The 72,089-nt window shown below is 38.6% G+C and overlaps 1 protein-coding gene, 1 long non-coding RNA gene, 1 other non-coding gene and 1 pseudogene across 5 annotated transcripts; 2 read left to right on the top strand and 2 right to left on the bottom strand.

The window, feature by feature from the left end:
* Positions 1–10,179: 10,179 nt before the first annotated feature.
* LOC123806027 lies at positions 10,180–24,340 on the top strand. Of its 3 annotated transcripts, XR_006783412.1 has the most exons (5): positions 10,180–10,288; positions 11,461–11,528; positions 12,260–12,490; positions 15,555–15,684; positions 24,114–24,340. It is a non-coding gene; the product is annotated as an uncharacterized LOC123806027 (long non-coding RNA). The 3 variants fall into 3 exon arrangements; XR_006783411.1 differs by lacking the exon at positions 11,461–11,528 and having other exon boundaries at positions 10,181–10,288; XR_006783410.1 differs by lacking the exons at positions 10,180–10,288; positions 11,461–11,528 and adding an exon at positions 11,569–11,734.
* Positions 24,341–28,843: 4,503 nt separating this feature from the next.
* Positions 28,844–28,950, bottom strand: LOC123806213. Its single transcript, XR_006783448.1, has one exon. It is a non-coding gene; the product is annotated as a U6 spliceosomal RNA (small nuclear RNA).
* Positions 28,951–32,747: 3,797 nt separating this feature from the next.
* LOC123805907 (cytochrome b5 type B) lies at positions 32,748–62,670 on the top strand. The gene is made up of 5 exons (XM_045818766.1): positions 32,748–33,020; positions 46,782–46,910; positions 47,401–47,430; positions 56,109–56,137; positions 58,914–62,670. The coding sequence occupies exons 1-5, from the start codon at positions 32,859–32,861 to the stop codon at positions 59,005–59,007; spliced, it is 444 nt and encodes a 147-aa protein (XP_045674722.1). The 5' UTR covers positions 32,748–32,858; the 3' UTR covers positions 59,008–62,670.
* On the bottom strand, positions 42,017–46,588 carry LOC123806095 (annotated as a pseudogene).
* Positions 62,671–72,089: the final 9,419 nt, after the last annotated feature.

The following is a 72,089-nucleotide window of genomic DNA, read 5'->3' as shown; positions in this document are numbered from 1 at the left end:
TTTTTAGAAAAGAACTTCTCAGAGCCTTGTTTTTCCCATCTGCTAAAGAGGAACAGACTGTCAAATGGGCACTTTACAGGCTTGTAGTGAATATGAAATGAGATTAGGCCTATAAACGATGTCTGACTTATGTCAATTAAATTAGCAAGGTCTTAAAAATAATAATATGAAGTATCATGGAGAGTGCTGTGAAACAGGCATTTTCAGCCAGAGAACAACTCAGAAACAAAAGAAAAAGCAAGAGCCATAAAGATTCCATACTTTAGAAATTTATCCTATGGAAATAATAGTAAATGAGCACCAAGATTTAAGTATAAGGATTTTTATCTTAGCATTACTTATAAAGTATAAAAAATTAGAACTGAAAAGATCTGGGAGTAAAATTGTTAAGTCATGGTGTGTTCATAGTAAGGAATTTTCTGTGATAAAAAGTATTCATTCCCCTATAAAAATAAACAATTATATATACAAAGATTAGTTAATGCTCAAGATATAATAAGAGAAAAAGGAAAGAAATGCATAATGTTAGCACAAACTTATGGAAATAATAAATTGTGAGCATTTGCTGGTTGTCACTATGCTAGGGTGCTTTACACCTGTTATTTTAGTTAATCTTCACAAAAACCCTAAAAAGCTGCATTTATTTTGCCAGTTTCACAGGTGAGTGGTCTGAGGCTCCAGGAGGTTCAGTGACTTGCCCAAGACTGAGTCTGGACTTCCAGCCAAGATGGAGGCATAGGTGGACACACTGTGCCTCCTCGCACAACTAAAACAAGGACAACAACAAATTTAAAAACAAAAAACAACCAAAACTAACAGAAAATCAAACAGTATGGAAGTCAGACAACCAAGGAATTAAAAACATTCATCCGGACTGGTAGGAGGGGCGGAAACAGGCAGGCCGGTGGAGAGGACTCACAGCAAGAATCCTGGTAGACCAGGCTGCAAGGCTGCAGCTGGCCAGCAAGGCAGCAGCTGGAGAACCGGGTGGTCCCACATTTGTGTGAAGATAAACCTGGTGAAACAAAGGGGGAGCGGTACGGACCACACAACACAGGGTGCCAGTATGGGGAAATAAAGCCTCAAACCACTGATTGAAAACACCTGTGGGGGTTATGGCTGGGGTGGTGGGAGGAACTCCTGTTGGAGAGACCCACAGTGTCCTAGAACATAGGCAAACCTACCCACTGGGAATCAGCAGCAGAAGAGCCCAGTTTGATTGTGGGTAGTGGGGGAAGTGGCTGAAAGCCAGCAGAGAACAGAGCAAGCGGCATTATTCCTTCTCTGACCCCTCCCCCACATAGTGTCACAACGCAGCCAGGAGGGTTGCCCCGCCCTGGTGAACACTTAAAGCTCCTCCCCTTACTATGTAACAGGCACTCAGAAAAAAAGAAAAAAAAAAGGCCCAAATGAAAGAACAGATTAAAACTCCAGAAAAAGTACAACTAAGTGATGAAAAGAGAGCCAACCTATCAGATGCACAGTTTAAAACACTGGTTATCAGGATGCTCCAGGAACTCACTGGGTACTTCAACAGCATAAAAAAGACCCAGGCAGCAATGAAGTTTGGATTACGTGAAATAAAAATCTACAAAGAACCAACAGTGATGGGAAGGAAACTAGAACTCAAATCAACAGTTTGGACCAGAAGGAGAAAGAAACATTCAACCAGAACAGAATGAAGAAACAAGAATTCAAAAAAATGAGGAAAGGTTTACAAACCTCCAGGACAACTTTAAATGTTCCAACATCTGAATCATAGGGGTGTCAGGCAGAGAAGAGGAAGAGCAACAAGTTGAAAACTTATTTGAACAAATAATGAGGGAGAATTTTCCCAATCTGGCACAGAAATTAGACTTTCAGGAAGTCCAGGAAACTCAAAGAATACCAAAGAAGTTGGACCCAAGGAGTAACACACCAAGGCACATCATAATTACATTACCCAAGATTAAAATGAAGGAGAGAATTCTAGAAGCAGCAAGAGATAAGGGGACAGTAACCTACAAAGGAGTTCCCATCAGACTGTCAGCTGATTTCTCAAAAGAGACCTTACAGGCAAGAAGGGGCTGGAAAGAAGTATTCAAAATCATAAAAGGCAAGGACCTACATCCAATATTACTCTGTCCAGCAAAGCTATTATTTAGAATGGAAAGGCAGATAAAGTGCTTCCCAGATAAGGTCAAGTTAAAGGAGCTCATAATCACCCAGCCCTTATATGAAATATTAAAGGGACTTAGATAAGTTTAAAAAGAAGATAAAAAACATGGACATTAAAATGACAACAAACTCACAGTTATTAACAACTGAACCTAAAAAAAAAAACTGAGCAAACAACTAGAACAGGAACAGAACAACAGAAATGGAGATCACATGGAGGGTTATCAGTGGGGGAGGAGGAGGGAGAGGGAAAAGGTACAGAGAATAAGTAGCATAAATGGCAGGTAGAAAATAGACAGGGGGAGGTTAAGAATAGTATAGGAAATGTAGAAGCCAAAGAACTTATAAGTATGACCCATGGACATGAACTAAATGGGGGGAATGTGGGTGGGAGGGGGTGTGCAGGGTGGAGGGGAATAGAGGGGAGCAAATGGGACAACTTTAATAGCATAAGCAATAACATATATTTTAAAAAGTCTGAGTCTGATTTTACATCCAGATATGTTTGATATGTTTGACCAAGACAGAATGACAAGAGATTTCAATTATTTTCCTCAGACTTTTCTAGGTTTTTCTAATTTTCTGCAATAAATAGAGGGAGATGATCTCCAATGGACATTATCCTTTATGAAGGCTTAGCATGGTGCCTGACTCATAGAAGATGCTCAGGAGATCTCTTGAGTCTAACTACTTCCTGTCTAGAACAGCATTTCCTGGCATATGTTATGTGAGATTATCTGACATGGTGTACCAACTAACATTTTACACCTTCAGCTCAAATCTGGTTCTCTTATTCATGTAGGTCAGAGACTCAAAAATGGTCTTATCCCCCTCGGGCATTTGCTGTACATTTATTGAGGTCCTGCTGTGTGAGTTCAAGCTCTATAGGCCCTAGCTGCACAAATATAGATAAAACACTAGTCTTGCCTTCGAGGAGTTCAAGGTTTAGATTGGGGAATCAATAAGTGAAAGTAATGACATTATATTTTAATTTTGAGAAATGGTTATGTATTGCTTATATCACCCTTCCCTCCAGCCCTGCAAATAAATTCCCCTAAAATGGTCTTTTCAAGCCAAAGTGATAAGGAACACATTAGGATTATATGGGAGAGTTGACTGAATATAAGCTGGGAGACAGGCGTACCTGGGCTAGAATTCCATCTCCCCGTCATTCTAACCTGAAGGTGTGCAAACTGGAATTACACATGTCTGTGGGCATGAAGCCTTTTTAGGGGGAAATCAATCCTCATATGTTATCCTTAAATCTACCTGAGAACACACCAACACCAGAGATCCTGCCAATTTCCCTGTTCCAGTCATCTTTCTCCCACTTTGCTTAAGATAAGGCAGACCATCTGAATCTTACTGTGGTGTATATGTGTATTATGACCAAGTTGGGATACGAGTAAAGGCATAATTCAAAAGACTAAAATCCCAGTAACTACTCCTTCATTTATTTCTGTAAAAGATGAATTTTCAATGGAAATAATTGTATACTGCTTTGACCAATATTATTGGTGTATAACTAATAATTGTAAGGTTAACTTAAGCCCAAAGAGAAAATTTTGATATTTAGGGCCTTATGATCATAGCATATTTTAAAAGATTTGAAAAGTCATATATTGTTGCAAAATAATAGGGTGATGATTAAGAGGCTTTCGAACATAAAAATATATTACAGGAGAGTAATATTTGGTAGGAGACAAAGGTTTCAAGGAGCAAAAGAATGATTTAAAATGTATGACTGTTCAAGAAGGGCTTGTCCATACTCTTATTTTTAAATGGATGCTAGTATATATCAAATCACTATGGTATTTATATTTCTTTGGATGATTTGATGACAGTGACATAGCAGTTTTATTTTTAAATGTTAAGATATGTAATGTGCCAGAAAAGACATCTTTTGCATCTACTTAAATACATGATAAGTCACCCCAGAAAGTTCTGTTTGCCACTTTCAGATCAATCTCCATCCGCCAACTGCTGTTTGGTTTTCGAACATCTTAGCTCTGTCTGTCCTTGAATTTCATATAAACAGAATCATAGAGTAGGTACTTTTTGTGTCTGACGTCTTTTGTGTAACAATATTTTTGAGATTCATCTATGTTGTTTCTTTTTATTGATGAGTACAGTTTTATTGTATGAAAACCCACCATTTATTTACCCACGCTCCATAGATATTTCAGCTGTTTCCAGTTTGGGCAATTACAAAGAAGGCTGCTATGAGCGTTCTTGTTCAAGTGAAAAACAAAAAAACCCAAACACCAGTAGTCTCCCCTTACCCACAGTTTTGCTTTCCTTGGTTTCAACTACCCATGGTCAACTGCAGTCCAAAAATATTAAATGGAAAATTACAGAAATAGTCCATGTCTTAAATCGAGTACCATTCTGAGTAGTGTGATGAAATCTCGTGCCATCCGGCTCCATCCCACCCCACACGTGAATCATCCCTTTGTCCAGCGTGTCCACACTGTATACACTGTGACCCACCTGTTAGTCACTTACTAGCCATCTCGGTTATCAGACTGAGTGTCACACTGCTTGTGTTCAAGAGCCCTTATTTTACTTAGTAATGGCCCCAGAGTGCAAGAGTGGTCATGCTGGCAATTCAGACATGCCAAAGGGTGGCTGTGAAGTGCTTTCTTTAGGGTGAGAGGTGAGTACAATGCAAGATCTTTTGAGAGAGAACAACCACATTCACATAACTTTTATTACAGTATATTGTTGTAATATTTTTTATTTTTTATTAGTGTTGTTAATCTTTTACTGTGTCTAAATTATAGATTAAACTGTATCATAGGTAGGTATGTATGTATACAAGAAAAAAACATAGTATGAATAGGGTTTGGTACTGTTTGCAATTTCAGGCATCCAGTGGAGGTCTTGGAACGTATCCCCACAGATAAGGAGGGACTAGTATAAGATGAAAACTTTTAGAGGTAAACTTTAAAATGTGCAAGCATTTTAAAGCAGCATATTATTAGGTGGTGGTTTCTTTTCCTTTTTCTTGTGCAATGCAAAATACAAACAGAAGAATGCCAAACTGTTTTCCAAAGTATTTGTACCATTTAACACGGCCACCTTAGCCTAATATTGCAACAATCTGATGGGCATATAGTTGTGTTTGTTGCAAATATCTTTTCTCACTCTGAGGTTTATCTTAATGGAGTGCATTTGTGAACCAAAGTATGTAACTTTAGTTTAATTGAATCTATCATTCTCTTCCTTTATTGTGAGAACTGTTCATGACTTGTTTAATAAGTTATTTCCTATTCATGAGTCATGGAGATAGTTTCATGTATTATCTTCTGAAAATTTGTAGATGTTTTCCTTTTGCATTTGTCTTTTTTCCCCAGAAGGGATTTGATGTTTGTGTGTGGAGTGAAGCAGAGTCCAATTTCATTTTTTTTCCGTATGGGTATCCAGCTACCCCAACACTATTTGTTAAAAAGATCTTTTTCTACTCTCTGTAGTGCTTCCTTTGTTATAAATGACGTGGCCTTAGGTGTGTGTGTGTCTGTTTCTAGGGATATACAGTTTTCAAAATTATTTTGATGGAATGTGCAAGCAGAAATTATGAAGACCATTCAACTACACAAACTGTCTGGCCTTTATCCAGTTTAACTTCTCTGAGTTCCCTGTTTGGTTGAGAGAATATAACGGGATGATATAATTAGAATATATCATCTAATAAAGCAGCTAGAAGCTCAGACTCAATCCTCAGGGAGCAGCAGTAATAGTTTCTATCTGTGTTTTTTTTTTTTAATTTTTTTCTGTTGTTATGTTTCAAGTGCTATGGAATACATGGAAACACCACCTGCTTTGGGGGCAGGAACTGCCAGAGGATGTGACACTCGGGTGGGTTGTGAATGACAGTGGAATCTGTCATCTCTCTTTATGACTGTGATCCGTTGGCTGTCCATGGCGCATTTCCCATGTGTTTCGTTTATATTATATTTTATCTGGGCTAGAAGGGCCCAGGGGGAAAGGACTGTGCTGTGCCCCACGTGTTGGTTTGTGGTGACCCCTAGTAGCAGTTGTATAAGACCTAGAATTGTGCTGACTTCTTGTTTGTTACACACACAGACATGTCATGGAGGACAGGGCTGGGTCTTTGTAAAATTCCTGCCACTGTAGTGCTGCAGGATTCCTGAGTTTCACCCACACACTGCTCCCTCCCCAAACCCCAGCCACCCGCCAACACACACACAACAAACTTACCACTCGCCCCAGCACCACCACCCATGGGAGTGGTGAGATCCATAACCACTCCTTCTGTACAGTCTTGCCTCTGGGGGAAAGAAAGCATAGGGTCTTGTATACACAGTAGGCACTTGATAAGCATCTGGTGAATAACAAATGAGTAACCACATTAAGATTAGGATGTGGGAGCACGTTTCCATCTGCTGCAGTGTAGCAGGAAATGGGTAGATTGTCTGGCTATTCTCAGTCGTGTGTGTACATCGGAATCACAGGGGTGGGGGTGGAGTGCAGAGTCACTTCCCTCCCTCCCTCACTGAACTAGAACAGAGAAGAGATGTGCAGAAAGGAGCTATTTTAAATTAACTGTCTGGGAGATTCTGATTTTGATGCCCAGGCAGGTATGGGAATGATAGAATTGCTAAACATCTGAATCCATTCTTCCTCAAAAGTACTTTGGCAGTATTTATCAAAACTTAAAATTCACATGCCTTTGCACCTACACCTCTTTCTAGACTTTGTCCTATACCCCAAAGTGAAGGCACAAAAATACTGGGGGCAGCATTTTTGGAATGGAGAAATATTTGAAACTAGGAAAATGTCTGTTCATTCATTAAACTTACTTTATTGAGCATCACAGGCATATCCCAGAGATATTACAGGTTTGGTTCCAGACCACAGTAGTACAGCCAGTATCACAATAAAGTGATTTGTTATGTTTTGCTGTTGAGGGGAGTCTTGCTTTCATTTTGTAAAAAAAATGCAGCAACATCTGTGAAGCGCAATAAAATGAGGTATGCCTGTTTTCTCATCACCCAGAGACAGCAGTGAGTAACAACAAAATAATAAAATCTCCACTCTTATAGAGATTTATGTTTTAGTCCATCAAAGAAGGGCTGAATAAATAATTTATGATGGAATGTAATAAATTACTCCATTGGAATATTATTCTGCCACATCAAAAGAAACACAATTTGTCAATATATACTGCTTCGAAAAGATGTTAAAGACCTTTCTTTAAAAATGTAGGAAGCTTTTGGATGTATTACCTATTCAAAAGCAATGAAACAAAGAAAAAAGAGAAAAGCAAGTTACAAAACCATGTATAACATTGTCCTATTTGTGTATAAAATATATATACATGTGCATAGATATATGTGTATATACTAAAATTGTTTTTAAATTTTCTAAATTTTTTTTATTTTCTAAAAAATTAAAGTGTGCTAAAGGCTTATTTAGCTACTGTTTTTCAGGAGAAAAATAAAATTACTGGGCATTTGGGAATGCTTAGAAAAATGTATGGTCTACTGTGCATGTTAAAAACTAAAGATAAGCAGTCAAAAAATGAAAACGTTGTCAGTTTCTTAGCCGTAGAGGGGCAAAATGCAGAAAGCTTTTCTAGTTCAATGGAATGCAGGAAAGGAGGAAGCAGGAAAACAAAAATGAATGAAAGTGAACAGAAATCAAAACTAAAAGAGTAAAAATCATTTTAAATTGACAAATAATCCAAAAAAATTGAAAATGGAATAAACTCACTATAAAAATAAGAGATTATACAATTAAACTGAATTTTTAAAATCTAGGCATAGTCTTTTTACAGAAAATACACATAAAATAAAGCTAACCTGATAGGCTAAAACAAAAGGGGTGGAAAAATTTGTCCCATACAAATAATAAAAATAATTATCCTAAGAATAGCAGTATCAATTCCATACAAAATACAATTGATGGCAGAAAGATTTTATGGCTAAGAAAGGAAAGAACTTATAATAAAAGGAATATATAGTACTTATGAACTTGTATGTACCTAAAAATAGTCTTGAAATTGAGAAGGCAAAAATTAACTTATATAAGGAAAAAGGACAGACCTATAATCAGATAAAGGGATTTTAACACATCTCTACAAGACACAGATTGGTTACATAATTTTAAAAAATTAAGGATATGGAAATAAAAAATAAAAGGAACAAATTTGATGTAATGGATTATTTTAAAAAATAACAACATAATAAGTAATAGAATCTACAAATTTAAAAAAATACATAACAGACCACATTCATTCTCAAGCTACAGTGAAATTTGTTGAGAACCTAAACAATTTTTAAAAAGCAAAATAAATAAATAAATAATGAAAGTACTAATAAAATAATAAATAATATGCAAATGCATTTAAAAACCACAATGTTCTCCTCAATAATTTGTGAATTAATTTAAAAGGAAAGCACAGTGAAAGAATCATTTAAGACCAGAATGATGATAATATATTTATATTACATATCAAAATTTGTGGGATGAAGCAAAAAGTCGTTAAGAACACATTTTGTAGGTTTAAATGTAGTTTTGAGGAAGAAACTTTGAAAACAAATGAGAAAATCACTCAACTCAAGTTAGCAAGATAACAGAGTGAATATTAAAAGGTAGAAGGAAGGAATTTTAAATAGAATGAGAAAGTAATGAAGTATAAAAGAAAGGAAGAAAGGGAAGAAAATTAACAGTAGTTACCACTGGAAAGTATACTTGAAGAAGGGAAACTTTTGCTTTTCTCTTTATTCCATGTCATGCTGTTTCAACTTTTTAACTTAAGGAAATACTACGTTTATAACTTTTTTTTGACTGTTAAATTCCACAGAACCTTGAGAGCCTGTAATATTTTAAACTTCCAGCAGGGGGCAGCAGTGATTCTCCAATATTTCTGACGTCAGCCCCAAACTGAGGCTTAGTGTTTACAGATTCTTAATTTCAGGCCCAGATACTGTACTTGGATCACCAGACTGTAAAGGAAACAAAAAGCAGTACCTCGCTTTAAGGTGCTGTAGGTATTATAATGACAAAATATTTTCTCTGCAGATCTTTATTAACCTCTGTACGAGTCTAAACTGCGTTTTCATTTTCTGGAGCTCAGAGTTTTCTTATTCATTAAAATCATACCGTTTGATGAGACAATCTTAAAAGGTCTCTCTTCAGCTCTAAAATTCTATGGCTTGAAGAATCTAAGTCAGCGTCAGGAAGAAACAAGCCCCAGTGCCCTCTGATATTAATTGGCTTATCAAAGAATCTGCTTTACAGCCCTTAGCTGATCAGGATGAATTATTATTACCAGTTTATCTTCAGTGTAGATCAAAGAATCCTCTTTTGGAGGGGAGAGGAGGATGTTGGTATTTATTCAATTTGCTGAGGGAGAAAAAAAGAGAACTCTCCCACTCTGTAAATGTTTAGCGTGTGTGTAAAGGTCGTAGGTCTGGTGTTTAGAAATTACACGCAGGCTTACGAAAGAATCTGTACTGGGTTGGCCAAATTAAACAGCAGGCAGTTGTAGAGAAATAAACACAAGTTAACATTTAACCACAAGTCCCTGTATTTGCTGCTTGGTCTTTCTCAACAGGAGGGGCCTGAGAGGGTCAGAGGGCTGCTGGCTATTCTAGTGAGACCCTGGGCTCCTCTGAGAGCTCGCCCACCCACCACATTTCTCAAGTATATATTTAAGCAATTTAATACTTAAATATTTAAGCATCTGAATCATAAACTTTTCCAGGTATTACTTCATGCCCCAACAGCAGTTCTTTTTTTGCAGATAACCCTTAACAAATTGCAAAATGCATTATAATTTTCTTTCAACACTGGCACAGGGCTACACAGCTCATACGTGGCTGAAACAGGATCCAAACCTGTCACTGGCTCCAAGACCCTCACACTTGACCTCGGCACTACATGAGATGAGAGGACTCACTTCATCTGCGAGTTACCTGGAAGCAGTTGAATGCTGCAGCGCAGCCGCGATAAGCGTATGAAGGGAATGATTGTTGCGTCACAAAGCGCCATCCAGCTCACATGTATTAAGTAAGCACACACTCCATGAGTCTTTGGCAGGTGCTGGGGGTAAGGGTGTCAGAAGATGAAGTAGACGTGATCATCACACTTTAAGAAACTCCTGGTGAGCTCTCTCTCTCGAGTACACCCACGCCTTACCTCCCTCCCGCCACTGCTTTCCTCAGCCGTGTATCTTGGCTTCCTTTCTCCCAAGCTCTAAAGGTTCCCGGGAGACTTGCTACCAGGGGAGCAGCAGGCAGGGGCAGCTAGTCCTGGGCTCACCCCCCTGGACCTGTCTCCAAGGGCCCTCCTTTTGCCTCTGTAACTTGTTTCCTGAGTCCACACACCCCAGCTGGCTCACTTCTTCTGCCTCTGGGACTTTTCTTCTAAAGGGCCAAGGCAGCCCCACCTCAGCTCAGTCCTGTTGCTATGATCTTGCCTCTTCTATCTTAAGCCCGTACTTTGTTTCACTGTCTGTAGCTTTAATAAACATACTCTCAAAATAAAAATTTTAAAAAGTCTAGGTTTTGGAGGCGTGAGGGGCCGCCAAATAAGCAAACATCAAACATGTGAAAAACAGTAGGGAAGCACAGATAAGGAAGGAGACATAAAAGCAGCATGGCAGGATGGTTAAATCCCTGGGCTGTGGAGTCCAGTTCTTAGCTGTGGGACCTCTAAGCCTCAGTTTCCTTATCTGTAAAATGGGGAGAGCCTTTAGTAAAGGTAATTGCTGTGAGGGTTAAATGATGTAATGCATTATTAAGTTGCTTAGCATTGAACCTGGCAGATGGGAAGGCTTGTTAAACATATTGGTTGATGATATTGTTTGATAAAGCGTAAGCATAATCAGAATCATGTCTACAACCACATTTCAGGGATGTTGATGCCCCTTTCTCGGGTTATTCTGAGTTTCCCTGAGGTTTGTTCTTCCTGAGATGCTTATCTTTTGATCCTATAAGAATGTTTCTGGGAGCCAATGATGAGGCACAGGGGTCCCAGCCCCCAGACCGAGCCCTCGGGCTGCAGCATGGGGAAGGGGAGCAGAAACAGGAGCAGCCCTCACGACAGGAAAATCAGGAGAGTCAGCCTGGAGTGTTGTTTAGAAAATTTCTAGAACCTACTCCCCGCAATTGCCAATCTGCTCCGAACTGAATTTCAGTTCATACTTTACTAATATTTTAATGTAACTATAATCATGGGAAGGTATTTACATGATTTTATCCTGCAGTCAATTCCCTTCCCAACCAGCTTATTTTTATTTTCTCTCAAACACTGACTCACCTCTTTTATCCTCAGTCAAGGACATGGCTTTGATATGCTACAGTGGCTGCCCCTCCAACTTCTGAACCTTGGCATGAGGGCAGGTGAGACCTTTCAACTGAAACTCTCTGCCTTCTGAGAGCTGTACCTACACCAACACTTCTCTAAAAACCACCTGGAAACTCACCTCCTTCTGGAAGCTTTTCCTGCTGAGTTCTTTACTTTTACACTCCGTTCCCTGCCACGGAACGGCAACCAGGGTTGTCAGAACCTAACCAGGGAGGTGCTCTTACGTCTTTGTTCTGTGTGTGTAAGTTCTGGTTCTTCCCGTGGGGGCAGCATGGATTTCTGGAGAGGGCAGGGACCCTGGGACCTGGCATGAATTCATGCAGCAGCACCACCCCTGAGTTCTCAAATTCATTTGGCTGTCCTTTGTCACCTTGGGACTGCTGCTTTATTCTCGGGGGTTGTCATCTTCCATCCGGGCCTCTCCAGGCCGCTGTCCCTTCCCTGCTTCACTTGACTTCTCTCTGAGAGAGTGGGCAGAAGGCCTTCATTTGATTTCTCGAAGCACAACTAAGAACCCGCCTGTGTGCCCCACCAGTTCCTGTAGCGTCCTCCTCTGTCAAATGGGGGCCATGACAGGTCTTTCTGACTGAATTCTTGTACGAATGAAATATGAGCTCAGGCATGTTGACAGAACTTGGCATAGAGCAGGTGGTGGCAGATTCTTTAGATGGTTCTTTCAAAATCCATTCCAACCCCTTTTCTAGCTCGCTTCCTGGACCTTGGAGGCTGGAAAACTAACCACCACTTTTCTCAAACTCCCTTGCAGCTGCGGTTGTGTTTGTGATTTGGATTCCACTGTGTCAGACTTTAGAACCATGAGTTATGTGGAGGCAGAAGCAGGTGTGAAACATCCATTTTGCTGGTGCTGATTGTGGCAAAGGCAACGTGATTCCGGAGCCAGCAGCTGCGGTGGCAGCTTAGCAGCCCTGAAGTTTCTGGATGGTGGCAGAGACTGCAGCTTGCTTGTCAACCAGTTCCAGAGCGTAATTTTAGACGTGTAATTTCATTCCTGCATGTTTAACCTAGAGTCTATTTCTTAACTTTCCTAAGGATTCTGTGAGCTACCCAAATGCTTTACTGAATCCCTTTGTGCTGAAGTTAGCGAGAGAGGAACCTATTGGGTGCAACCAAAAAAACTGACCAATACCTAAGTGATCAATAAATGCGAGCTGCTCTTATTCTTTTGAGACCTTGTCAAAGGCATGGTAATAAAGTAGGTAATTATATTTCAGGAAAGAAAATTAAAAACTATCACCTAGATGATAATTTCTGGGGCACACTGTCCCATACGTAGGGCTTTCTTTAATGATGGGTATGTTCTATATTTGCACCCAGCATGGGGGCCACTTGTAACATGTGGCTCTGAGCACTTGAAATGTGGCTATTGTGACTGGGGGAGTGGATTTTAAATTTCATTTCATTTTAATTCACTTACATTTAAAATTAAATAATCACATGCAGCTGGCGCTACTGTGTTGGACAGGACAGTCCTCAAGTGCCTGAGCCTGGCCCTTCCACAGGGTTATTTATTTATTTATTTATCCTCACCTGAGGACATTTTTTCCCCCTTGCTTTCAGAGAGAGAAGGCGGGAGAGAGAGAAACACTGATGTGAGAGAGAAACATCAACTGGTTGCTTTTCCCTGTGAGTGCCCAGGCCAGGGATTGTAGGTGCCCAAACTGGGATCAGACCACAACCTAAGTCTGTGCCCTGACTGGGAATTGAACCTGCCACCCCTCAGTTACAAGGTGATGCTCCAACCAACTGAGCCACACCAGCCAGAGCCACAGGAGTCTTCTCTCTCTCATGCTCGCGTGCTCTCTCTCTCTCTCTGTCTCTCTCTCTCTCAGCAAGAAACTTCTTCAACCAGTTTTCTCTCAATCCCTAGTCTCAGGCCACATCTTAGTAATCTACAGAAGTGGAACATGCCCAGGTCAAAGACAACTTTTATATAAGTTTAGGGTCTCATTGTCTTCAACTTCCATTCTAGGATTCCATACTGACTTTTTATTTGCACAGTTTACTGAAGTGTTTTGCTGAAATGCAATCTATCTCAAAAGACAACTCTCGCCCTTCACTTACAGAAAGAAAATCAGTTTTTTTGTATTGAAAAATATGTATTTCCCATCATTTCTAGGTAGCGAGTTTCTAAAAATATTGGGGTCCTGTATCAGTTAGACAAGTGGTTCTCACAGCCTGCAGCATATGAGAATCACCATAATAAAGTAATTTATTGCCAGCCACTCTCCAGCCCAATTAAATTAGCATTGTGGGTAATGATGAAAGGGAAACAAAACTTTATTTGCAACACTAAAGTTTTTAAAGGGTAGAATGTATTCTGATATTAACTAGCAATTAAAAGTTAATAAAGATAGAAGAAAATGACAGTAGGATTTTAAAAGGGGTAATTTATTGTGAGATAATATAAATAATTGTAAACTTGTTATTTAAAGCCAAACTTTTTTTGCCCCCCATTTTGGTTGACTAGCAACCAATAAGGAGACTTCTAATAATCATAGAACAATCATCCAACAACTCTGGGAAGCTTCTGGAATACAAACATTCACAAAGAGTGCAGATTCCAGTCAGGCTCCTTTTCCATATTGTCACTTTCACATGTTCTATGAATAAACCCAAATAATAAACCATAAATGTTTTATTGACCTTCCTTCCCCTACTACCAAACAAATGGACAACCCAGGGGAAGCTGGGGGAAAAAGACAAGAGGTGTCCAAGTTCAGTGTCAGATGGCCTCTTTATTATGCTCCCCATCCCTCCACCTCCACACACACAGATGTTCCCTGTGAATGAACTTGGCTCTGAGTGATTCACACCAGAATGGGACGGTCCCAAAAAGTTTGAAGAGAGGAACTTGCACTTCCTGAAATGATTTTTCTCTTGACATTAATTCAAATTTAGGAAGAAGCTGCTTAAGTCTTTTATAAATACCCATGAAACATATGTCACTCAAGACTGATTTTATTTCCTTCTGTTCTCTCCGTGCCTCTTTTATCTTGCCCAAGTGCCACTGTGACTTCGGTTCACCACTGCCCGGAGTGGCAGCTGGGAGCTGGCCCTTTCCTCCTGCCCTGATTAAAAAATGGTCGGGCGCTTCCCACTACTCGAGGGCCCAGGTGCTTGAAAATACTGCCAAATACTTCTTCCAACGTAAAAAAAAATGTAATTGTATTCATTAATTCTGGATTAGGTAGCACATTTCAATAATGTGAAAGTTCAGAAGAAACAAAGAGCATAAAGTAACATTTGTTCTTCTATCCAGGCCCCTCCTTCCTCGTTCCCTTCCCCAGTGCCACCAGTTGCTGGGGTATCTGCTCCGAGATGGATATTTTGTGCATATTTCAAAGAATATGTTTACATTACCTTACTCCCTTTTATTCTCTTATTTTACAGATGATAACTCACCACACAAATATATTTTCCATTTGTTTGTTTTTTCTCTCGCTCCTCCCATTAGAACGGGAGCTCAGCAAGGGAAGGGATTTGATTTCATACCATGATGTTTGCTCAGTGTGGAGGGGGGTGCCCAGCATGCCGTAGTTGCCCCACACAGATTTGTTGAGCGAGTGAATGAACACACACTGTTCTCTGTTTGGCTTTCTTCATTTTGGGACTCACCTCATTTCAGTACATAAGAAACCTCCTCATTTTTTTTTTCAAGACTGTATAGTGTTCCATTGTCTAGACTCATTATAGTTTGTTTAATCAGATCCCTACTCTGATGGGTATTAGTTTTGTTTCTAATCCTTAGCTTTGAAAAATAATCCTGCCATTTGTATTCTTGTACAAACACGCCACACATGTGTGAGTATATCTGTCTGTAAGAGAAATTCTTGAGTGCAGAATGGCTGGGTCCAAGGGTGAGGTATGAGATATTTTTTGCCAACTTCTTTTTCATCAAAAGCACCTTGCTGTGTTTAAATAGCATTGCCGCAGTCTATGGCAGTTGCCTTAAGCCTATCCTAGGGAACTCTATCAGGAATGAAATTGTTCTGGTTGGGCCTGAATGTATTAATCTCTCCTTATTCCCCCATATCCAACAGGAAAACCTCATATGAGTTGGGACAACACAGGTGAATCTCGAAAACATAACATGGAAAGAAAGAAGTTACCCACAAAAAAGTTCACACTGTGTCATTCCATTCATGTGCTGGTAAATCAAGAATAAATAAGGTGAGTCTGTAGTTACAGAGATTAGAACAGTGCTGCCTGAGGCTGGTGGGGTCCGAGGGCATTGACTGGAAAGGGAAACCATGGAACTTTCTGAAGAGATAGAAAAGTTTATATTCTGATTTGGGTGGTGAATGTTTGCAATTGTCAAAACTCGACCTATACATTAAAATGTAGACATTTTGTTTTATGCAAATTATACCTCAATTTTAAAAACTTGAAAGAACTCTACTGGAGGACATAAGGTGTTATTATCTGTAGAGTCCAGTCACGCTGGCCTTTTAAAAATTCCTCAAACACATCATGTTTTTCCCCACCTGACAGCTCGCATACGTGCTGTTCCCACTGCCTGGAATACGCTCTCTTCCCCCTTCTCAACACACAAGCACATCCCAAACCCATATACACATACACACACACACACAACTATCTTTTTCTAATTCATGACGTGTCAAACTGCGTATAGCATACAAAATAGCTGGAAGCATACGCATACTGGCATAACCTGGATTACCTTGCAAAACTCAGGTATAAGAAATTGTACTACACTTCTCAGTTTGGGGAGACCCGAACTTCAATGCACTTCTGTATCTTTCTAGGAGGTGAAGGTGATACAATCACAGTCATTTCTGGCCACGTTTCCCACTTGGCCTCTTGAGATTGGAGAAATATCTGGGGTTTAAGAAATTCAGAAAAATTGAAGAAGGGTCTTTGGTGCACCTGGCATCGCTGAGATGCGCCTTGTTGTGTGTGATTTACTAGAAGGTGAAAGGCTCAGATTCAGTGGCAAGCTCAGTCCTCAGGACTTTCTGGGAGGGTTCTCAGACCTAAGAGGTGCTAAGTGCTCAGTCTTCCTGGGGCACTGGCCATTCCCACCCTGCCACCTTCTGGGCTCCGCACAGGGTTGGGGTGGGAGTCTCTCTCACTCCGGAACTTTTCCTCTCCATCCTACCAGTGGATTTGCACTGTAGAAACCCATCCCGTTGAGAACAGCTGAGAGAAGGCTAGAGGGGATTTGGGGAGACCCATTAAAGCTTGTAAGTCTCCAGGTCGGGCTCTGTCTCAGCTTCTATTAAATAGCAAATGGGAAAACTGGGAAAGGGGAAAGAAATGCATTTTCTCCCCAAGCTTCTAAGAGTTTTGCAAACAATTAGAGTAATTAAAAGTTCTCAGAAGTAGCCGATGGTGCCCTTTTCACCGAGGGAATGTGGGCCAAGCATGATATATTAAAAGAGAAGGAGCTGTTCTATTGAAGTTAAAAATAATCTTCTGTCACATGGCTAATTTGTTGGAATGCAGCAATTAAAGGGCTGTGAGCAGAAGGAGAGCTGGAAGCAGCTGGGGAGCTCACAGGCGGAGTGCATGCCCTGGGGATTGTGTTTGCAGAGAGAAAAAACAGTGTCACAGATGACTTAGGGCACCTTATCAGAAAACCCACAAAAGGGCCAGGAAGAAGGAAAAGTGGGGTCATTTAGAGCTGTGACCTTTGGGCTTATCAGACAGTGACGGGATGGGTCAGGACTTGTCACCTGTGCTCTGGGATGCTGATTCACTCAGCAAGGATGAAGACCTTCCAGTCCCCGCTGCACTTTGAAAACCATGCCTTTGAATCCATTTCAAAGGAACACAGAACCGAAAGGAGCCCTTTGATCCTAAATCCATGGGAAAGCCAATCTATATGGTCTTGAGCAGGAAAGCTCAGAGCAGGAATACAAATCCTAGTTTGGTAAATTAGGGATTAAGTTTTGGAAACTTTTTTTTGGAGGGGGTGGGATTTTGGAGTTGAAAGAGGGTTTGTTTGTTTTTTTAAGTTATTTAGTATAATATCTGAATTTTCCAGGTGAGGCAACAAGCTCAGAGAGGCTGATTTGCTCTAGGTCATTCAACCAGCAGGTCACAAGCTAGATTCTAATCCAGCTCTTTGGACAGAGGGGGAAGGCGTGGTGGTTGGGAATTGCAGGAATCAGACGGCCCTGTTTGTGCAGTCCTGGTTCTGTGAGTTGCAGGACCATCTCACCAAGTTCCTAATCTCTCTCAGTCTCAGTTGAACCCCCTGTGAAATGGGAATAACACTAGTACCTACAATTGTTATAATGCATGTAAAGGGTTTAGTGTAGCGTCTAGCTTGGAGTAAATGATTAAAATGTTAGCTGTCATTATCCTATAGCTTTCTAGCTCTTTCTGACTACCCCATATCAGGTTGGCATCTTTGCAGGGTAACTTGTGCAGACACATCCTCTTTGGTTTGGGCGGGATTCTCTTTCTCTCCTTTCCACCTCCAACTCTCATTCATGATCTATAAAGAAAAAGAGGACTAGTCACTCTCTCCTAGCATTTCCTGCATTTTAACACACCCATGCTACTACTTGTTTTCTCTCAAGGTACTGCCCTCCAGCCTGTGCTTTCAGTACAGTTTCCAAGTTGCTGGCAGGCAGAGATGGCTCCCACGTGAAGAAGCAAGGCTTTCTGCCCCACGTGAGGTGACCAGTTCTATCTGAATCTTTTAGAGTACTTGATCAATTTTCAAATATATAATGGGCACCACTAACAGAAGGGCCTCTGGACATCCAGGGGAGGTTTGGGCTTCATAGTCTAAGCACCCCTGTGGGTGGAGGCCAACTTCTGTGTGCGATGTTGCAAGGGACAGCAACCTACCTCACACTAGCTTGAGAAAAAAAAACATGCAAATTTAGCGGTTCCTGTAACAAGTCTAGATTTCATTAAGACTATATTCAAGGGTTCAACAGTGTCCCCAGGGCATCTTTCTGCTTTGTCCGGCCCTATTCTTTAGACTCTTTCCACTTGGCAGACAAAACAGCTGTGAAGAGCCTCCAGCTTTACTTTTCTCTGGTTTCATATTCTTCAGGTAAATCAGCAATCTTACCCTCTTAGTTCTCTTTCCCTGATGGGCTGCCTTAAATCCACCTGCAAGCAAAGGGAGGCCGAGCATATTGATTGGCAGCCCCACTAGCTTCGCACAGACTGGCCTGGGAACAGTTTCTCCGAGGAGGATCTGGGTACTGAGGCCAGAAGAAAGGGAAAGGCAGGCAGATACAAACCATTAATGCTGAAGTACAGCATTTATGTGCACTTTTCTGAGGTGGTGGCTTATAGCTTGCTCTATATTCTTAAAGTGTTCTGTAATCCAAGACGTAGTAAGAACTTTTGGAGAGGAAAGTGCTTTCTCCCCACTCCACGTATTTCCTTCCCGTAGCAGGTCATCAATTAACGTTAAGGCTCCGGTCTCCTCCTCGTGCCTTCATCTTTGGCACTCAGGGAAGGGAGAGCGTTAGGAGAAACTGGGTATGAGTTGCCCAGTGTCTTCCTTTTTCCTGTCTCTTAGGAACCAGACCCTTGGAGGGAGCACAAGTCCTCTCCCTCCACACGGGGAGGCCACCCTGCCCCCTGCACCACTGCTGCCAGGACTGATGGGAAAGTCTGTCTAATTCAGGTGTAAGACTATTGGGCACACACTCAGCCACAGTCGACAACCTCTGTCCTTAGCAGAAGATCATCCGTCTCCTGACTACCCGGAGCCGCCACTGACTCAGAGCCTGAGGAGGCGTGCTATTCATTGAGTCCCTTCTGAAAAGTCCACAAACCCCACCAACTTACAACACGGGGACCCACAGATTTATCTTCTCACTCTCCCTTTCCTGGCTGGGTCCCCTGTGGGAGGAGCGGGTCCCCTTGGGAACCCACAGAGATGGTGGAGTGCCCTGGCAGTAGGCTCAAAGGGAGGTAACAAAAATGACAAAAGGCGAGGAAGCTAGATGTTCCACGGCAGTTGAGAGGCACTGGGACTCTCTCATGTGGAGGGGGAACAAAAACAATGGCGGGGTGATTTAACAGTGGCCTTCCCCAGAACCATGCTGAGGGTGTGGCATCAACTGGTAGTTTTCCACAGCCTCGCCCTGACCCGGATCAGAGTCACGTCTGTCCCCCCACCTTTCCTGGCCCACTCGTGTCCTCCTACGCCCGCCTCTTGGAAAACAAATTGTTCCACTTCCACAGAAAGGTACGGAAGGTTGGGGCACGTGAACCTACTTAAATAAAATACCCTTTTATTATTGTTTCTTTGTAGTTACAAAGCTAATAAATAATCTGCATAAAGAACTACAAAGTACACAAAAGTATAAAGATGAAAATGAAAATCATCTCTCAGCCCTCACCCCTGAGATAGCCCTTAGTGTTTTGGTTTATTATTGTGCAGCCTTTTTCTATTGATGTTTTTAATTTTATTTATTTCTTTTAAAAAATATCAAAATATTTCAAATACAACAGCAGTGTATAGTGTGAAAGATGAAAATAGTATATTCTGCTGTTTCTCTTAATATTGTGATCCATGTGTACTATTAAGTTGAATATTTTTATTGTTACCACTTTTCTCTGTCAGGGCCTTAGGAATAGTTGACATTCATGTCCCACGTTTAAGAGGAATGTACTGGTATTATGACACCCATCTTAGAAACGGGGAGCTGAGATTCTCAGACTCACCCACAGCCACACTCAACTCCTGCCAGGGTCCCTGGGGGCAGGAAGAATTTCCTAACAAAAGAGACAGTTTTGTTAAGAAAAGGGGGTAAAAGAAGGGGCTTCCATAAGCCAGGGTTGTTGGCTTTCCTTCTCTATCAGAAATGCCCATCACATCACCCTGAGCCACACTGGCCTCCAAGCTCCAAGATTTTGATTCTGGGAACATATAGCTGCATGTGAACAAAGAGTCAAGGGAAGGTTCTTTATCAGCAGGAGAATTATTTTATTCAATGTGTTTCCTTACATGAGTTGGGACAATAAGGGAAAAGAATGAGAAGAAATGAAAGGCCAGTTACTCAGGCCACTTTCAATGAATCACCCCCCGCCCACCCCCCGTGTCATTACCCATCCCCAGTCAGGAAAAGCTTGAGTTTTTCCTTGCCAAGAAAAACAGAGGGCAGGAAGAAACAAATTATGACCTTGTTTGTGTTTTGTGTGTTAACTATTTGATTTATAGGACTTGATCCAGTGATTATGGATGAAAGAAAATATCCCAGGGTCCCAAACCTAACCTGAACTTAACCGAGGGTGGGTCTCACGTCCACTGCTCAAAGTTAGCACGGAGTTAAAATGCTTTAAGAATAAAGTTTCAGTGTTAGGGGCTGCCTGTAGGCATTCTCAGCCCAAGGACATGGCCAAATTCCTTTCCCACACTCCATTTTCCAGAAAACCCTGTTTAGAAAATGTTTAGAAACTTAACCCCTTTTATCTCATTCCAGAAGTTGGGAATTTATCTATTCAACAGATAGTTATTAAACACCTACTGTGTGCCAAGCACTGTGTCAGATACTGGGGATACAATGGTGTGCGTACAGGTCAATCGACACATAAACCAGAAAAGAATCAGGTAGCCATGGGTTCTATGGAGAGAAAGAAAACAGAATGGTGTGTCAGAGACACTGGGTAGCTACATAGGACAGGTGGCTCACCTAGGTTTCACCAAGGGAGTGACATTTAATGTAAGATAAATATTATAAAATGTGAATGCAGAGTGGGGCGGTAGACTGTTCCAGGCAGAGGGACTATGGTAGTCCCTTAAGGTAGACTCATGCTTGGCATACAGAAATAAAGCCCTCTCAACTAAAAAAAAAATTGTTAGCTATTAGGGTTATTTTTCAGGGTTGTCTATCTTGGGTTATCTAGATAAAAGGTTGATAATTCCTTTATTATTCTTAACTGTAGAATCAATGTTTGACTTCACATGTAAGAAGAGAAATGCAAATCAAGACTACAGTGTGATACAGTTTTTGAAACTTTCAGATTGGCGTAATTCAAAAACTTTGATAATGCACTCTGTTTGTGGGTCTATGAGGAAACGGGCATTCACGCACATCACCAGTGAGAATATAAATTGGTACAGTTGCTAACATACAAGTGTCTGTGCTTTTGACCTAGAAATCCCATTTCTTCTTGTACATATGTGTGAGGTGAGATAAAGGCTATTAATGACAGCATTGTTTGTAATCCTAAAAGATTGAGTCTAGTGAAATTATGATATGTTCATACAAACTGAATAGTAAACTATAAAAAACTATAGTTGCAGCTATAAAATAAAGTGTATGAGGAGGCTCTCTATGTCTTACTATCTAAACATTCATAAGATATCATTAAGTTAAAAAGCCAAGATGCAGAACTGAGCATCGTTTGCTACCTTTCATATTAAAAGTGAATAAAACTAACACATAAGTATTTATATTTACATAGGCAAACTTAAGAAAGATACACAAAAAATTATTAAGGGATTATTTGGGGTAGGCAAGTGAAAAGAGATGGAAAGTGGGTGGAAATGGTTGGGAAGAAACTTTTTGTTGAGCTGTTTAATTAATTAATTAATTTTTTTTAGTTTTGAACAATGTCAATGAATTAAAGACTTAAACAATTAAATTTAAAAATTGTCCCCTCTGCTCCCCCTTTTCTTAATTTATTAATTTATCACTTAATCCATTGTTTACTCCTCCAGCCACACCCCTGAGAAAGGTTCTACTTAAATCATGTTTAATAAAAAGTACATTAGTGCAAGTAAATTATATCCACTAAAGCCTATTTTTCAAATGCATTAGAGGTTAATCTAATCACAAATGTGCTTTCTGTGCCTTGCTGTGCATCCCCAACAGATTAGATAAAGGGCATTGAACAAAGACAATTGGAGTATTCTGCCTAAAGGAAATTGTGTTTATGGAAACAATTATGATTTTTATTTTTTTCTTTTCTTTATTTTTTCATTGGGGTGACATTGATTAATAAAATTATACAGATTTTGGGTGTACCATTCTATGATGCATCATCTGTATATTGTATTGTGTGCTCACCACCCAAAGTCAAGTCTCCTCCCATCACCATTTAACCTCCTTTACCCTCTTGTACCTGCCCACCCCCCTTAGTCCCTGGTAATCACTATACTGTGATCTGTCTGTGAGTTTTTAAATTGAATTTATTGGAGTGACATTAGTTAATAAAAATTATATAGGTTTCAGGTGTATGATTCTATAATATATTTTTTTGCTTAATCCCTTTACCTTTTTCATTCAGACCCCCAACCCCCTCTCCTCTGACAGCTGTCAGTCTGTTCTCTGTATCTATGAGTCTGTCTTTGTTTGTTAGTTTATTTTGTTCTTTAGATTCCACATACGCTGGTAAGTGAAATCATATGGTATTTCACTTTCTCTCACTGGTTTTTCAAAGTAGCCTTTTGCCCAGTAGATTGTAGTAAAAACAGTGACATTATCCATTCTCTGTCCTAGATTATCTTTATCAACCCCGACTCCCAATACTCCTTACACTCTAAAAAACTTCAGCATTTTAATGTCTTTCACGTGCATTCTTTTCTTGGCTCCCAAACTGGGATGTATTGTAGCCTTTCATGTTTTTTTAATTCCTCTTTTTCCCACTCTGCATGCTGTTCCCCTAACTACTAGTCTAGACTTCCAACACTATGTCTCAGTTTTGTCTGTTTTTCCTCCAACACCTTTGTTGAGATGTAACTCACAGAGTATACAATTCACCTATTGGAAGTGTACAATTCAGTATTTTAATATTGTCCTAGGGTTGTGCAGCCATTTTTGCAATCTAATTTTAGAATATTTTACTCTCCCTTCAAATGAACCTCAAAACCATTTCCCCAGAGCTTTCAAGCCCTGTGCAACCACTACATCTACTCTCTCTATAGGTGTGTCTCTTCTGGAAATTTCACATAGGCGAAATCATACAGTATGTGGTCTGTCATGACAGGCTTCTTTCACTGAGAATGGTGTTTTCAAAGTACCCCCATGTTTTAGTATGTTATTTTTCTCCACAATAGTATTTCATTGTAAGGACACACCACACTCTATTCATTCATCAGCTGAGGGACATTTGAGTTGTTTTCACTTTTTGGCTATTATGAATAATGCTGGTATGAACACTGGTGACCAAGTTTTTGTGTGGACATATGTTTTCATTTCTTTTGGGCATATTCCTAGTAGTATAATTGCCAAGTCATATGTTAATTCTGTGTTTAACTTTGTGAAGAACTGCCGGAATGTTTTGTACGATAGATGCTCTATTTTACATTCACACGAGCAATGTGTGAGTGTACTAGTTTCTCTGAATACCCACCAACACTTGCCATTGTCTGTCTTTTTTATTGTGGCCATCCTAGTGGGTAGGAAGTGGAATCTCATTATAGTTTTGAGTTGCATTTCCCTGACAGTAGTGATGTTGAGAATCTTTTCATAAGCTTATTGGCCATTTGTACAGCTTCTTTGGTGAAATGTCTACTTAAATCCCTCATGCATTTTTTAAATTGAGGTGTTTTTTTTTTATTTCTGTAAGGTTTCTTTATACACTCTGGATACAAGTCCCTTCTCAGATACAGGCATACCACCTTTTATTGTGCTTTACTTTATTGTGCTTCACAGGTGTTGTGCTTCTATACAAATGGAAGGCAAGACCCTCCACCAGCAAAAAGATTACAACTCTATTTCAGAACTCAGCTTTATGGCAGTGGTCTGGCTCTGAACCTGCACTATCTCCAAGGTGTGCTTGTATATGATTTGGAAATATTTTCTCTCATCCCGTGGATTGTCATTTCAGTCTTTAGTGGTATTGTTTGCGGCACAAAAGTTATAAATTTTGATGAAGTTCAGCTTTTCCGTTTATTCTTTTATCACTCGTGTTTTTGTTGTATTTATTTTATGTCTTTGAGCTTTGACTAGATAGAATAATACTCTTTATTTTCCTCAGTTCTTTTAAAAAATATTTTATTTATTTATTTTTAGAGAGAAGGGAAGGGAAGGAGAAAGAGAGGGAAACATCAATGTGTGGTTGCCTCTCACATTTCCCCTACTGGGGACCTGGCCTGCAATCCAGGCACGTGCCCTGACTGGGAATCAAACCAGCAACCCCTTTGGTTTGCATGCCTGCGCTCAATCCACTAAGCTACAACAGCCAGGGCTATTTTTCTCAGTTCTTATGTTTAAATCTTTGATCAAGCTGGGGTTTCTTTTGGTATATGGATACATAGCCAAATTGTTTCTTTCCAGAAAAAAATTCTGGCAAAGCTTTAGTTATTATGATTTTGTTTCAACTGTAAAAGGCCCCCTTTTCCTCGCTGATTTGAGGTAATGTTTTACCATATTTTCTATTCTTGACAGTATATCTTAGGACTTTCTGTTTTGTTTCATTGCTCTATCACACATTGTTGGTAAGGCTTAATGAGAGCAGGCATTCTTACACATGAGGGGGTGTGAAGAGGATAAATAAGAAAATAAAAGTTACGTGGTGGTTATTTGGTAGAAATGAATATTTATGAGGTCTGTCCAGGAAGTACCCAGCCATGTAATATGAAAAATAGACATTTATTGAAGAAGATACAAGATACAAGAAACTTTGTACAAAGGACAATGATGCCTCAATATCCTTCAAAGCAGGCACCTTGGGACTTCACATAGTTCTCCCAGTCACCATCAGCTGCCCTGCTGTATTTTCCTAAATCTTATTGATGGTCTGAAACCTCTTCCCTTTCAAAGGTTATTTTATTTTATTATTTTTAATATTTTACTTACTTATTTTTAGAGAGAGGGGAAGGGAAGGACAAAGAGAAACATCAGTGTGTGGTTGTCTCTTGTGTGCTCCCTACTGGGGACCTGCCTCGCAACCCAGGCATGTGCCCTGACTAGGAATCGAACTGGTGACCCTTTGGTTCACAGCCCATGCTCAATCCACTGAGCTATACCAGCCAGGGCCAAAGATTATTTTAGTTTTGGGAAAAGCCAGAAGTCACAGGATGTCAAATCTGGGCTGTAGAGGGGCTGAGTCACCTGGGTGATTTGATGTTTCTCCAAGAAACTCTGCTCAAGACACGATGCATGAACAGGCACGTTGTCTGTGATGACGCTGCCAATCACCAGCTTCTGAGTCATTTGAATAGTTTCTGTGGTGGAATGTTCAAGCTTAAAGCAAAATTTGATGCAGATTTGTTGCTGTACTCACTCAGTCATTTTGAATGTGATGGCCACACAGTACACATGCTCACTTAACAGTGTCTACTGCCCCCACTGACTGTGAAGTTGTCATTGTTCACACATGCACATTCCAGTCCACTCTCCTTGGCTGGCAGGTTATATCGATGTCGCACAAACCATTCTTGTTATATTAACAATGATTGGACTTTTTCTGGACAGACCTCATACATATATTTTATATATACACACACATACACACACACACACATTTATACACATATATTTTGAAACATGTGACTGAAAACACTGGAAGAAAAGTGGGTGTTCTGAACCAGGAAAACCAACCCAGGGTAGAAAGTGTCCTTGTCGATTGCTATTTGCACAGCCATAGTCTCCTTCTCTCTAGCAACTGGGTTAGGCTGGTGGGTATTGGGCTCCACTGGCATAAAACTAACAGGATGGCCTGGAGGAAGCTCCAAAGGGGTCTACCCAACAGGCCAGAGATGTCTGACTGAACCTAGGATGCTTGCAGCCAAACCCTCCCTGAGGCTGTACCCTGGAGGATATGGGTCCCTAACTTTGCACTAACTTCTGGAAGCCTCACTGACACTGGATGGCCAGGCCCAGCCCTGGGAAGGAAGGAGTGTGCTGGACTGTGGTGGCTGCAAGAGTTTGTCTTCCCTCTGGCAGGGCAAGAGAATAGGTTGCCAGGGGACATAATACCTTGAGAAGGGCAAGAAGGGCAAGATTTGAGGGCCACCTCATTGTATTCCACTCCTGGGAATGGGAAAGGGTACCCCCCACCTCAAAAAAAGAATGTGAGAACGAATACAGGAGGTGTGTTTGATATCTGCAAGATCCTTGGCTCTATTCACAAGGAGCATGCACAGTGTTTTCCTTGCCAGTTTCCTGTTCTAATTTTACTATTTACATAAAAGCTGTAAAATGAACTCGCAAGGTAAATAACAACTCCCCTGGAGCAGCATCTCACACACTGATTCAGCTGTTACCTGAGATAAATTTTGGAGCACACACCTGGTAAGCAGCAGAGAGAGGATTTTCTAATATATAAAAAAGCAAAAGTAAAATGTTAATGTTAAAAGTGTCTCTGGTGGTAAGTGCCATCTGCCTCTTAGTAAGTTTCCTTAAGAGCTGGGTTTCATTAATAGCATCTGGCTGGGTTTCATTAATAGCCAGCATTTTGGAGTTATTACCCAGAGTGAGAACACTGTGGGGCAGGTGCTTTTCTGAGTTTTGCTTAATACTCATGTTGACAGTGTCCTTAGCTATAGTTACTCAGTAAACATTTATCCAAGATCTTGAAAAAAAACTATTAAAGATATAAAAGATATTGAAGAAGAAAAAATTATAAACTATTATTCTAATGAATATAGATGCAAAGATCCTTAAGAGGTAGTACAAAATCGAATCCAACAATATATAAAAAGACCAATATCATAAAGAAGTGGGGTTTATTCAGGAATGCACAAGTTAGTTAAATGTTTGAACACCATTCAAAGTAATTCACCATTATTAACAGAATAAAAAAGAAAAATCATATGATTGCTTCAATAGATGCAGAAAAAATTTTAACAGGATTTAGTATCCTTTTGTAATTAAAAAAAAGTAGATCAGGAAGCTAAGAATATAGGGAAATTCTGCCTCTATCTGATAAAGAGCATTTACTGAGAAATCTACAGACAGCATAATTAATCATGAAAGACTGAATGCTTTCTTTCTCTTCCTAAGACTGGGAACAGCAGCCCTGACTAGAGTGGCTCGGTTGGTTGGGCAGGTTGGTTGGGCATCTTCCTGCAAAACGAGGGTCACCGGTTTCCTCCGCTGTCAAGGCAGAGGCCGGGGTTGAGGGTTTGGTCTCCAGTCAGGTGTGTACGAGAGGCAACCAATCGATGTTTCTCACATCAATGTTTCTCTCCATATTTTTCTCCTTCCTTTCCCCTCTCTCTAAAAATAAATAAAATCTTAAAAAAAAAGATTGGGAACAACACAGGGATACTCATTTCATCATTTTAAGTCAATGTTGTATTAGACACCCTAGCCAGAGAAATAAGGCAAGGGAAAAAGTGCACTTTGGAAAGAAGGAAGTGAAACTGTCTCTGTTAGCAGACAACATGATTGCTACATTTAAGTTTATTCTTAAGAAATCTAAAAACAAAAAAGGGGGCGGGATAAAGGAGGAAAAAATTGGAAAACTGTAATAGCATAATCAATAAAAAATACTTTAAAAAAAGAAATCTAAAACCAACCACTAGAACTATAGGTGAATTTAGCAAGATCACAGGATATTAAGTCAATGTACAAAGTCAATTATATTTCTCTGTCATAGCAGCAAACAACTGGAAAATGAAATAATACCATTTGCAATAGCATGAAACACCATAAAATATTTAGAAATATGCTTAACAAAAGATGTAGAAGACCTCTATGCTGAAAGCTACAAAATAAAAAAAGATTCAAATAAATACAGCAGTACGAGTATACAGTGTTTGCGCACTGTAAAACAAAAGGTCGTTAAGATATTTATTCTTTATAAATTCTATAGAAATTAACAGGCTGATTATTAAAAAATAACCTTTTATTCTGGGATAATTTTAGGTTTACAGAAAAAATATAAAAATAGTACAGTTCTTGTATACCTCTCACTCAGCTTCCCATATGTTAACATTTTACATATACTAGAGTACATTTGTCAAAACTAAGAAATCAAAATGGCACATTACTGTTACTTTATCTGGATCTAATCCAGGATATTACATTGCATTCACTTGTTATGTCTCCTTAGTCTACTTGAGACAATTGACAATTTCTCAGTGTTGCCTTGTTTGTTTGTTTAAAATGAGTGTGACTGTTTTGAGGAATACTGGTCAGGTGTTTTGTAGAATGTCCCTCATGTTTTTCTCATGCGTAGACAGGGGTTATGAGTTATTGGGGAGGCATACCAGAGAGGTGAAGTGTCCTCCTTATCACATACCAGGGGGTACATGCTATCAACATGATTTATCTCTGGTTATGTAACCTTGATCACTTGGTTTAACAAGCTGGGGTTTTTCTTTATTACAATGAAAAATTACAGTTTTGCTACTGAGGCCACATATTGCATCTTGACTCATATTGTTTCTTCCCAGCTAATCAAAGGGTGTGAGGCTGCCCACCAGGGCACTGCACAAAATATGGAATGCTTCACGAATTTGCGAGTCATCCTTGCACGGGCGGCATGCTAATCTTTTCTGTATTGTTTCAATTTTAGTATATATGCTGCCAAAGTGAGCACTCAACAAGTTGATTTTTAAATTTATGTGGAAATACAAAGGGTCTAGAATAGCAGAAACAATTCTGAAAGGTAAGAGTAAAGCTGAAGGATCTACATCACCTGACTTCAAGCTTTACTATAAAGCAATAGTAATCAAGACAGTGTAAAATTGTCATAAGGACAGACAAATCACTGGAACAGAAGAGAAAGTTCAGAAAAAGACCCACACTTACATGGTCAATAAATTTTAAACAAAGACATAAAAAGAATTCAATGGGGAATCATGCTTTCATCAAATGGTGTTAGAACAAATGGGTATCCACTTAGAAAGCTGCCTAACTTTGCCAGTTTGTGAGTGGTAGGGATAGGATTCCAAGCTACACTTTCTGGCAAATGTGTTAGAAATTTCTAATATGAATTTATAATCACTGCATATAGGCTACAATACTTTTCTGAATCAAATTCAATTTGAGGCCATACTTTTCAAAAATGTCAAAGTCATGAAGGAAAAAGAAAGGCTGATGAAATGGACCTTATTAAAGGAGACTGAGGACACAGGAAACGTAAACAAGTGCATTGCATGATTCTGGACTGGATCCTGGATCACAAAGACACATCAAACGTTCAAAAAGGACATTATTCTCATAACTGGAAAATGATATGGACAGCATGTTAGGTAATAGTTTTGTGCAAATGTTAAATTTCCTGAATTTAAAAATTATACCGGGGTTATGTAAGAGCATTTTTTTTATTCTTAGAAGATACAGAATTATTTTGAGGTGAAGGGTCATGATGACTGGAACTTATTCTGAAATGATTTAACATTATTAACAACAATAATAAACATAAATCAAAGAAGTCAAATATGGAAAAGTATTAACAATTGGTGAATCTAAATTAGAATTATACAGGAGTTCATTGTATTATTCTTTCCATTTAACCTGTTTGAAATTCTATTGTACAACTGAAATTTAAATATTAATTAAAAAACACTTTAATCTGACCCTAATTCCACTGACCACGATTGTGACAAATTCAGTCTCAGGCATTTATGAGGGTGTTCTCCTCACCCCCAGGGTTTTATATAGTACAAAACATTCAGGAAGGGCCCTCAAGCTTTCAGCCCACATTGGTCACTGAAAGGTCTATTGTATTGCAGAGCTGACAAGCCTCCACATTAGGGCTCAAGCACATCTGCTGGCTGGGAGCCCTGGTACCAAGGGTCCAATCTTCCTGCACGCACCACGCAGTCCTCCCCCTCAAAGGCCCTGTCACCTGCTCAGGTCCCTATGAGGAAGCTTGTGGCATCACTATTACTGGAGGAATCCCACCTACTTTTCTCTTGGAAAAGCCCGCTTTTGCTTTTGTGGTATTCCATGTATATTACCTCCTCCTCCTGTTGCTGAGTGGTTGGTCCAGGCTATCCTCTTAGGGTTTTGAAAAACACAATTGGACTCAGTTTCCTACAGGTGAAGGTAGAAAAAGAAATGCTGTGTAATTTTACTAATACATTGCATGCACAATAAATACATTGCATTGCATATCTAACATGCTTCAAAAAAACTTCAGTGTTTTGTGGGTTTTTTTTTCATGTCTTAAAACAATGTTTTAGTATTTCTCATGATTCTGTGGGTTGATTGAGCAGTTCTGCTGATTTAGCCTTACTCACTCATGTGTTTGCATTCAGCTGAAAAATTGATTAAGGGGTGGGCTCAGCTGAGACAGCATTTAAATGGCTGACTCCTTAATCCCAGGCTTTGCAGCATCATGATCTTGGGGTAATGTCCTTAGATGGTGGAGATGGAAACTTCAAGGCCTCTTGAGGTCTAGACTTTGTAATTTGTGCAGCACCACTCATGCTACAATCTCCTGATGAAAGGAACAAGGCAAGCCAAGAGCCAAGTTGAGGAAGAGACTGTATGTCTGGGAAGTAGGGAATATGCCCTTTTAACATAGTCTCTTGGGGGGACTCATACACACCGGAGGTAAGTGTTACTTAACAAATATGTGTTCAGAGCTGTTTCTCATTGTATTTGGTACAAGTCTGTATTTGTAGCACTGAGATTTATGTACTGCATATGTAAATGTTTTTGTTTATTTCAGAGGGCTTTTTTTGTTTTGTCGCCTTTCAATCCCTAGAGCTTATCACACCATTTGTGGCTCAGTAAACGTTCAGTAAATATCTCTAAAATAAATGCAGATATTTGAATCTAGAATTTGTGGAATATACTAAGAATCATTTGGGCTTCCTATTATAGTTTCAATCTAATTAGGGAGGTAAATGTGGAAAGTTATGATTTTAAATACAGAGGGATTTCCTGAAACAATATCATGCTTAGGTAGTATAAGATGATGGAACCACTGGAGCTCAGAGTGGTAGGAGAGTTGGTGAAAAAGGAAGAATTTGAGGAGGAGCTTGAAAGGTGAGTAGACATGGGAAGGAAGAGGGTATCGTAAGTGGATAGGCCTGGTATGACCACAGCTGTGAGTTTATTACCAGCAGGTTTAGGAGTCAGTGGCTGGTGCACAAGGCTTATAAAATGGAATGGTGTAAACTAGTAGTCAAAAAACTTGGGGATGGATTGTGGAGAGCCTGGGGGAGTGATTTGATGAAACTATTTCACCACGATCTATTTGTCTGTTGTAATGGCCGTTAAAATGATTAGCTCACAACACTGCACATTAACAATATTTGGAATTCCAAAATGCTAGGGACCTCCAGCCTGTGACAGTTAAGGCAATCTCTATTTTAGAGAACATAGAAATGAACTTAGTGTAGATATGTTCTGATCACCAAATAATTCATTTAAAAATCAATAAGCCCTCCAGTTTTATTGGGATATAATTGACACATAACAAAATCAGGTACTTAGTAGCAGCAGAAACTTGGAATATTCCACACTCTACCCCTTACCCCTGTCCCAAGGCTTCAGGTCAGCCAGTGTACCTTTTCTAACACTGCCTTTTATTAACGCATTGACTGCTGTGTGCCAAGAGCTCTACAGACACCCTCTCTTATTTAATTAGCCACATTTTTCTGTAACAGTGATTTTCAACCTTTTCATCTCATGGCACACATAAACTAATTACTAAAGTTCTGCAGCACACCAAAAAAAGTAATATATTTTTTTGCCAATCTGACCAAAAAAAAAAAAAAGGTATAATTTTGATTCATTCACACCGGATGGCTATTGCTGTTTTGCCATTTTTTAAAAATTTGACAATCTAAGGGAAAAGAGGTCAGTGCCTCTGACGAAATAGTCAGCTCTTGAATGTTTTAAAAATTCTTGTGGCACACTGGTTGAAAATCTGTGCTCTATACTGTATAAGTTTGCATGCCCATTTGACTGGTGAGGAAACTGACCCTTAAAGGGGGGGATTCACCAGGTCCCATGCAAAGTAAAAAGATGTAAACCTGGGGCTAGAATGCAGGCCGCACAGGCGGTGGAGAAATTGAGCTCATCGCGACTCAAGAGTAACCCATGGCGAAGAGAAGAGGGAGGGAAAAATGGAGACTCGGCCCCTTTCTTTCAGGACTTTGCAGGTCTGCACGCCAGTGAAGGGGAACCCTCAATTGTGTGACACCCGTCAATACGTCTCCACTAGGCGCCTTTCCAAAATCACGGTATCTAATTGGCGAGATTGGAGAGGATGGACGATTCTGATTGGCTAGGTGGACCTCGAACGAGGCTTACGTCTTGAGGAACTGGCGAGGAGTAGGCGGGACTTGAAGCTGAATCCCTCGTCTCATTGGTAAAAAGAAAATGAACCAGGAACTATTCGGAAGCATGATTGGCTGTTGCCAGGATCCCTCCAACGGCCTTATGGGTCCTGGTTACGGAAGCCGGGGAAGGCTGAGAGCCGGGTCTACCTCAAGGAATTAGCCGGGAAAAGCTGGCTAGCGGTACAGAAAAGGTGTCTCAGGCCTAATGGCGACTGTGGGCGCAAGCGGCAACGATGGGAAGGGGCAAGGGCTGGAGACCCCCGTCACCTATTTCCGTTTGGAGGAAGTAGCTCAGCGTAATACCTCGAAGGAGACGTGGCTGGTGATCCACGGGCGAGTTTACGATATCACCCGATTCCTTAATGAGGTGGGGTGAAGTGGGGACCCGGAGGTGGGCAGCCCTTTGGAGCGGGAGGGTGAGGCGTGGTAGGGCCCGGAAAGGCTGCGAGGGGTGTGTGTTAGGAGGGAAATGACTTCTGTCTGAGGGCGATCAAGCCTACGAAAGGGGCCACAACTCTGAGAGGGAAACTGGGGTGGGGGTTACGGATGCCTAAATTCTGGTGCTTTTAAATAATACCCTGTATCCGCTATGTATTGGGCGCTTACTGTGTGCTAGGTTGAATACTAAGCCATTGTGATCTCCATTTTAGAGAAAGGATAACTGAGTCTCAGAGACTGAGGACTCCCAAGATCACACACTTAACATTCTAGAGTCATTCCAACCTAGTTTTGAAGGGCTCCAAACCTCTGCTCTTTCCACTCTGCCTTCGGAAGTAATTAATGCCTTTTTTTTCGTTTTCTTTATAAGAAACTGGGACTCACCCTCTCCCCCATTACGCTGCGTTTATTTTTTTTTCTAATTTGAGTTCACCTTAAGGTTAGAGGGTCATAAGTTAATCTTTCTTCTACCATTGACTTAGGTTCTGTCATCGTTTAAATCGTTAAGGTGTTATATTAGACTTCATTACATAAGTTATCTTTGAGGCCATGGTACAACTGAGTGATTTTTTTTTCAATTTAAGGAAACAGGAGAGACGTTAATTTGTTTAAACAACTTTACTGAGGTGTAATTTGCATTCAATTAAGTGTGCTCACTAAACCATACAGTTTGATGAATTTTGACAATGTATTCACTCAGGTGATCACAACCTCTTTCCGCCACTATAAAGTTCCCTCTTGTTCATTTGCAGTCGTTCTTTCCACCCCTATCCTTGAGGGTTTGATATGTTTGTATATAAATGTTTATTATATATTATATGTTGGTTTGTACTATTTTATCTTGAGTAATATTGATAGGTTAGTAACCTTGTGGTTAATTCCTTGGAAATATTTGTATATTGTAACTGAGAAAAGAATTTTCCTCCTATTCTTTCTCTGAAGCAAATACTCATACAAAAACATAAAAGATATAAAAATATTTTTTCTATTAATAAAAAATAAAAATATTTTTTCTATTAATTTGGAGTCTAGGGCAGAATTCTCTATATCCTGAATCGTAAATCTACAAAAACTTCTAAAATGTAAAGTTTCCCAAAAAAGACATTGTTTTTTAATCTTCCTAGAGGCCAATAAGTTAGCATCATAAAGTATAGTAACTTCTTGCATTTGTATAATGTATGACATTTTATGTTTTTAAAATTACTTTTCTGTTATTTCATCCTCAATATAACTAGCTGAGAGTGCCTTTTTTAACAGGGCTACAAGAAACAGGTTCAGAGAGATTTTGGTCATACAGTCGATTAGTGAGTGGAAGAGTCTGGTTTAGGTAGATTTTGTCTACATGGATTTCTTCAGATTTAGATTTCTCTTGTCTCCGTGGTAGTACTTCAGAATTCTAGCCTTAGCTGTGCCCTTTGGTGTATGCCTGCCTCTTAAATAAGTTTCAGTTGTGGGTTGCAGCATGTTAAAGCATAGTTAGTAATGGGTTGGTAAAAATGTTTTTCTTTGGTGGTTTTATTGCCCCCAGATTTCTCAGGAACATTCAGTGCTCTTAGGGGACATTAATTCAGTCTGGAGTCGTGGTTGCTAACCTGGTTTACTACATGCTGATGGAGCCAGCGACATCACAGGTGTGCCAAGGCTTCCCTTGAAACTTGAGCTGCGGATCTTTACCCACAGTTAGCCATTTGATTTACCTGTTCTGTAGTTTCTGCCCTGTTTTATTAATTCCAAGCCTATTCATTCATTCACTCTCATTCACATATTATGTGTGTGCTATGTGCCTGGTACTGTTCTAGGTGCTGCAGATGCCACGAAGATAATTAAATGCATGCTCTTATGGAGATTACAGTCTATGGGAAGTTGACAATAATTAGAGTAAAAAAGTAAAATATATGCTATGTTAGGTAGTGGTAAGTGCTAAGAAGAAAAATAAAGCAGAGAAGAGGACTGTAGGTGTGTTTGGGGTGAGGGTATGAGGATGATGTGTTGAAATTTTAGGTATGCTGGCCAGAGATAGCCTTATAAAGATGACTCGAGTAAAGGCCAGCAGAAGTTAAGGGAGCTAGCCATGTGGATATCTGCTGGAAGAGCATTTTTGGCAGAGGGAGCAAGTTCAAAGGCCTTGAAGTAGGAGTATGTGTGGTGTGCTTGAGGAATAGTGTGGAAGGTCATGGTGGCTGTATTGCAGTAGATGAGTTCATCATGATCAAGGGATAGCAGATCAAGTTGTAAAATAAACTTTGCAGGTTTTAGAAAGGATTTTGACTTTTGTTCTGAGGAGGGAAACCACAGTGGAGCTAAGGAGTGACATGAGGTGATTTAGTGGTTTAATAGTATTACCAGATTGCACTGTTGAGAAGAAACTGCAGGAGGGCAAGGGCAGGACTGAGGAGCCCAGTGTAGTGAGGAGGCTAAGCAAGATATAGTGTGGCTTGGTCCAGGGTGGTGAGAGTGTCAGGTTTTGAATGTTGTGATGGTGGAGCCAATAGGATTTAATGGTGCATTGGATTTAAGGAGTGAGAGAAAAAGAGTCAAGGATGACACCAAAGATTTTGGCCTACAGGTCTGGAAGAATAGGGTTTCTATTAGTTGGGGAAGACTTAAGGAATTAGGTTTATTTTACTACCAACTTCTTTCACATTTTAAACATAATTTGGAAGGATTGGATTTGCAATGTAGGGTAATTAGAATAGTTACCAGTTTTCTGGAACTCGGGTTAATTTTTTAAAAAATTTTTGATTGTCATACAGTATACAGTGAAAAGCCTTCCCTTCTACCTAAAGTTGATTAATATTGTTTGTATATCTTTCTGGAGTTTTGTTTTGTATATATAAGCGAAAGTGAACATAGTCCCTCCCACTGTTTAACACACAAGGTAGTATACTGTACACATTGGTCTGTGCCTTGCTTATTTACCTAACTACATTGAGAAAGGGGTGGGAGGACAGCGAGAGAGAGAAAGAGAAACTTCAATGTGAGAGAGAGACATCAAACCTTCCATATGCACCCTGACTGGGGATCAAACCCACAACCTACCTAGGTATGTGCTCTGACCAGGAATTGAACCAGCTATCTTTTAGTGTACCGGATGATGCTCCAACCAAGCTACCTGGCCAGGGCTAATATGTACAGATTTTATATGGAGAGTTCATTAAGTTTTGACAAAAGTCTCACCTGTATAATCATTATCCCAATTAATACATAGAACATTTCTATGGCCTTTGCCCTCATACAACCATTGATTTGATTTCTTACACTAGAAAACTACATACACTCTTTTGTGTCTGGCGTCTTTTACTTAATAGATCTGTTTTACATATGGTTTTTCTATGTATCAGCAATTTGTTCCTGATTTTGCTTTTTATTTCATTGTATAATATTCTAAAATTTATTTATCTATTAACCTATTGATTAACATTTGAGTTGTTTTCATTATTTTGGCTATTATGAATAAAGCTGCTCTGAACTTCCATGTGCAAATTTTTGTTTGGATATATGTTTTCATTCCTCTTATGTAAATATCTAGGTATGAGATTGCTGGGTCATTTTTTTTTAACTTTTTAAGCAACAGCTAGACCTTTCCCCAAAATGTCTACATTATTTACACTCCCACCAGTAATATACGAGTTTTCTAGTTTCTCCACATCATTATCATTGACACATGGTATTTTTCATTTTACTTTTAGCCATTCTGGTGTTCCTAGTGGGTGTGTACTGGCATATAATTAGGGTTTTAACTTGCATTTTGCTGATGACTAATAATGTTAAGTATCTTCACGTGCTGATTGGCCATTTGTGTGTCTTTGTGAGGTGTCTATTCAGTCTTGCCCATTTTTTCATTGGGTTGTTTGTTTTTTTATTGACTTCAAAGTGTTCTTTGTATATTCTAGATGCAAGTCCTTTCAGATATATGTATTGTAAATATATTCTCCCAATCTGTATTTTGCCTTTTCACTTTCTGAACAGTATCTTTTGAAGAGAATTTTGGTGAATTGTATATATGAAATAAAATTCTAGGCCTGGCCAAGGAGCTCAGTTAATTTGAGCATTGTCCCTATACATCATGGTTGCAGGTTCAAGCCCTGGTCAGGGCACATGCAGGGGGCAGCCAATGGATTCAGGGATAAGTGGAACAACAAATTGATGTTTCTCTCTCTCCCGCCCTCCCTTTCATCTCTCTCTCTCTCTGTAAAAAAAAAAAAAAAAATTAAAAAGGAGTTCTAAAGCCTGGGTGCTAGCTTTGGGTTTTATGTCTGGTTCAGTTCCTACTTTACCACTTTAATAGTTCTGTAAACTTGGCAAATAAGCTCTGTAAAGGCCCCACCCATCTATAAGATGGAGATAATAGTACCCACTTCACAGGGTTGTTGGGAGAGCTAATTTAATTAATGCATATAAAAACTTATCTTGGTTCCTGGTATAAAGAGCTCCGTATCCCTGGCTGGGTATATCAGTTGGTTGGAGTGTTGTCCCCATATACCAGGGTTGCGGGTTCGATCCCTAGTCAGAGCACATACAACAATCAACCAATGAGTGCATCAATAAGTGGAACCAACAGATCAACAAATTGATGTTTTTCTGTCTCCTTTCCCTTCTCTCTCTCTTTAAAATCAATAAATTAAAAAAAAAACTCCTTAAATACAAAGAGCTTAGTAAAAGTTAGTGGTTGTTTTTATTATTAATAAAATCTATTTCCCTGCAACATCTTTTGAGTGCTTACTAAGTAGTAGATGCTGTGAAGATTTAAAGGTGAATTAGCTGCCTTGGATATGCAGGGAGGGTGAGATCTGTGCACAAGTAATTGTCATGCAAGGTAGAGGGTGGACTTGTTTCCGGAAAGACTGGGAATGCGGGCTGTTTGGTGTAGCCCTAGAATAACCCTGAAAGTGTCAGAGCTTGACTAGTAACAATTCTTACTGAATTTCATCAAGGCTGATCAAAAGAAAGTGCAATTTTACCTATCTTGTGGAATTAACAAATCTATAGAAAGAGTTCTATTTTTCCTTGAGCAGTCCCCCGTGATCAGTACTAGGGAAGGCTAGGAATAAGAATAAGGTGTGAAATTTATTTTCCAGTACTGTCCTGGTGAGAGGCCTGTTCAACAAATTGATTTTTATTTATTTTTATTTTTTGTATGTAGGCATGGGTGAGCACATGCCAGAGAGGGAGAGAGGACAGGTGGGAAGGAAAGAGGGCAGAGTGCTCCCTAGATTTAACTGTTTCAGGTACCATGCTCTGTTCTGGAATACAGCCGTTAAGAAGACAACCATGGCCCCTGTTCTTATGGAACTTACAGTCTAGTGGGGGAAGAAAGACATTAAATAGATAACTGTAATTGTGATAAATACCATCAAGGTGTGTAAGGAATTGTGAAAACATATAGCAGTGGGATCTGATGTGGTGGGAATAAGGGTGTTAAGTTATGTTTGGACCTACAGACCTGAACTTCAGACCCTGGGCAGTGGTGACTTTGCATAGGTGACACCCTTGTTTTACTAGGCTCTTTATAATCCAAATACCTATGAACCTGCACCATTTCTTCCTGTTTACCACCCAGGTTTATCATATCTCTCTGCCCTGTCAGACTTTTTTAGGAAGTGGTTTTTGTCCTCTCCAAAATTTTAACCTCCGTATCTTCACTTTGATGAGGTATTCTGCTAATCTGGCTAAAGGTCCTTTTCATCCTTGGCCTAATTTTGCAGCTTCTGCAATCTTGCTTCATGTTTCTAGATTACATTTTCCAAGTCATGTGTCTTTAGCCTATCTCTATCATTACATTTTTATTACATTACTATGGCATTTCCACCCACAGAAAATTTGTGTTTTTTTCCAACAAGATTTTTATTCTGAACTGTCATTCTTCACATTATCTTTTCTGCCCATCTGTCCCCTATCCCTTCTACAGAATTAGTAATCTAGAAGTATATTTTCTATTAGTAATCTGTCCTCTTTTTTTTCTATATTAAAACATAAATTTTCTGTCCTTTTTTCCTTAATTAATACCTAGTAAATGAAAAGGAAAATTTCAAAATGCTTCCCCTGATCCATACCAAACATTCTTTGGACAGTTGGACTAACTAAAATCTTTCACAAGAGGATATTACAAAATTTCCTTTTTGTCTGTAAAGTATTTCACTTGAGCACTGGCCAGGTAGTGCAGTTGGTTAGAGCATTGTCCTGATATGCCAAGGTTGCAGTTCAATCCCCAGTTAGGACACATGCAAGAAACAACCAGTGAATGCATAAATAAGTGGAACAACAAACAAATTGATGTCTCTTCCTCTGCTTCCCACCTGTCTCTCTCACTCCCCCTCACTCCCTCCCCTTTCTCTCTCTAAAAATCAAGAAATAAAAATTTGGAAGCTCTCTACTCAATGAACAAGCTCATACAGGCGTTGTCAGTACCCCACCCAGACTCCATAGGCAGCTTCCCAAGCTCATGGCCAGATTACTCATTGCCAGCACCTGAAAAAAAAAAACCCAACAAATTATTTCATTTGATTATTGCTTGACTGAAATAGAAATGAATTGGTCACATTCATTATTTCATTTCTTCTGAGAGTTTATGATTTTGGTTACAGTTTATTTGGAACATTTTAAATTTGTAAATAAGCAATGTGTAATTGCTTATGTTATATGAGCTGAGGCAAGGTCCATTAGTCTTAAAACACAAAGGCTATCCAGGTCGAAAGGATCTTTTTTGCAAAATCATAATGAATTACATTAAAAGCAAAACAGGTCATAGAGAAAAATGGGAAATATGTACTGCCTTACATCAGGTTTCTTTAATAAAAATAAAAAGTAATCTTTGATTGTTCAATAGATTTGAGTAGTGTAGGCAACCAGCTTAGATTACTGATGATAACCCCCAAATTCCTTTGAACTTATTTGTTTTGTTTTGCTATAAGTCAGACAAAAGCAAATTTTGGGCTTACATTAATTATAGGTATGTAAACCCAGCTTTATTCTTTTATTATTGTGGTAAAATACATGTAAAGTAAAATTTGCCATTTTAACTATTATTAAAATGAACTGTACAATTCAGTGGCATTAATTACATTCACAGTGTTGTGTAACTAACACCATTATCTAGTTCTGAAACTTGTTCATGATCCCAAACAGAAAACTCTGTAACTACTAAGTAATAATTCCCCCTTCATTGCTTCCCCCAAGTCGCCTGGTAACTGCTAATTTACTTTGGGTCTTGATGAATTTGCCTATTCTAGGTACCTCATTTAAGTAGAATAATACAATATTTGTCCTTTTGTTTGCTTTTTTCACTTAGCACATGTGTTTGTTTACGTTTTTTATGGTTATGTATACATAACAAATTTTACTGTTATGTTTAACCATTTTAAGTGTACAGTTTAGTGACATTAAGTACAGTCACATCGTTGTGCAACCATCACCACCATCCATCTCTAGAACTTTTCGTCATCCCAAACTGAAACTCTCTTACACCCATTGAACAGTAGCTCTGCATTGCCCCTCAGTTTATTCATACTCTGCTTGTAGATGCTGGGTTGTTTCAAGTTTAGGGTCATAGTGAATAATGCTGCTATGATCATGTGTGTGTGCAGAAGTATCTGTAGATATTTTTCTTGGGTATATACTTAGAAATTCCATTTGATTTGTTGAATTTAAAATTTATTGAGGAATTGTACACTCACGTGCAGTTGTAAGAAATAATAGATCCCTTGTACCTTTTATTCATTTTCCCCCAATAGTAACATTTTGCAAAATTAGTACAATATCACAACCAGGATATTGCCATTGATAAAATTCACAGATCTTTTTTTTTAATTGTTTTTTATAATCCACAGATCTTATTCTAATTTTCTAGTTTTACTTTCTACATTTGTTTTGTTTTTTAAAGAGAAAACAGGATGGTTCAATTTGTGGAGTCTAGAGTCATTTGTTTTTTATTACAGTTCTCAACATGCAAATTACATCTACCTTTTGCTACAGAATGGCACTCTGCCACTTCCCTGGAACATTTAATCCAGGACAGAGTTATTCTCAGGCAACCCTTATCTATGTATCTGTCAGCCATTACCCTTTCTTCCTTCTTATAAAGACACATAAGCTCTTATCCAGAATAACTGGATCTTTAGTTCAATTGAGTGGCCTTATACAGTACAGACTATTGATTTTTTTTCAGTGCACTTATTATATTCTGTACTCCAAATCAAGAACCTCTCATTGTTTAACCTGTCTTTTGTCATCCTGAAGGCACTCGGGAATCCAGCAGTATCTCAGGGTCACTAATTTCTCCTGGACAAGTGTTAAGAGATTTAGGTTTGCAAAGTCTGTCCTGGCCATGAGTAGTCACTCTGGGGGAAAAAAAAAAGTTTAAAGTTTTGACACATTTGTTCCTGATATCATTCTGTAGGAACAACAATTTAGGGAGATTCGTTTTGCTTATCCATAGTTTCTAAATTTTCATTAATGAAAATTATTACTTTATAGAGGAAGTTATAAGAATACCAGCTACGTAAATTTTATAGGGGGTTTGCATCTCAAGAAAACAAGAGTCTACTGTAGTTAGAACTCAGGCGGGATTGTACATCATAATTAGTTATAATTGACAATGTTTGTTCCAAAGATTGAATTTTTGCTAAGTTTTTGTGTTTTATGTATTATCATTAGCTTGAATTTTCCTGTTTCTCTGCCTTTTATTTCTGTGGTCACCAGAAAGCAATTTTAAAAGATTTTTTAAAAATAGCTCTTTCCGTGTATGTCACCCAGCACACAATCCTCATTTCCTCTAGTTTCAAACACAAAGTGGAGCCCAGCTCAGATGAGAAGGATCCTTGCTGCATGCCCACCAACACATGCATTCTCCTTTTAATTCTGAGAGGCTCCAGCTCAAACAAAAGTTACAAGGTTATGGGCTACTCCAAGTCCTCAACAGGATAATCCCTACTTGGTCTTCAAAAAAATAGAGGTCTGTAATTCTTTTATTTATTTATGTATTTTTATTCTTTAAATATCTTTTATTGATTTTGATATTACAGTTGTCCCAATTTTCCCCTTTTGTCTCCCTCCAGCTGGTACCTCCATTCCCTCCAGCGATCCCCTCCCTTAGTTCATGTCCATGGGTCATGCATATAAGCTCTTGGCTTCTCCATTTCTTATGCTATTCTTAATCTTTTTTTTTTTAAGATTTTATTTTTAGAGAGCAGGGAAGGGAGGGAGAGAGGGAAAGAAACATCAATGTGTGGTTGCCTCTCACGTGGCCCCCACTGGGGACCTGGCCTGCAACCCAGGCATGTGCTCTGACTGAGAATTGAACCAGTGACCCTTTGGTTCACAGCCTGCACTCAATCCACTGAGCTATACCAGCCAGGGCAGTTTGTATTTCTTAATCCCTGCACCTTTTCTTCCACTCTCCTTCTTCCCCCTCCAAACTGGATAACCTTCCAAATTATCTTCATATCTGTGATTCTGTTTCTGTTCTAATTGTTTGCTTAGTCTGTTTTTTAGATTCAGTTGTTAGTTGTGCATTTGTTGCCATTTTAGTGTTTAGTTTTGACTTCTTTTTTAAAAATAAGACCCTTTAACATTTCATATAGTAATGGCTTGGTGTTGATGAACCCCTTTAGTTTTACTTTGTCTGGGAAGCACTTTATCTGTCCTTCAATTCTAGATGATAACTTTGCTGGATAGAGTATTCTAGGTTGTAGGTCTTTGCCTTTCATCACTTTGAAACTTCTTGCCAGTCCCTTCTAGCCTGCAAAGTTTCTGTTGAGAAATCAGCTGACAGTCTTACGGGAACTCTCCTGTAGGTAACGCTCTGCTTTTCTCTTGCTGCTTTTAAGAATTTCTCTTTATCTTTAATCTTTGGCATTTTAATTATGCTGTGTCTTGGTGTGGTCTTCTTTGGGTGCAACTTGTTTGGGACTCTCTCTGCTTCCTGGGCTTGTATGTCTGTTTCCTTCACCAAATTAGGGAAGTTTTCTTTCATTATTTTTTTCAAATAAGTTTTCAATTTCTTGGCTCTTCCTCTTCTCCTTCTGGCACCCCTATGATTCAGATGTTGGTCCTTTTGGAGATGTCCCAGAGGCTCCTTATTCTGTTCTCCTTTTTTTTTTAATTCTTTTTTTCTCGCTGTTCTGATTGAATGAATGCTTTTTTTCTTCCTTATATTCCAAATCGTTGAATTGAATCTCAGCTGCATCCCCCCCACTGTTGGTTCCCTGTGGATTTTTCTTTATTTCACTTAATGCAACCTTCATTTCTGCCTGGGTCTTTTTTATGCTGCTGTAGTGCCCAGTGATTTCCTTGATCATTCTGATCACCAGTGTTTTGAACTCTGTATCTGATAGGTCTTTTTCATTTATTTCTCCATTTCATTTAGTTCTTTTCCTGGAGTTTGTTTTGTTCTTTCATTTGGGCCATATTTTTTTGTCTCCTCAATTTGGCAGCCTCCCTGTGTTTGTTTCTGTGTATTAGGTAGAGCTGCTTTGACTCCCTGTCTTAGTAGTATGGCCTATTGTAGAAAAGGCACCTATCTGGATGAATGTGGCTTCTTTAAATCCTTGGTTGTAGGATTTCCATACAGCTCCATTTTCTGATGAATCTGGGTGATGTTTGTATTGTAGTTTAGATGTAATTTTTGCTGTAGCTGTGTGCAGAGGCTAAGCTTGTTTACCTATGCCTCCATCTTGGCCGAAGTCTCTTAATCTGTACAGAGCCTAAGTGAGGTGTTCTTTCCCCAAGGCCCATGGGCTCTCAAGCTATCTTGTAAATGAAGATTTTTCACTAATTTCAAACTGAAATGTAGCATTTCCCTGCCTGCGGCCAGCTGGGTGGTACAGGCGGTGGCCGCTCGCACATGCCGTGCCACAGCACAGCTCTGTAATTCTTTTTTTGAACGTGCTTTCAAGTCGAGTATCTTTGATCATGAGCTCCTCTTTGACAAAATTTAGTGCTCACTCATGATCGATTAGCTCCAAAACTTCCCAGTTTTTCTTGAAAGCTTTGTTGTTGTCTGCAGATATGGACATGGCTGCTCCAGTCATGGCTTATGCATCGTTTCTGATTGGTCACTGGCATTATTTTGGCCCAGAATCAGAGAGGAAATGCTCTGATGTCCAAATACATAGCAGAAGTACCAGGATGCAGTTAATGTGAGGTTTGATTCCTTGCTATAGCATAGGCTTAAAATAGGGTTAGTGGAAATATGACTTTGGTTGTGACACAGCCTGAGAATGTCATGCTGATCCATTCACCAGTAAGAATCATGGGGATGACATTTGTTATTTCTCTTTCATTATGTCAGTTGAGTATCAGGGGATCACTAAGGAGAAGGTGGTACTGTTTCCCCTTTATTTATTTTTGAATCTGCCCTCTGGGTTGATGAAGTCATATTTTCACATCATGAAGGATTGGTTGGGAATATAATTTCCATTTGACCTGACTGTGCTTCAGATTAGGACCTATCTGTCAGATAATCTGCTTCTGGGTGACCTTCTTGTTGCTGTATAGCAGGATGGACACGTAGTGGTGGGTCATTCCCACGAAGGTGATGGTAAAGATGGCCAGGACCCCCCAGAGCCTGATGTTGGAGTAGAGTAGCGTCTCCCACGCTCTGTCTGCACTGAGAGCCAGCTGGGCCAGGGCCCTGAGGCGTTTTCCTCCCTGGTGAGCTGGGCTTTTTTCTCCTTCATCCTGTCAGGGTCTCCTTAAGGCCCTTTCATGCCCCTCAGCCTGGGCATAATCTAGTCCCAGGACATGCCTAGGCCTAGTACACTGCCCTCAGCTGGGATGCCATTTCATTTTAAACAAGAGTGAAGTTTACAGAATTCTAAAACAGAAATCAAAGGTTCCTTGAAATCTTTTTTTGCCTATTCTGAACCATCTGTATTAAGACCACATTTTGGAGCTACTAAATGTCGAGGTTTTTGACCACTCTGACCCCCCGCCTCAGTGAAAAAAAGGAGATTATAAAACAGTATGTACTGTGTGAATTCACTTTTGTAAAAACACAACTTTTCTCTCACTTTATTAATCACTACCTGGTGTGTAAAATAATAAGTACCAATAAAGTTTATGGAATAATATTTGAGGTGATTGAATGGATAATAGGAAAACAATGGATTTTACACACTAAAAATGTTATATTTATTTCTAGTTGTATTTATTTGTCTATAAGTGGTGAGAGGTTGATGAAAATAAAATATTTTTTCATAGAAAGAGCTCCGTAAAAAGTCATAAACTTAATCATTCCCTGAAATATTTCAAGCTACTAAGAAGTTTTGTTCTCCTTTTACTCTGAAAAGCAACAGAACAGTTGGATATATCATAAAGAAAAAAATAATATCTTTTGTAGTTTAGGTATGTAGAGCAAATTGGGACACAATTCCAGAACTAATGAGAAGTTTCAGGTGTAATAGCAGGTGAGTGGTGGCTCTCTTACTCTTGCTTCAGAACAGCATGCTTACATACTGGGATGGGAGACCCACCCCCTGGCTGGAGACCTTTTAGGAGACAAAAGAGAAGTAATTCTTATCCTCAGGAGCTCACAAGCCAGTGACTATGACTGGGAGGTTGAACATAGGTATGCTTTGGTTGAATTCATTTTTAAGACAAGGATGGTCATATTCGTTCTGCTTAAAAGGTTGTTATCAGAAGGAACTACTTCAGAGCATTATTTGATAGTTCAAAAATACAAATTTGGACATGTCAAATAATGTAAATTCTGTATTTGCTAGTTACAAGTAAATGTTTATTGAATGTTTACTTTAGGTCAGGGTCTGTGCCAAATGTAACTTCTAAAAAAGTATTTGTTTTTTGAGTAGGTAATACTTTACTTGGTAAAACAATTTCCAAAAATGTAGTTTAAAGTCTTCTCCCACCCTCTATCCCAGCTACCACATTCTCATCAGTGTTTCCAGGGAGATTTTATGCATATGTACACATATATGTATCTGCTTTTTAAAATCGCAGATGATAGCATATTATACAAACTGCACCTCTCTCTTCTTGAATACAACGTATTTCATAACCTTATCTCATTTCATACAATAGTAGTTAAGATAGGTACTCATTATCTCCATCTTACAAATAAGGAAACAAAGATACTTCTATTTTTTAATTTGTCCAGGGTGATGATATGGCTTGTAAGTTATAGATAGAATCTACTTCTTAGGTTTAGAGGTAGTTATTTTGGTACTACTTATTTATTTATTTAACTTTCAGACTTACAGAAAAGTTTCAAGAATAGAATAAAGGATTTCATGTATGCTTTGCCCAGAATCTCCATTCAGGTTTCTGTAGCCATCTCAGTAATGCTGGCAAAAGGGATTGACCCAGGAGCACACGTTCCCAGTTGGTTTTTGTCTCTAGCTCCTTCGGTCTGGAATGGTTCTTTAGTTTTTGCTTAACTTTCATGACTGATACTTTTGGAGATCCCAGGTCAGTTGTTTTCTAGGCTCTCTCTATTTGCGATTGTTCTAGGGTTTTCTTCACAATTATGCTCACATAGTGCATTTTTGGCCTAAATATCACAGAGGTTACTTTGTGTTCTCCTGATTACGTCCTATCAGGTGGCATGCAATGTCTGTTGGTTCCATTACTCACACATTAAAGGGAGAAAAGAGAAAAGGGAGGGGGAGAGGAAAGTAACTTTTATTGGTTTACTTTTCAAGGAGCCCTCTGTTCAATAAGTATCTTTTCCTTGTAGCATCCTGGCGGAGAAGAGGTTCTGCTGGAACAAGCTGGTGCAGATGCAAGTGAAAGCTTTGAAGATGTAGGCCACTCCTCTGATGCCAGAGAAATGCTAAAGCAGTACTACATTGGTGACGTGCATCCGGTAAGAACCAGCTAAGCTAGGAGTGCTTATAGACATGAAAGCTCCTGAACAGCCACAGAGCAATGGAAATTCATTCAGTCCAGCTGTCAGGCTAAATTTTCTCCAAAATTATCTAGCCTTACTGTGCTAATAAAATACGGCTTCTTGTTTATAAAGCATCACATGCAATATCTTTGAAAAGCTAAGGAAACTGATTTTGGATTTTTTTTTGTTTGATTGAATTTTGTAATGCACTTCATAACATCTCTACTTAATTCCTTTCTAAAGGTGGTAACTATGTACTTTTTTAAACCATCATCTAACAAGAGACTTGGATATGCTCAGAGTCGGGTATGGGGTGGTGGAAGGGCAATACCCTTCTGCAGATCCTGCCTTCTCTCAGGGAATTCACTTCTGTCAGAATGTAGTCTCATGTTGCAAGGTTGGAAACAAACGCATAGTGAGCATGCATTTGGATATGTCTTAAAATATTGTTTTCCTCTTTTAACAGAATGACCTTAAACCTGAAAGTGGGAGCAAGGTAAGAAGCCGTCTGTTTCTCTTGTGTGTTTCAAGGGTTTATATTTCTATTTACTCAAATAGAATTGCTTTTTAAAAAACTATCTTAACAAGAAAAGTGTTTACTTTTCCCCCAAGCAGAAATCCTGTTTTTCAGGAATTTGGACTCAGTACCATCTCAGGAAAAAAGAATAGCTGAGTCTTGAACAGTAGGACGCATTTGTTCATGTTCCTATTTACATTTCTTTTCAAATTGAAACTCTAAAGCCATGCCCTGTATGATTTTGAAAGAAATTAGTTTATGGGTTCAGTTGTAGAAAAGTATTTATTATTCTTACATTAAATAGTACAGGTGATAATAATTGCTTTTATATTGGAAAAAAATGGAAAGTCTATTTTTTTCTCTTAGAAGTCTTAGGAGTTGTAGACTGAAGTAATTGAGTAGAACAGGCCTTTCTGTCTCTATTTCCAAATTTAATCCTTTTATTGTGTAGGCTCAAATGGGCCTGCACCCTTCCCATTTGCTTAGTGATACAGCATAAATGGAAGAGTATTTGAAAACCTTAATGTGTACTGCATAATGTACCAGGAAGAAAATACGGGAGACTTTTTTTTGCTTCCCGCAAGCTGGGTGGTTCATCTCCCTTATTCCCTCACAATTTTCCTTGACTTCTGTCCATCAGATAACTATTATACTACCCCCGATTTAAAGGAGTAGCAGTGTAGTTGCTTCCTAGAACATAGTGGAAGTGATGACGTTCCTTCCCTTTTTCCTCCTTTCTAGCTTCTTGCTTCCTTTTCCTCACTGACTTACAATTACTGAACACGTTTAAAACACAGCAATTAAAGTCGGCCTAGACACAAGAATTCTTTTAACTCCAGATTGCTTGACAGCATCTGCTGTCTGTTGCCCTGCAATCCAGAGTGTGTAAACTCACTCTTCTGTCTTGCTACACTCTGCTACTCTGAACTGTTGAATTGTTTATGAAGGAGGATGAAATTGTTCTTTAAATGCTTTGTGAGCACTGTTGGTTTCTTTGTCCTCCCCTCCTAATACGTTACTACCCATTCTTAAATCCTCACTCGTTGTAATTAAGAGAAAACTTGAAGTAAGCCTGGTCTTGTTTATTGAACATGTTCAGGAAACACGACTCTCAAAAGGTCAACATTTGGTTCAAGGGATAGTCCCATTTGTAGAAGAGATGCGTTTGTATCTGGGGCCACAGTCTGCTTCTGACAGCAACCGTTGAGAGCACTCTTTATATTAAAACAATAGAAAAAATATTTTTCAAATTATAATGTCAAGAAGTCTACAAATTGCCTTTTGTCACTCTTTTTCTTCCTTAGTAGTACAGTATGTAATTAAGACCATTCTAGGAGGGGGAGAGTAGTGATTTTCAAATTCTGCTCCTTGTGCCACATGTATTGGAGTCCCTTGGCATGTTTTCTGAAATGTATGTTTCCTGTACTTCCATTACTACTGATTCATAATCTCTGGAAGTAAGACTTGGGAATTTGCATTTGAATTCCCAGGTAGCCAAGCACCAGACTTTCTGATAAATGATATATTGGTCTTTCATTTGAAACTTAGGAAACTTGAATTCTCTTTGGTGAAAAGCTCTGTCTGCTTTCTGTAGGGCAAAAAATTAATTAGAGATGTCTTAAATTAAAACCGTTGAGCCTTGGACTTGTTGTAATAAATACAGAATAAGAAACCTTTTCAGCTCATCACATTCTATAATAATTTAGAAGTCTCCAAATGTAGTTTGGCCCCTGCCTGAGTTAAGCAGTGATTAAAGGCAGGGTTTTTATGTATCTGTTTTCCTCATGAATGTTGTGCCCAAAGGACAGGCTCTGTGCAGTAGAGAGTCTGGCAGCTGCGTGTTTCCCATCACACTGCCGTACTTCAGACGGATCAGGCAAGCGAAGCCTTTTGGAAAAATTTCAAGACCACCTACATAGGTTGTCACAGAGCTGTAGTTGAACCTGATTTCAGGTCCAGGAAAAAATTCTTGGCCCCTCAGGTTTATTTCTTACAGAAATTTTTAAATAGGCACTTCTGTGTCTAGGATGTAGGGGTCTCTTTTTAAAATTTTTTTTTTGTCCTGGTTTAAATATTCACCATGAAGAAATGGATGTAATACTAATTTTATTAATACTTTCTTTTGGTTAAGGGTTTCTGAACCTCTGTGAATAAGTGATTTTTTAAAAAGCCTGCATTATAGTACAGTTACCATTTTCCTTCTCCTCCCCTTCTTCTATTTCTCCTCTTCTCCTCTCCTCCCTCCGCAGTTCCATATCTCTTCCCAGCTGGAAACTCCCTCTCCCCAACAACTAATGACAACAAACACCCAAACATGGCTGTTTCAGAGTATGAATCAGGAACCTTTCTCCAGTTTTTTGAAACTACTTTTCATATTGCTTTTGCTATGATACAGGTAAACAATTAATGGTCACCATTGTTTTCTTCTGAGACTGATAATGTCTGAGGTTCAAGGCCCTGAAAATGAAAAGCTTAGAAAATACCTGGCAGTAGATGTTTTTCTTACCCGCTTCAGTTAAAGATAACTAACTAGTTAAAAAAACCTTATTGTCTCTATGACTCTCTTCCTTGCTGGAGCCATCAACCTTATATTCATATTTGACTTAACGTTGTTGTCCTGATCTGCTTTTGGTTATGGAAACACCTTGGAAATAGACTTAGTTTTTTCTGTGCCAGTCTGCCTGCCTGCATGCCTACTCTACTGCAAGTAACCTAGACACCTTTATGGTTCATGAAATCTCTTGTTCGAGTATGCATTTACTTCCTGATTTACTGTTTTATCTCGACCATCAGTTTAGGGGATAAAGGACATACAAATGCTATCCTGACCAAAAAAGTGGGCACCATTTCATTCATTCATTCAACAGATATTGCCTAGGTGACAGTTCAGCTACTTCACTAGTCAAATCTCATTACAATGAATAGACCCAATAAATTGACCATTTTTTATTTATGTTTCTTGAATGGGTAGTATATGGTGTACATGGTTAAAAAAAAAGCTAAGATAAAATATACTATAAAAATGACTTCCTCCAATCTCCAACTCTCATTCTCCTAGTTCCCCTTAGCCAGAGGTAGCCTACTACCATTTTCTTGTTTACTTTTCTAAAGATATCCTGTTCATACATGAATATAAATAGGTAGGCAGGTCGATAGATGGAGAGATGGGTAGATAGATTGTTCAGTTAATAGATAGGCAGAGCCGCTGTCCCTTTCTTAAAAAAATCTCATAGTACTAATCTGCACCTTGCTTCTTTTTACTTAAAAATTTGATAGTAGTGATTGTTCCTTATCAGTTCATAAAGACGTTCTTCATTCTTTTTAATAGATATTTAGTATTTGATAGACAAAAGTTTTAATGAGATGACATTTGCTGTAACAGGATTTGATGTTTTTAAAAAACAGGTAAGATTTCTCCATAAAGACTTAAACAGTTTTTAAATTCACTTTTAAGTTTAACTTTTGATATCTATGATATTTTTCATAATATTAGAAGTAATCCAAACATTGTATTTAAAGGCAGATACATTTTTTCTCTCAGATGCTACTTACTTCTGTTATAATAACAGTTTTCTATTACGTATACGTAAGGTATTACCCACGAATAACATATTCAGTTTACTTTTTCTTATGGGAGAGAAACTAAAAAGAATACATTGTTTATGTAGTGTAGTTAGTTGGTCCCGGATACTAAACATTTACTTTTAAGAATTCTTTAATAGTCCTGTCATACAACCTAATTTATTAAAGTTTGGAATGGGGAGGTAAATGCCCTTTAGATGAGTAGTGGTTGCCATCTACCAAAGAATTTTGTCAGTTATTTTGTTCCCTCTTTTTGTCTAACATTTGTATTTTGTAACATAATCTTTTGAAATAAAGCATAGAATGTAATGGCAAAATCACTCTTGAAAGAAAGACAAAATGTCCTTTTTGCTAAAGGATCTCAGGGATTAATGTCTTCTTGTAACGTTCCATTTAGAAATGACATACAGTTTTGCAAAACATAATGTCAGAGGACAAGGTAACATCCATTTTTAAATCAGTCCTCAATGTTGTAGCAAGTTTTTCATTTCTTAGTTCCCAGCAGGAAACATCCTATGAGTGTTTTAATTTTTTTCTTCAGTGATGTCTTATATATTGTATCCCAGTGGGTTCTTGAGAGAGTCGTGTATAAATTTATTTGAGAGGATGCTTTTCATCCTTGAATTTTGTGCTTATCTACAGGGAGATATGTTTGCCATGGCTGGGCCGACTCTAGGGATATATGCTTTGCAAGACAGTAATTGTTAAGCAGTAATCTCAGCCAGAAAGAAATGTTAGTGCATCGGAGCCTCATGAGAAGGCTGTCCTCAAGATCCAGACTGCATGGCTGTGTCATCATTGGGACTGTAAAGTGTTGAAATCATGTACTTTCAGTACTTAAACTTTTTTGGTCATAAGATGAACCTAGTATTAAAATTCATGTAGTGATAGCTCATGCTAAAGTTTCTTTTATTACGGGGGAAAAAATCCTCTCCGGTAGTCTTTGAAGCCAAAAGTACCCAAGCTGTTTTTCATAAGTACTGGCCACGTAGATACCAACATGTTCTAAATAAAAACCTATAAAAACTACCAGACCACCCAAATGCTCATTAAATTTGCTGAAGGTGTCCTGTGGCTTAAAATCCACTTCTAATTTTAAATACTTAAAATCCTCTTGGACTAGCAAACACCCAATGGAGGAAATGAAATGTAAGTTCCTTATAATATATATCTATTTTATTTAAACACTTGAAAGTCTAAATATAAACTATTTAGGCTGAATAGTTTTTTTTTTAATTAAAATAATTTTTTTTAATTTTTATTTTAATTGTTGTTCAAGTACAGTTTTCTTTCTTTTACTCCCATCCCAGCCCAACCCCCCCCAGATTTTCCCACCTCCCTCCCATTTTGAACGTACACTTATAATACCCCTTTTGTATATTTTAATGAATTGTAATCATAATTCTGGCACATTGTTTCTTATGTTTATGTCCTGGTGACAGAGTATACTGTTTTTTAAGTGTGTGTGTGTTCTTCTCCTATGTTTTCTCATAAACAGGGTTCCATAGTGAAAGCTGACCTCCCAAGTCCCCACTCATATATTTGTCAATTATGACATTTCTTTATTCATTTAACAGTATCAAAGAGGGTCAGAATTTAAGGGCACAGTGCCTCTTGACAGAGTATCTAGAAGAACACCTCTATATACCTGGTGTAAGATAGAAAAGTCTACATATAGTAGAGCTCTTCCAATCTTCCTAGACGTCAGGGAATGGGGTCTCCTCTTCTAACCTTTAGAAAGCTGCTTTTGTAGGTTTTGCTAAAACGCCCTTGGGTCAGAAAATTATGTTGAGTTAATTGAATATGACTTTAGAATTCAAGTTCATCTGGTCTGAGCCTTTTATTTTACAAGTGAGGAAACTAATTTAGCATTGAGTTTGAAGATCTTAGACATAATTTTAGTTATGGGCAGCTTTACGAAAAGGTTACTCAGATATTATGAAATATTTACTTTTATCCTGCAAAGTTCAGGTTTGGTATTTATGTGTATATTAATATATTTACTTACTTATTCTACAAGGGCATTAAAGTCTTAATGAACTTTTAACTTTAGGAACCAATATATTTAAACAATTAATTTCTATTAATTTTGAACTAAAATCAGAGTAGGCTTACAGCAGTTTGGTTGTTTGGAAGTGTATCCCAAACTCCTTGGAGAATAAGGAAACAAGCATATTAGTTATTTGGTAAGAACTCTGTATCTGATCTGCTTTCTTGGAACTAAAATCATACAGTATTACAGTTACTACTTTCCAGGCCAGGTATCGAGAGCAGTTACTGTTCTCTTGACCAGAAATCTTGCATGTAAATGTAAATGTGGGCAAGAACATAACCAGCCAGATATGCCTGAACAACCAAAGGGATAAGTTAAAGTCAATCATAAACTGTAGGAATTTCACTTAAACATCAGTTAGATTCAGCACAGGGCTTTGAAATGGAAATGAGAATGGGAGGACTGTGTACAGAGAGGACGGAAGGGTGGAGGTGAAGGAAGGTTTTGTGTTAATAGAACCTTTTTGTTTTTAATTTTGTAAATTTAAAAATAACTTGTTCAGCTTCTTTCCAAACTTGGCTGATATATTTGGCTACTAGGGACAGTGTCTTAATAACTCTTTCATTATAGTTGGTTGACAGCAGAGTCACTGTAGTTTGGCAATTACTTGGTTGTCAGTATCCTAAAGAGAAGAGAAGACATGCTTCTTTCTCTTCTCTTTCTTCCTATGTTAGGGAAGTTCGTCTTTTTGACTCTAGGGATGGATAGATCTTAAAATAGGCATTGAAGTATTTAGCTAAAATACATGTATGTTTTAATTTTTTATTGCTTATTAGCAACTATTACAATTTCAGCATTTTATGGTTTGGTTCTCTCTGATTTCTCTCTTTCCCTCTTTCTTTCTCCCAGTTTGTTCATTATATTTTCTAAGGCTCATTTTAGTTAGCATATGTCCAGGGCTTTTGGTAGTAAAAAAGGCTAAAAGCTTTGAAACCTAGAGAATCCATTTATATGAATTGTATGTATAGCTTTTATTTTTATGTATATATTTTTATTTAAGATTTTATTTATTAAAAGATTTTATTTATTTATTTTTAGATAGGGGAAGGAAGAGAGAAAGGGAAGGAGACATCAGTGTGTCGTTGCCTCTCACGCACTCTCTACTGAGGACATGGTCTGCAACTCAGGCATATGCCCTGACTAGGAATTGAACCAGCAACCCTTTGATTCTCTGGCCAACACTCAACCACTGAGCCACACTAGCCAGGGCTATTTATTTATTTTTAGAGAGAGGGCAAGGGAGGCAGAAAGAGGGAAAGAATCATCAATGTGCAAGAGATGATCAGTTGCCCCTTGTATGCCCCCAACTGGGGACCTGGCCTGCCACCCAGGCATGTGCCCTAGCTGGGCATCAAATCAGTGACCTTTCAGTTAGCAGGCCAGCACTCAATCCACTGAGCCACACCAGCCAGGGCTGTATATATGGCTTTCAATGTGATGCAGATTAAACATCATAATACATATTTTATTTCATAGTGCTGTCAGGTAAACCTTTCAGATCATCCCATTTAAAAATACTAAATTTCCTGGCTGGCGTAGCTCAGTGGATTGAGCACGGGCTGCGAACCAAAGTGTCGCAGGTTCAATTCCCAGCCAGGGTACATGCCTGGGTTGCAGGCCATAAGCCCCAGCAACCGCACATTGATGTTTCTCTCTCTCTCTCTATCTCCCTCCCTTCCCTCTCTAAAAATAAGTAAATAAAAATTTTTAAAAAATACTAAATTTACATTTTCTTTTCTGTAAATCATTTTATATATGTGGAAAAAGCATAAAAGGCCATGAACATTGTCTTGATGAAATGCAATTATTTCTTAGCTACCATAGTGGAATATTTAAAAAGGCAACATTATAAACTGATGCACACCCATCACCACTACCACCATCTTCCAGATCTGTAAACATTCATTTTATTTCCCAAAGATTGACCTGTACATGTTTTAATTAGCCCAGGATGTGCTATTCTAGTGGATATATCCCAGATGACAGTAATCATCAAGGTCTCAATGAAGTGTAGTATGTAATAATGGTTCATCTAAAAATTTTTATTAGAAGTTTTACTTGCCTATAGGCTAATTTCTTTCAGGTTTGGGGCATGCATTCATTTGCATGATAGTGTTTTGGATATATGAAATTAAAACTCATTTCATGATCTGCTCTCAAGTATCTAGGCCACTATGTAGGGTTTTTAAAAATTCTGGGATGTTACTGAAAATGGTGGTCAACAGAGTTAATATTCTGTGTTCACACCCTGGAGAATATCTACATATTGGCAGAGATGGTATTTTGGGTAGCAGTAACCTGTATTTAGTGGGTTATTGTCCTCTGGCAGTAAGTTAGCAGGTATTTGGTACTATCCATTTAATTAATGGAATCAGTAACTTCATTTGATATTTACTTTAATTGAATTTTAAATATTTAGTAATAGTTTTTTAAAGATATAATTCAGAGCCTATCCAGTTCACTAATTTATGCCAAAATTTTGTTTTTAAGGCTCTTTCGGCATTTTCTTTCCCTTAATCACATTCTCCCCGTTTCCATTGTGAAATGAGCTTTAAGGTCTCTAATCATACTTATAATGATTTCAGAGAATAAGCCAAGTCATTTCAGTTAATCTATACATTACAAGTCAAGACATTATTTTTAAAATATGTTTTCAGAAAATGTGATCCTAGCTACTGCCAGTGGTAAGCCCTACTGAACCAGGCATATCATTGTGACTACAAATTAGTCTATTTCAATATAGTTTGTATCAGTAGCATTTTTTTTTTTTTACCTCTAAAAGATGTTTGAGTCATTTCTTTGTGCTTTCATTAATGGTTCTTCACTAGGGAATACCAGTATATTATCAGAAATAGAATTCCCGGTACTCACATCACATATAGATTTGTATACCTCAAATTGCATGAAAGGTGAAGTTCTGTTATTAGCTACAGGGGTTATATAGATATTCAAGAACATTTATGTGCTCTGTGTTAATCTTTATTCTTTTTGTTTGTCATTTTTGAATATGCATCTTCTCCAGGACCCTTCAAAAAATAGCACCTGCAAAAGGTTAGTATCCTCTTAATGCACTTCATTATGCTCAACATAACATCTGACAAGAGATTCTCCCATAAATCTATACATATGATGTAGCTTAAGAGTGCGGTTTGACAGCTAATTCTGTTTTGGCTAAAATTACTGCAAATTCAGAAGTTCCTTAGCATTAGCAAAATTAATTTTTACAGTTTTAATCTCAAAGGTTCATGCCTTGAGTAATTTTCAAATCAAATTGGAATCACACTCAGTAAGAGGCTGGTATGCATGGACAGACATGTAACTACTATTGAGTCAAGCCCAGCCTCTGCAGCTCAGCTCAGCTATGTAACTGTCACTTAAAATTTAATGTCGTTTCTCCTCACTATCACTCTATAAGGTAGGTACTATTACTACATTTATAGAAGAAAATATTATATATTAAGTTATGTTCAAGAATGTGGGTTTTCTCTTAACGGTTACTTACAAAATACCTCTTGCACTAGTATCAGTACTACAGCTCTGAAAGGATTCAATGTACCATTCCTTTAGTGCTTCTACTTGAGAGGACTATAGAATCCTTGGCTTGTAAAAAAAAACCCGTATAGAGATTATGTAGAGCTGCCTGTTTTGTCTTTCTGAGGTCCTATTTAAAGCATTTCAGAGAGAGAGAGAAAAAATGTGTCTTTTCTCCTCATAAAAGTGTCATGTCTTTTTTTATTTGAGGCGAGGGACAGAGTATTAGAAAAGTGCAAACTTGAAAGAAACAGTAAGTTCAGCTTTCTTAATATTAAGAACTTATGCTTAATAAAGAATTTGAAAATATAAGCCTTAAAGTTGCAATACTTTTGCTACAGCTCAAACTGAATAAGAAAATTATTATGCAGATACATAAAGAATTCCTGCAAATCTATTAAAAAATAACTTAGTGTAGAATATGAGAAAATGACTTAAGCACCTTATAGAAGAGGAAACACAAATATAAGCATATTAAAAAAAGGTTTAATTTCATTTGGTATCAGAGAGGTGATGGTTAAAATCTTTGGGTATATTTCACGCTAACCAGACTGGCAAAAATTTTTAATTTTAGAAATCAGAGGAGTTGTTTAGGAAGTAGATTACCAAGATTCTTAGACCCTCTTAGGGGACTAGAAATGGGTACAGTCACTTGGGAAAACTGTTTGGCATTATCCATTAAATATGACAATATGAATAACTTTTGACCCAGCAATTCCATTTCTAGAGATATACTCAAGAGAAATGTGTGCACAAGTACATCAGGAAACACAAACAGGAGTGTTCATAGCAGCATTATTTAGGATCTTAAAATATGGGAAATAACACAAATAACCATTCATTAATAAACTGAATGAATTCATTCTGGTATATTTGTATAGTGGAATGCTGCAAATCGATAAAAATAACTGAATCACAACTACACGCAGTAACCTGAATGACTCTCCAAGAAGAGAGTTCTGTCTTACGGCCAGGAAGTTCTTGTTGAACCTGAATCCCCCTCGGTGCAGTGTAAATGTGTTTCCTCTGGTTCTAGTCTCAGTGGCAGTTAAATATTGTATTACCAAGGATTATATGAGGATTGGTAGTCAACCATCCTCGGTCTTTTGTACTGAAGAATTTCTCTTCATTGTTTTCTCAAGAATCCTACTTTTGAGCCCTTTTGTGTCTTGTGGTTACTCTCCAAGATATCTGAATTCATGACTTTTATGAGAAGTTTACTTCATAGTTCCCACGTATCATATTGCCACCGTACATGCCAACTTGCTTCAAAAATAAAAAAAAGCTACCTGGCTGATACTCGAAACTTGTTTAGAGCAGCTTTTGCCATAAATGTGCAAAGTGCTAGTCATGTTTAGGCAAAGAAAATCATTTTTATTATTGAATCTGGTTTTGTTGGCTTCAAAACCTTTTAATACCAAAACTGCATATGTCTTAAGTAGAAGGGCAGCCAGATCATTTGGATCATGGAATTACTCCTTCAAGCTAGCAGCACTGATAAGCTCTATCAGAGAAGTAGAATAACTTGAAGGAGAATGATAACTGTTCTGAAACACCTAAGGAAACTCTCTTACAGGACTTTTTAAGCCAACTGCCATTTATCTCACTTTATCAAAACTCTCAGCATCATTCTGTGTGTGCGCACATGTGTCTGTACTAACATTAGTACCCAAACTTTACTAGAGATTAAGTGGATGGGTTTGGAATCCATTGCTTGACTAACTTTGCTTTGTGATCTTGGGTGCTAGCTAAGCTTGTATTTCCTGTGTTAAAAATGAGAATAATAATAGAACCTATTTCATAGGGTTGTTGTGGGGATTAAATTAAAAAAAATACTTTTGAGGAAGTTATTGCTGATAGTTATATTAGAAGCTAATACTTCTAATATATATAAATGGTGGCTTTTTTGTGTGTTTAAAAATGTTAATTGTAGAATATCAGAAAAAGCACAAAGAAAAATCTAAACTATCCATAATCCCATAACCCAGAAAGGACCACTATGCTGTTCTTTGTGTTTTGATTTTGCCAAAACACATTCGAAGTTTTGTGTATATATGTATCTTTTTTTGGTAGCATACTGTACATTATTTTTAATCTTTTTAAAATTACCATTTGTCATTGTCACTCGAATCTAAATATTTGTTCTTCTCTAACTAGTGTGTGATAGAAGCAGTTAAAATTCCCAAAGTAAATAAAAGCTCTTTGTTCACAAAAATATTAAAATGTGTATGTTGGAAGATAGTGAACGTTTGGTATAAATGTTCATGACTTTATTGCTTTTTTCCCCAACTTCTAGTTGCTGGACATACTGGATTTTCCCCATTGTCGGCGCTATTCTTCTAGGTTTCCTGTACCGTTACTACTACACGCCGGAGAGCAGATCCTCCTGAGGAGGCCTTGCTGACATCTGGAGAGCGTACCCACTTGGGATTGAAAACTAGAGACTTGATTGGAGGCTGCAGCGTTGCCCTGTTCCCAAATCCAGCCAGTTGTATTCTTCCCCCTTGGAGCCCAGACAGTTAGCCACGCATCCACCTCAGGCCTGGGAACAGTGTCCTCCTTTCTCAGAGCCTTACTTCCAAAGCACCTGCTCCCTGTGCTGTGTCCTTGCCCCTGTTTCCTGTCTTCACTGGTTTCCACGAGCATCTTTATATTACAAAGTTTTCGGTTAATAGCTACAATCCTAGTGACACTGCACTTTGGTAAAAATGCACATGAGACCTTAACATAGCAGCACTCTCTGGTTTTGAAGATTTTCTTTTTCAACTTTTCTTTTAAGTAAATATCATTATTTTTAAATTCTGACTTAATTTTATTTGCCACAAGGGGTTTAATTCATGAAGTAAGTTGTACACCTGCAACTTAAAACACAACTGCCAAATGATCTTGTTTCTCGTTTATATTTGTTAAAACTAGAAAGAGCCACGTGATTGTCTCCTCCCTCCCCAGCTAGTACAGCAGGTGGCTCTTGCCACCCCTTAGTCCACTATGTGGTGCTGGACAGAACTGTGCTTTCCTTTCATTTCTCAGAACAGACACAGGGAAGGGGAGCCGTGAACAGACTGATAGGGAGAGTTCACAGCAGTCTTTCCTTGGAAAAATATCAAGAAACACTGCTATAACGCAGGAGCCTGGAAAAAGCACCAAAGATTTCGTCCTTTACTTTGGTTTGGCACCAGTTTCTAGCCATCTTTTTTTTCTTAGTTTTCCTTTCCCTCAACCATCTTTCTCAGTAAAATACAAACTTGTAATTATGTCTGTAGAGCTTTACCAGGGATTTTTGCTTCTTTTTTGCTTATTGGTTAGCAATTTTTTTATTCCCTGTTTTAATGAAAGTAAGAGACTCCAAAATGATCAAAGATACAGTATTTGATCTTCTGTTTTTCCAGTAAGTACTTGAAATGGGGGATGGCGACAAGAGAATGTTTTTCATTTCATCTGTTTTTTACCCCCAAGGTTCTAGTTTGTGGTTGTGTTGTTTTTCTCTTGAGAATAAAAACCTTGTAGGTTTTTTTTTCTTGGAGGAGTATTTCATTGAAGAGTAGGTTACTACTTGGAATTATATTACTGTTTCTTCTTGGTTCAGGAACTTCTTTGGCATATTCGCCTTCACGTTTTTTTCCCTGTGGAAGCACCCGAGGAGACAGTCCACTGACTGTTTTCTGCCCGCCACTGGCTGAGGTAGTTTTTCTCCCTGTCCTCTGAGGGTTACCAGTCTGCCTCCGAGCCATGGTCATGTGCAACAGGGAGCAGTGCGGCTCCAGAAGGACCACGGGCAGTGTTTAGTCTCTCCTCCTGCTTTCTGCTCGCCAGGGACTGGACAAGACAGGAAACTGCCTGGGACACCAGTGTCTGCCCATGCAAACTATTTAAGAAAAAGTTCAACCCAGGTCTTATATCCTGTGATTTTAGCAGTTAGTGAATTCAGAATTCATCAAAAATATTACCCATTTTTTAGTGTTGCAGGTTCGATTCCCAGTCAGGGCACATGCCTGGGTTGCAGGCCACGGCCCCCAGCAACCGGCACATTGATGTTTCTCTCTCTCTCTTTCTCCCTCCCTTCCCTCTCTAAAAATAAATAAATAAAATCTTTTTAAAAAGTTAAAAAAATATTACCCATTTTTGCACACTTGGATATGGTACTATGGAGTAACTTTGGAGGATTTCTGGCTGACTTTTATCATCAGGGATATGGTCTAGTCAAACTTTTATTGTTAGAAAATGTTTTTGTATATACTATAAGATGGCACCGTAAGACAATTTATTGAAAACAAGTATCTTTGGTTGTGTAGCAAAAGTGGCGTGACTGCCAATGCTCCTTTATTTGAAGGCAGGGAAGAGATGCCTCGAGTAAGAGTTTGTATGTAATTGCTGTGCTGTGAGTTGCATGATTACATGGGACCATGCTGCGTAGAAGTAAAGAACAAAGGAGCATTGAGGAGCTGGAAAGGGAACATTCAAGCTAAAACTAAGCCGGAAGATAACTTGGATCGATCACAAGTGTATTGGCAGTCTCCAAAATTGAATGAAAAACATCTGGCTTATAAGAAACATTAAAGAACGATAGTCTCAAGTAAAACTGGTGTTTTTAATATTTTTTAGTGTAAACACCAATGCAAAAGGCATGTTTTTCTATTTCATATTGGTTGTCTTTTCCTGTTTATATCCGGACTTGTTTTTACTCAGAGCCAGAGGAAAAGATTTTCAGACTTTGTCTCTACCATCCATGAAATTCATCCAATACCCAGGGCTTCTTTTGATCTGCTAATGTGATGTCACTTTATATTATGAAAACAACTTCTGGGTCCGTTTGCTATTATTCTGCTGCCTACATAAACAGCCAGGTGAAAGGTAGAGCTTGTGTGAGAGTTTGAAGAGATTTTTCTGAACAATAAAGTAATACAGTGTGTTAGCCAAATCCATCCAAAAGGACTTCTGTTTTAAGAAGTAGACTTGAATTCTCAAACCAGTCTCAATAGTGGTAGATCATGAAAACCCCTCTGGAGCGAGGGGGTCCGCCCCTGCTGGCTGACTGGGCCCCAGAACCGGTCTCTGGGGTGTTTGGTGGTTTGTTCCCAAGCACGATTAGCTGCTGCTGCACACCCTGCTGTACACATAAGGGCTGGGGATCTCAAAAGAAGATGAGGGGAAATTTGTGCCACCAAAATAGGTTGCACCAGTCTCCAAAATTTCCTGGCCCGCTGTGCTTTTAAGAATTGGTTTAGTTTCCAAATAACTTCTACATTTGTAAAGACAAAAAATACTGTGTTTAGTTCTTATGTGACTGCTTAAGCAGAAACAAAAACCCATTAGAACCTATAATTTGAGTCTATAAAGTTCTCTGAGCAGTTGTCATAAATGCATATGTTGTGAAATGAGTGCATTGTTGAGCTTATACTCTTTAGTTCCCATGTGGAGCAATGAAAAATGCTTTTTACAGGCCAGGTGTATCATTACCCATGGTATCTCGTGCTTGCAATCTCAAGTGATAGCTATCTGGTTAAATTCCATTTTAGGAAATTAAAATGCAGGATGTTAATGTTTATTATGTCCTTCCCCAGGAGAAATGGATTTAGATATGTCTTGTCTCAACAAGAAATTGATTCTTTTTAAACCATCTTATTTGGTTGTCAAATATCACAAGAGTAACAGGGGGTTTGGTCACATTGGGCTGTCATGTTCTGAAAGAGCCCGGTGGGGAACTTATGGGGTGATTTCAGAGGAAGGTTCTGAGAAGCAGAGCTGAACTTAAGTTACCCACCCTACATGTAGCCTCTTCCTCATGAGTTTTAGGAGCTGCTCTTTGCCTGCATCTATATTCTACATTTGCTACTTTGACAAAACATTATTGCGATTATTTGACTTCCTTTTTACTTCACCCTTGACTGTGAATGAGTAATATTAACATTCCTTTTGTGTATTCAATAATACAGTTTGTTTACCTATTTTATTTCAACATATTTTGAACAAAGATCTTTGTCTCTTTCTGCTGGAATGTGCACACAGTGAATGTTTGTTAGAACCACTTACAATAAAGATACTGTTTTCCTTTTCTTGCCCTGACTACAGTTATTTAAAAAACACACACACACACACACACACACAACAAACCTCTTTTTTAAAAGTAGAAGTGTTGACTTTGTAATCTTCAGGTGTTCTGGAAGAAAAGAATTTGAGGAGAATGAAAGTCACCTGTATTTGTACTGATGCTGTGTTTACGGTAACGCGGTGAGGAGTTCTGCGGTTCCGGATTCTTGCTGCAGCTCTTCCCTTGAAGTGCGTTGCTCGTTTGATAATCACGAGAGGCAAAAACCAAGACTTTTGCTGTGTTGGTGGGTGTGAAGTGGTCAGCGGGTAGACACGCCGGGAGTTCTGTTTTTACTGAAACCATCTGCTACAGAGAAGCCAGTACAAGGTAATAATATTTTGTTATCTGTAATGCCAGTCTTCACATGGTTGTTTTTCTTGGAAATAGCTAAACTGTTAGGGAAAATTAAGCACTCAGATTGAAGTTCTAGTGATTGTGTTAATAAAACAAGGGAAATAAACCATTTTTCTCATATTTAAGACCTGATAGCCTTCTAACATTGCTAATGAGACATGGTTCATGAGGGCCTCGTTATGTCACTATCACGTGAATTGAAGATTACTACCAGGAAAGGATAGTCCATTCGTATTACTAGCGTTTGAATCTAATGTGTAATCTTCAGCTGTGAAAATTCATGTCACTGCACTCTTCCTGATCCTGAGTATTCGGCAGATGCTTGACAAATCCCAACTGATTCCTGGAAACCTGAGGTAGAAGACTGTGACTCCAATTATATAAATTTAAAGGTAAAAAATACCGCAGTCTACTAACTTTTTGGTAATTGTAGGTAACATTGGTAACTTAACTTTAATTTAGCTAAATGGAAGTCTATACTATGTATTTCAAGGCCCACTCATCTTTAAAAAATAATAAATTATATATATTACATATATGTGTAATATGTATTACATGTGTAATATGTACATGTTATATATATCTCTCTCTCCCAGCATTTTAAAAACTTAATTCTTTTATGAAGCGTTATGGAGAGGCGAGTTGCTTTCAGATGAAGCACGAGGATGCAGTTGTAATACTATCATTTTTATGACACCTACTATGTGTCATGCAGTGTCTTTGATAGTTTACAAACATTTCTGCTACTTCCACTATAGCATCCTTACGTGGTAGGTGGGGGAGAGGAGTAATCCAAATTTTACTTGCCTGAGGCCACATGGCTAACAGGAGAACTACAGTTTAAACTCAGGTCTAGCCCTAAACCTCAGTTTCTACTGTTGGTTCCAGATAAAAACTAATGTTAACCTGTGCCCAAATAAATAATATGCCCAGTAGATCTACTAATGATTCCCATATTGATGTTCCTGTGTGTGATTAATAAAATGGAACCAGTAAGGTAACTATTTTCTTAAATGGTAAATAGCTAGTATCTTAGAGGTCTTAGTTGTCGAAGAGAATCTCATCGATTCAGTAGAAACAACATGTAAAATGGCTGTCACATCCCATGCAAAAGTTTCCTGAAACCCGTGAATGAGAATTTAGATTTGAACCATGTTACTAGAAACAACATGATGCAAGGTCACCAGTATAGGATAAGTGAGGACTGTTGAGGAAATCGTTAAGCAGCACAGGTGAAAAGTCCTTGCATAACTTCACTCATCCCCTCACCCATCCTGGGATCCTGGATTAAGATTTAACCTGAACCCAAATATGTATGTTGTCTTGATTGAGAAGTAATTGTTAATTGGTTCACTTGACCTTGGGCTCTTCTGGACCAATCTCTGAATCATGTGAAAATCTGAGAAATGGAAATCTACTCTGAGCACGTGGCATGAAATTTGGAAACTTGTCAGTTTCTGGCTTTCAAAACTGTTAACTGTATCATGAAAAGATGATTCAAGTTCACTGGAGAAAACATAACATAATGCAAATACAAATGCCGTTTGTTACCAGTGTGGCAAATGGCAGCTTTGATCCATCAGTGCCAGTCTCAAAGTGGTTTCCTATTGTTTCCTCCTGCTCCTAATCTCTGTGACTGAAACAATGTTAACTTTAGAACCACATGGACTTGGCAAGTGAAGGGGAAAAAAAACCCAGGTGCTTGAATTTCATTTTTCCTTAAAAAAGCTTACTTTGGGGATCTTTTTTCTAATTTCCTCATCTAAGTTTTTCCAAACTGGGTGTGGCATTACCTTACATTACAGAACAATAGGATGATGTCCAGAATAGAAGCAAGTCTCTTAATCTGCCCACTTTGACTTAATTACCCACGAGATCTAGTCAGAAGCAGATAGAGACAAAAGTTGGGAAAAGCTACACCGTGAGCAGCACAGGAAACTGAGCTTTCCAAGACTCGCAATCTGACCTCCTTTTCCTTCGCATGCTTTAAAAAATTTTTTGGATTCCTTCCCTTACTTCCCATCCTAACCCCTGTGCTGTCCCCTTAGTTTTATGTTTTACCTCGAACTACTTGGCCTTATGTTTTAATAAATGACAAGGGAGCACCTCAGCCATGCCCCTCTTCATTTTTAAGCATTGTGGTACAAAAATGAACCCGATAGTCTCCTAGAGAACATGTGGAAGAAATAAAGCTGATTTGTTTATAATTTGGACCATTTATGTAAACTAGTGCAGTTCTGTTTGAACATCGCTATTGACCTTCATTTAAGGCTAAATTCTAACTCTGGACCTTTCATATATGAGTCAGTTTGCTTTTTGTGTAAACCAGTTCACACTGAGGGTCTGAGACATATTTTGATGACTGTGGCCTCTGTAATTTATCTGACCTGACAGTGCCTGCCTCGGTAATATCTTTGTATGGGTTCTGCCGCTTCAAGTATGCCTAAGCAGGAATTCTTTTTTTTTTTTTTTTTCGCCAAGTCTAGGTATCTTTGGAAAGGAGAAATATTCCTCACCTGAAAAAAGGTACACACCCAGATTAATTATTCTTACAGAATAAGATACAGAACACTTTAAAGTCTTAAACCCAAGGCAGATGCTATAGTCACAAATTTTTGTGTGTTTTATTTAAATGTCTTCATTCGTGGATTATATGCCCTCTGAAGGAAGGGTCTTCTGGATCTTTCAGGGTGTCACTATGTGGGACCATGGGGAGGGCTAAGTGATTCAGGATGGTTCATCGCGCTTGTGTGAACCAGAGCTGGATCTGTTGAATAACTATCGTCTAGGACTCCCAAACAGAGTTTGAGATGAATCCCAATGTTACCCACATCACTAACACCCAAAAACTCCATTCACTCCTTCATAACCTATAAACCCATCCTGTTTTCTCTGTAAATAGATTCAGCTGCCCGCATTCATTGGTTTCATAAAACTATTTAAAATTATTTTTCAGAAAGGTTTTAAATTTACAGAAAAGTTGTGAAGATAGTACAGAGTTTCTATAAACTCAGCACCCCATTTCCCCTGTTAACATCTTAGTATGGTACCCGTCAGTTAATGAACCAATGTCAACACATTATTCAGATCCAAAAAAATTAAGTTCATACATTATTTCTATTTCCTCATTTTTTACCTAATGTCTTTTTCTCTTTTCCTGTTCTATACCACATGTTACATTTAGTCATCATGTTTTCTTAGGCCCCTCTTGACTGTGACTGTTTCCTGGGCTTTTGTTTTTGATGGCCTGGACAGTTTTGAGGAGTACTGGTCAGGTACATAGTAGGATGCCCTCTACTGGAATTTGGTATTTTTCTTATAATTAGACTGAGTTACAGATTTGGGGGAGGAGGGAGGTTACACAAGACAAAATGCCATTTTTATCACATACCATCCGCATGTGCTGTCAGTATGCTTTATGACCGTTGATGTTGACCTTGATGACTGGGCTGAGGTAGTGTTTTATTAGGCTTCTCTACTAGAAAGTTATCCTTCCAAAGGAACTTTTCCATACTGTTCCAGATTGGAAGGAAGTCAATACAGGCAGCCCAGCTCTACCTCTGTGAGGGTGGAGTATCTACACAGATTATTTGGAATTCTGCATAAGATATTGGCTCAGAGAATTTCATACTTGATTAACATTTAAATTTTTTTGCTATCCTAAAAATAACAGTACAGGCGTTCTGATTGAACGTAGCAGTGTGAACAAACTTGTTTATCTCTGCTCCCTTCCAAAAGCCACACAAATGATGAGAGAGTGAGGAATAGACAAACATAAAAACCCAAAAAGACAAAGTGCATGAGAGAGTACACCTCAGTTCTTGAACGATCTCAAGAAATTTTTGGAAGACGGGAAAGCCAGTAAACATAGAAGAGTATATAAAATGTAAATGCCTGCAGGAGGAAAGGCTAACAAGAAGGAGGACATACCACAGATCCCTCGTAGGGTAGAGATTAGATAGCGGCCTTGGAAACAAGTTAAACGCGACTCCCCAGACTCCCCATGTGTAGCTCACTTCCATTGCTTACCTGAGCCTGCACAGCTACGCAGCTGCCCCCTGCTCTGACAGAAATTAGAGCTTTAGTCCTGGGAAAAGCTACACCTGAGAGGATCTTATGTGGATTACCAGGCAAATCTGAGGGCAGTGGTGGGTATGGAGCTGAGAGTGGGGATTAAGCGGAAATTCATGCTAATTGCTGACACCCTCCCATTCCTACCCCAGAATCCCAACAGCTGAGATTATAGCCGCAAGCAGGGAATAGGAAGATTCCTCTCTGGGGAAAGTCACCAGTCTGAGAGAAAGATCTGCAGATACTGACATTCGGCAGCTTCCACGTGGTCACCTTGCAGTGAAATCCTTCAACAAGCTCTGCAGATGCAAAGCATCCAAAATGGCTTTTAGTGAACTAGGACTAGTGACCATTTTCTGAAAAGCCTTAACATGAAAGAGTGACCAAAACAAATAGGAAAAATGTCAGAGGAAGACGTAATGTAGAAGAAATGAAAACCAAAACAAAATAAAAACCCCTGATAACTTCTGAGAGATGATACTGTATCCATGAGTACAATCAGGATGGTATTTAAAAAGAAACTTTTAGAGAATAAAGATTCTAGATATTACAAATTTGAGGCTACCAATGAATGCTAAAATAAGTGGGCAAAAAGCTTAAGAAGAAAAAGCCTCAAAATATAGCCTCAAAATATCTCCCCTAAAGCATTTGCTAATTACAAAGAGGAAAGCAGTAATTTTATAATGAAGAGATCTGGCAAACATCCCCTTAGCCATGTGATCAAGTTTAACATCACTAGTCTTAACATGTCAATATCATGTACCCTTGATGCATTGAGGATACATCATTCATTAACTTCAATCTATTCATGAGAAATAGGAGGCCCAAATTGATGGGCATTCCACAGAACCATTGATTCCTATTCAAAGGTGCCAGGTCACAGAAGACAAGACCAAAGAATTGCCACAGGAAGAAGGATACTAAGGAGACATGGCAACTAAATGCACTATAGGGTCCTGGATTGGATCTTGGAACAGAAAAAGGACATTAGTTGAGAAATGTGATAGTCAAATAAAGTCTATAGTTAATAGCATTGTTGCCATGTTAATTTCTTAGTTTTGACAATTGTACTTGGGTCATGTAAGATGTCAACGTTAGGTGAAGCTGGATGAAGAATACGTGGGAACTCTATGCAAGTTTTTATAGGCCTAAAATTACTTCAGAATATAAATTTAAAAAATAAAAGCAGAAATAGAAATGAAAGCAAGAGAAGGTATGGAAAGTAAAAATGAGGAAATCTCCCACAAAGTAGAAGAAAAGGGAAAAGATGGAAAATTAGAGGTTCATACCAGGAGGTGCCAATTTTAATTAATAGGATATCTAGAAGTGAAAAATGAAGAAATAATTATAGAAATAATACAAGAAAACATCCCAGAACTAATGATTATGATTTTTGAGGTTGAAAGGATCCCTGTGTGCTCAGCACAATAATGAAAAATAACTTACACCAAAGCCTATCATTGTGAAGTTTCAGAGCTGAAGGGCTAAAAAGAAAATCCAAAACCATCAACCATGGCCACACTTTGGATTGCCTTGAAATTACCTTGGAACATTAAAAATACCAATATTCGCCCCTGACACAGATCGATTGAAAGAAAATCCCTGTGTTCAGGAGAATCTGATTGCATGGCGAGGGTTGAGAACCACTGTCCTAAAGCTTCCAAAAGAGAAGAAAGAAAATAGTTCATTTACAAAGAATCAGGAAACAGATATCAAAACTTCTCAACAGCAACGCTGTAAACAAGAACTCAGTAGAACAGTACCTTCTAAAGGAAAATGTCTTTAACCTAGAATTCGGGATACTTAAGAAATCTGTTCATGTAAATTAAGAATCCTTACTTAAGTCTATTCAGAGGTTTGGGCTTTTTCTACATGAGATTTTTAAAAGGTGGAGGCACCCAGCTACTTCCCGTATTTCCTATGCTGCTTTCTTCCAAGCTGTTCTTTCTTAAACACACTCTTTATTCAACAACTGCCTAGTTTTCAGTTTCTTCCATGATATGACCCAATACCACCTATAGGATTTTATAGGTTGGATTGTTACAATGAATTGGAAAATGTGCCCTCTGCTGGTATGGCAGAAGAACATTCCTCTGAAAATCTCTGCAACCTCGAGCTTACCTTGATAGAGCAAATTAACGGAAGCTTCTTCATAACATTTAGAGTACTTATTAGATCCTTCACTGGATTGGGTCTTTTTTTTTTTAAAGATTTTATTTATTTATTTTTAGAGAGGAAAGGGAGGGAGAAAGAGAGAGAGAGAAGCATGAATGTGCAGTTGCTGGGGGCCGTGGCCTGCAACCCAGGCATGTGCCCTGGCTGGGAATCGAACCTGCGACACTTCAGTTCGCAGCCCACATTCAATCCCGGATTGGGTCTTAGCATTGTGAAATATCCAGCTTCTTTCAAAAAGGCCTAACCTATACCAAAAACCAGAGTGGGGTAGTGTTGGATCATAAAGAAAAGATACATTCTCAGTTGACATAAGAATGAACAGTAAAATATATATACCTTTAATGTTATTCTTGAGAAAGAACTGTAATTTGAACAAGAACAAACATTCAAGTATCCAGAAGATATTGGATGGCTGTTGGATATCAAAACCGCAACTAAAATGATTGATGATCACAGATTATTATATTTTCATTTCAGTTAAATAGAATAAATATATTTTTTGAAACTTGAAGGGTTTAGGCTTATAGAGATCAAATGGGTTATGATGTACTTTCTCATATTAGAACCATACGTATTCAATGTAATATTTGTGCTGATAGTTGCCCCATAAATATAATAGCAATTAAAATTGGAAATGGTCACGAGAAAAAAATTTCCTCAGAGAGATTAGCTTTATGGTAAATATTTTTCTGAAGGATATGCTGAATTTCTTACTCTTCAATTAGAATTGCTCTTGTAAGGCATCTTGATCTTGAGAATAGCATTAGTTATGTATTTACCCATATTGGATAATTATTTAAAGCCTTTTTTAAAAACAAAATACAAAGCTAGTGATACACATACATATATATGTAAAATTTATATACATATATAATGTAATATCTTATCTTTAAACACCTATTTACTATTTGTCCCATCATCTACAGACATACACATTTTACCATTTAACACAGAAATATCACTATTTGTACCTATCGTATCGTTGTTTCTCACTGGTTAGTGTTACCTTACCTACCCAGATACTCCCTGATGATAGATTCTTCAGGTTAATAATATGTGACTAGCACATTGATCAAGAGAGATGTAAACATGTTACCTCCCCAACTACCTTAAGCAAATAAATGTTAATATGTATATGTATATACATGGCTCTCCTTTATAATATTTCTTTAAAACTTGGATTTCAATATGGGGAATGTTTAAACATCCAGGGGGACCGAGAGGCTGTTGAAGGTTATCAAGGTGACTGAAGGAAGCGGAGAGGGCTGGGGAGCCGTGACGCGCACACCGCGCAGCATTTCAATGGCGGGCCCCACGTGCGCGGCCTGCCACCGTGTGACTTGTAAAAGGGCAGGATTTGTCCTGAGTGTGTGTATACAGAGACGTCGTGTCTCGTGCTTAACATAACTGGCAGCAAATGCCATCCCAATAACTAAAAAAATTTCTTTTGACTCAGCGCCCACACAGGCAGTTCAAAGAGGAGGGATCATTGGATCACTGACGTTCAGAGGAGAGAGAGGGCAAGAACTGCTGTGTTTGTTTTGTCACGCTCAATTTATTCTTTCCTCACAGAGAGTCACTTACCTCTAACCTTGAATCCCCAGCAGTATGTTCAGCCACAAATCTCCACTCTTTGTAACGCTTGTTACCATTTAGCAAGATCAAGCATTTTTATAAATGAGTTGAGCTAGATGGTTTCCATTTTTATTGTGTGATTCTCTATAGGGAGCCCTGGAATGGATTTCTCAACACCCATCCCACCCCTAGATGGTAAGTCGAAGACAGTTGGGGCGATCCCACCCCCCTGGACTGACTGGTTGCACAAGTGACCCAATTCTCACCAGTGGGATGAGACTTCTGGAAGACCATTCTTCTCTAAAGACAGTCACAGAAAGAATTGCTGTGGCCACCAGCCTCCCAATGAAGCCAATGCCATGGTGGTCGAGTGGAGAGATGAAAGACCAGGGGACTTTGTTGACTCAAGCTGCAGATTCAATGAACCCTGAGGCACACTGAAATTTATGACTTCCATTTTTGTGGAGGTCATAAATTTTCTTATTGTTTAAGCTATCTGAATTGGGGTGTCTATTACTTGCAGCTGGAAGCATCCTCACTGATAAGCTATTCTTAAGAGAAATGACTCATGGGAAAACAATCCTCCCAGCTTCTGATTAACTCTGGCCTCCAGAGATAATTATCGGAACCATCAGATACATAAAAAATAGGGAGGTCATAAGATTAAAATTATAATGGCTACAATAAGGGAGAGGGTGGGGATAGTGGCTGGGAGGGGGCCTGAGAGGGGCTTCTGGAATGCTAGTAATTCCTTGACCTGGGTGGTGGTTAGATGGGTGTGTTTCCTTTGGGAGAAATTCAATGAGCTGTATACTTATGATTTGTGTACTTTTCTGCATGTAAGTTATACTTCAATAAAAAATGTTTATTTAAAAATATTATTTGTAACCAGGCTTCCAAACAAGCTGTTGATATCTTGACTATAAGGATATGAATGGCGTATCACGGTCATTTATTAGGCAGCCAAATTTTAAGCTGTAAGTATATGCTTTCTTTTAGAAAGTTCCAGAAGCTCATTGTAAAGACCTCCTGTCACGAGTGTAGGGCCAACCCTCTCTAATCTCAGCCAAAATGTTTTCTCATGCAGCTTGACTGGGAGGGCTTCCAAGCCTTGCACATGAAGGACTTCGTCATTTTTAGAATTCAATCACAATGAATATTAAGAATCAGACCAAAAACTAACAGAAGTCTGTCCATGTAGGGCTTTTG

Source organism: Phyllostomus hastatus, unplaced genomic scaffold, assembly GCF_019186645.2.
Source record: "Phyllostomus hastatus isolate PE091 unplaced genomic scaffold, TTU_PhHast_1.1 phas_scaffold_345, whole genome shotgun sequence".
Taxonomy (NCBI): Eukaryota; Metazoa; Chordata; class Mammalia; order Chiroptera; family Phyllostomidae; genus Phyllostomus; species Phyllostomus hastatus.
The sequence above is the reverse complement of the archived record's forward strand: the minus strand, read 5'-3'. Positions and strand labels throughout refer to the sequence as shown.

Excerpts from the sequence above, each read along its gene's own strand:
- LOC123805907 (XM_045818766.1), top strand. The coding sequence starts at position 32,859 with ATGGCGACTGTGGGCGCAAGCGGCAACGATGGGAAGGGGCAAGGGCTG. Across the intron at positions 33,021-46,781 it reads TCACCCGATTCCTTAATGAG|CATCCTGGCGGAGAAGAGGT; the intron begins GTGGGGTGAAGT and ends TTTTCCTTGTAG. Across the intron at positions 56,138-58,913 it reads AAAAATAGCACCTGCAAAAG|TTGCTGGACATACTGGATTT; the intron begins GTTAGTATCCTC and ends CCCAACTTCTAG.